This window comes from Sapajus apella, unplaced genomic scaffold (assembly GCF_009761245.1).
Source record: "Sapajus apella isolate SASKATOON/1434 unplaced genomic scaffold, GSC_monkey_1.0 scaffold24, whole genome shotgun sequence".
Lineage (NCBI taxonomy): Eukaryota > Metazoa > Chordata > Mammalia > Primates > Cebidae > Sapajus > Sapajus apella.
The window spans coordinates 2,692,109-2,764,197 of record NW_022436964.1 but is presented as its reverse complement, the minus strand read 5'-3'; the positions used below and the strand labels follow the sequence as shown (position 1 = coordinate 2,764,197).

Sequence of the window (72,089 nt, the reverse complement as noted above, 5' to 3'; positions counted from 1 at the left end):
GAGTATATTTGAAAAAAAGTTATAGTTATTGCTACATGGTAGAGCCCAGAGGCAAGATTTACTAAGAAAAACCCCCCAAAAAACAAAACAAAACCAAAAAAAGCAGGTATCTTCAGATAATAAGCAACATGGAGAAGGTTGCATAACCCAAACAGAAATAGCATCTCACCTGCTCACATGGCCCTTCTTTTCTGCGTGGCTTGTATCTGTATGTGGATTGGAACTTGAAGAGAACACCAGAATATTTTCTGGGCCTTTGACATTTTTTTTCATTAGTTTGTTTCCAGTACTTTCAAAAACATTGTCTCTCTTCTGAATACAGAAAAGAAGAGGGCATGCTTCTTTATGTCTGAGTCTGGATGAGTGTGTTTATTTCTGGAGAAGTTCCACTGATCATTTCCATTTGTGTTTGGGCCATGCAATTTTCTCCATGTTGCTTATTATCTGAAGGTACCTGTTTATTTTTTTTAGTAAAGCTTGTCTCTGGGCTCTACTATGTAGCAGTAACTTTTTTCAAATACACTCTCATCAGTATAGTTAGGGGCTATGGCTCCTTTGAACAAGTCAGTTATTTCAAGGAAATAGTTAAACTTGAAAGTGATAAAGAAGTTTAGCCAAAGAAAGCAAGGAGGGAAAAGAATAAAGATGAAGATGAATTTATAAAGAATGTCACAAGGGCAAACTGTTTTTTCTTGTTCTTCTTCTTTCCTTTCCTAGTGACAAAGCTGTGTTATTTGAGAGAAAGATGAAGAGCCTATTACACCAATGGGGTTAAGATGTCTGTTATAAAGGAAAGTGATCCCAGGCAGAGTCAGGGAAAATAGATCCTAAATAGGTCTATCATTTGTTCTGGTTTGCTGGGAAAGTCCTAGTTTCCACCTGTTGTCCTGGTGCATTTGCTAACAATGTTCTCCCTTTGCTTTCAAAAGTGTACTTTTTGAATCATAAATAATATGGTCACCCTCACCTTAACCCTGCCTCTTCTACTAAGCAGGTGTGTCTGTCTGGGTAAATCTGTAAGTCTCTGGACCTCGGTTTCTCAAGAGTTTGCATGACATTGTGACTAACATGTTTTTTAGCCTAATATTCTATTGTTCCACTAAGGCCAAGAGAAGAAAAGTTAGAGCTTGTGGAAAGCGATGTGGAATGTATTTGATTTGAATTAAGGAATATCAATGAATTCTGAGGGATATATTTGCCTCTTTATTTAGACTTATTTTTGCCTCTTTATTTAGACTACTTATTTACACCTGCCTCTGGCTTACCCCATGATCCTGACCCCGTGTAGGCCTAGACTCGTGTGTGTCTGTGTCTAAGTTTTTAACAAAATAGTTTAAAAAGTAAAAAAGAAAAATAGTAATAACAAATTTTAAATATAGAAAGAAGCTTATAGAGTAAGGATATTAAGAAAATATATTTTGGTAAAGTTATGCAGTATGTTTTTGTTTTAAGCTAAGTGTTATTACCAGAGTCAAAAAGTTAAAAAGATTATAAATTTTAAAATTACAGTAAGCTAAGGTAAATTTATTATTGAAGAAGGAAAAATATTTTTAATACATTTAGTGTCATCTAAATTTAGAGTATTTATAAAGTCTACAGTAGTATACAGTAATGTCCTAGGCCTTGACATTCACTCACCACTCACTCACCTCCTCACCCAGAGCAATTTCTAGCTTGCAAGCTCCATTCATGGTAAGTGCTCTATACAGGTATACCATTTTTAATCTATTATACCATATTTTGACTGTGCCTTTTCTATGGTTAGATATGTTTGGGTACACACATGCCGTTATGTTACAAGTATCTACAGTGTTCAGTACAGTCACATGCTATACAGGTTTATGACCTAGGAGCAACCTAGTTAGATTATGGACCCATCACCTGGGCCATACCATCGAACCTAGGTATGTAGCAAGCTATACCACCGAGGTTTGTGTAAATACACTCTGTGACAGAATCACCTACAGATGCCTTTCTCAGAACATAATGGACATATCATTAAACAACACGACTATACTTCTAAGCAAAATTTCATAGAATTAAATGTACATTTTGATTACATTTCTTCGGTGCTTCATTAGGCTCTTTGTTAGCCATAGACTTACTAGCTTATTTCTGCAGAAAATGGTTTCTTTCTTTCCAAATAAGCAGGTAGAATAATATGGGTGTAAAATACTCCTAATCCAGTCATGTTTCTCCTCTCTCTCAGAAGGTCTTCGCTGTATGTACTGTACAACCAGGAGATGACAGTTCAGTGAAGGAAAAGGTGTGTTTACCTCAGGAGAGAGTGCCTTTATGACACTGATCTGCTCTGATGAATCCACTAATGTGAAATTTCTGACCCAATAGGCAGTGATTGCACAGCTCTGAGACTCTTCTCATTATTCATGAAATATGTGCCGCATGGCGTCAGTGCTCTCCCTGCAGACTCGCTGCCAAGCAATTACTCATTTCCATCACTTAGCTTTTTATTATTATTATTTTTCAGTGGGTGTCTATATATTCAGCATACTTCAAGAAGCAAAGCACAGTCCCAGAATGAAAATCATGCTTGTCTTGTTTGATTTTAAGTAGAAAAGTACTTTCAAATCCTTAAAAATTGATGTTGTTTTAAACTTACAACAAGCAGTAAGCGAAACTGGTAGCTGCAGAAATAAATGGAAAGCAATCGGGAGTATTTCTGCCATTATACATATTTGCTACCAAGAGCTGCTGGAGAGACTATCTATAGGTCCTAATGTATTCCGCTGACTTCCCCTAGGAACCCTGAAGTGGAACAATGAAGCAGGAATGGCAACAGAGCTCTTATTGTGTTCCTTTGCCAAAGACAGTGTACCCCTGTTCATTGCAATGGTCATGCTTCAGAAAGGGACAGGCTCCAGGAACTGTGTTCCCTTCTCATCACAATGTTTGCATGCTAACTCCTTGCAGAGATGAAGTCTAATGTGAAAGAATGGCTGTCTTTGGCTGCTATGTGATGAGATCTGTGCAGAGCACTGGCTCCCTTTGATCATCACCATGAAAGAATAGTCCAACCCTAATAGTTGTCCCAGAAGAATTTTTTTTTTTTTTTTTTTTTTGGAAACTGACAAAACTTTATTAAACAGGAGATCCTCAGTTGTAGACTCTAGTCCTCTTGGGTATGGTAAAATCTTCTCATATTCAATGGTCAGTTACAGTGATGGCCCCAGCTCTTCACAGTCCCTGTGTTCAGCCTTTCCCACATGAATGTGTAGTTCCTCTCTGAAATGGCAAAGTTTCTTTCTCCATCTCTCCAATGTGAACTGGTCTTATGACACGCTTGGCCAATAGCATGTTCAAAGGAGATGATGGGCAATTTTTAAGCCTACACCTCCAAAGTTCTTGCATATTGCCACTTGACCTATCTTGGACCCTTGCTGTTGCCATGGGAGCATGCCCAGGCCAGCTTGCTAGAAGACAAGAAACATGAAACAGCTCATCTGCTCTAGTTGTCCCAACCAAGGTCAGAGCGAACAGCTGACCCCTAAATACATGAGTGAGTCCAGTCTAGGTCAGCAGAGCCACATAACTTGCTAGTCTCCCCAGCTGACCCTAGGCACGTAAAACATGTCTATTATTTATTATTATAAAGTTTTGTGATGAGAAGGTGTCATAAGAATAACAAACTTATATCCCACCAAGAAATTATTACTTTCCTTTTTTGACCATTCCCACCACACCTCACCCTGGTAGATTTTGTTTGCTTTGGTTTCTTCATTTTCCTTAAGTTTCTTTAATTTACTCCACTTACTATTAAGTACATATCACTGCACTAGACAACATGGTTAATACAGAGACTGGAAAATCAGAGAACATTCTCTCAAGGAGTTCTCACTGTAACATAGCAATTCTCAATACTTTTTATCTTGACACTTAATGGATGGCATTAATATTTGCAACACATTCTCAAGAGCAAACTTGGAGTTATGAACAATTTCTGATGCATTTGCTTTTTCTATATCCATGTCTCCTGTGCCTAAGAAATTGCACTTGAATGATAGTGAATGAAAGCAGCATTAAGGAATTTGAAACATATCATAGATGTCACCCTGAATCATTTGTATGTTGTTATTTTACCTACTATTAGTTATAAATTACTTACAACCAACTTCACTGCTGATTGCTACATCCTGAGTTTTGATGTCTGGGATGAGAACAACTGGCCTAGTGAAAGGAGAATGCTGACAATCCAAGGCATTAATTGCAATCCACAGCAGACTGAAAGAAGGGTTTATCAGAAATACTGAGAGGGGACACAAAAAGGCATAACACATTCTGGCTTGGGTTTATAGGGAGGCTTCCCAGAAGAACTGACATCCATCCGACCTAAACCCAAGCTTAGAGATTAAATCACTTCATTAGTAAGAGAGTGCTCTTTATCCTCTCCTCCAAACCCAGATGTTCCCCAGTTCTTTGACTGGGCTCAGTGGAGGCTGACATTTTAATTAAAGCAAATAAATTGCATGTGATTACCACACCTTCCTAAAACAGGTGATAGGAATGTAACCCTTCAGAATTCAGTTTCCATGACTCTGTCAGTGTCTCCAAAGGGATAATCAAAGAGTCAGCCTCCCTCTCTTTCATTTCTGGACAAAAGAATAAGTCAGGCCAGATTCACCAGTTCTCTATCATCTGTCAAACGGCAGACATGGAACAAACATGGTTTGCTTCTCCCTGGCCTAAGTTCTTTCAACTTTATTGAGTGTGTGATGGATGACCTTTAGAGGTCCCTTCTAACCTCGGCTTCTGAACCATGTTTTCTTTTGAGGTCTTGCCTGCCAGTCTAAAGGAAGGATTTATAGACACTATGCCTCCCATCTCTGCATCTTAGTCAAAGCTGCTCTTTCCAGAGGCCTTACAGATTCCAGAGGGCTCTTATTTTAAGAAAAGATCTTTCCCTGTTTCCTCCTCTCCTGTCTATTCCAGCAAAGTGTGATCACTGGGTTTCATTCTACTGAATGGTTTTCCAGAGTGGCTTTTCCAAATTCTGTGATAGCAGAGGAGTAGGAAACAGCTCCCCACTGAAAGCAGGTGCCACAAGGAGAGCAATAAAGTTCTATAGAACAGTATTGCATAAAGAAGATGGCTTGGAAAGGTGTGTTCTTTCATGTAGGTTGAAAAAGGGAGCTTCACTGGCAGATAGGGAAGTTGTGTGGAGCCTTTGCTTCTGTCTAGGAAAATCACAGTAAAGACTTTTAAGGTTTAGAAGTAAAGCTAGGCCATCCTCCGCAGTTAACTATTCTTTTGAGAAACAGCTGCTGGCTCGCTATTCAGCCCTATTAGGGACTAAATGCTTGATTACAGGCTGTAATCTGCAGATTTACAGATTTAACAAAGAATACTCTCTTACCATTATGGCACTGCACATAGAAGTGCTTCTGACCAGGGAACTCATGAGCAGGGTGCAGTCTTACACTCCAGCATGTAGTTGGAAAGCCACAGCAGCATCGCATCATCAAATGGAAATGGTGTATATGAAACTCGTCATCAGCACATGACTCAGATTATCACGGTTCCTACTCTTGCTACATTCCCTCTTTTCTCTTAACTCACCGCAATGGCTTCATTACAAGTTTGCTGTGGCCAGCTGATAACAAAAGCAAAAAAATCCCAGGCCTGGTTTACAGATGGTTCTGCAGGATAAGCTGGCAGAACCTAAAAGTAGATGGCTATTACACTACAGTCTCACTTGGGGCTGGCCTAAAGGCAGTGGTAAGGGGATGGTCTGCCAACAGGCAGAACTTCCAAGCAATGCACCTGATTATTTATTTTTGACTGGAATAAGATAGAACAAGGTATAGAACCGTAGTGATGAAAAGTAAGTAACTAATGGTTTGGTTGGAATGCCAGGGACTTGAAGGAATACCACTTAAAAATTGGCAACAAGAAGGTCTGGGGAGATGTATATGAATAGAACGCTCATAATAGGCACAATGTGAAAAGATGTTTGCGTTTCACAAAAAAGGAACCTCAGCAGAAAAGGAATTTAAGAATCAGATAGGCAAGATGACCTATTCTTGCAGGGCTTAGGTGACCCAAGTTTTGGGGTAGATGTCTGCCAGCCTCTTTTCTGAGCCACCCTGCCCTTGCCCATTGAGCTGAAAAACACAGTAGTCATATCAACAGACATAGAGGTTATGAATGGACTCAACAACATGGACTTCCACTGACCAAGTCTACAGCTCCCACTCCAGACCCTCTCCCCATTGCTGGCTGTGCACCACAGAGGCAGTAGCCATGCAGGGACAATGGCTCTCCCTACAAGTTTCTGGAGTACCCTTTATTGTCCCACTGGGATAGTAGAATGTGTGGGCTTCTTATATTTTTCTCTAAGCTCTGACTTCAAGAGCTTGCCAGCCTGCATCACATATATTAACAATCCTCTTTCTGATTGTTAACAATCCTCCTCTTCAACTTTAATTTCCAGATCTTCGCTTCCCCAGCAGGGGGCCACGTTTGTATAATGTCTCATTCCTAAAATAATCTCCTAGTTCCATAATATTAGTGGGGGCTTTGTTTCCCTGACTGAATCATGGCTGGTAAAAGGGAACTAGGAAATGGGCATAGCATGCATTTTTATCCAAATGAGTTCAGTTACAATTGCTAGCTTTTCAGGATGCAACCTGTATGTGCAATTTGTCCACAGTCTTGAAAGGAGGGAGTAGGATGGAATGGGATCCCTATGCAGAGAATGAAAAATAAACACTGGAAGGAAAAACCTCAAATCCAAAATAATAATAATGACTTTCTTTTGGTGGTGAGATTGTGCATAATTTATGTGTTCCTTTTTTCTTCTGCTATAAAATTTCCGAAGTTTTATAATATATGTAATTTTTTTTTTTTTTTGAGACGGAGTTTCTCTCTTGTTACCCAGGCTGGAGTGCAATAGCGCGATCTCGGCTCACCGCAACCTCCGCCTCCTGGGTTCAGGCAATTCTCCTGCCTCAGCCTCCTGAGTAGGTGGGATTACAGGCACGCGCCACCATGCCCAGCTGATTTTTTGTAGTTTTAGTAGAGACAGGGTTTCGCCTTGTTGACCAGGATGGTCTTGATCTCTTGACCTCGTGATCCACCCGCCTCGGCCTTCCAAAGTGCTGGGATTACAGGCGTGAGCCACCACGCCCGGCCCTATATGTACTTTTTAGTGGAAAAAATAACAAACTTAATTTTGAAAAAAAAATTTTTTAATGTACAGATTACTTGATGACATATACATAGAATAGATCATAACACAATATCTATTGGTTGACTAGGGTTGAATTAATAACTTTGCATCCAGTGTATACTTATAGCAAGGTTACCCATTCAAAAAAATTTAGATTTCAGTATCTTAAGCCATAAATAAAACCAAATGGTTGATGAGACTCTTTTGACTACAAGAAGAGGCTAAGTCTCAAAGTATGGGACACATATTGTTGTAAGGACACATATTACCTTAAGATTGCTGGAATTTTTAATTGCCCCAAGTTTAATGGAGGTGCAGAGTACAGAGGGGCCCCTTAGAGCCTGGGTCTGAATTAAGGGTCACTCTGGCTCTGAAAAATCTCTAGGGAACTTGAGAGAAAGTTACGGGTCTTTATTCAAATACCGTACTAATTAATAGATGATTTGGCTTTTCTCATGTATTTCTCTCTCCCTCTCTCTCTCTCTCTCTCTCTCTGTGTGTGTGTGTGTGTGTGTGGTGTGTGTGTGTGTGTGTGTGTGTGTGTGTGTGTGTGTTTGCTAATGAAGAAAATTAGATCATTTCTTAGAATACCTTACTTCTTTGCATATTACCAGTACTTTATCTAATAGACAGTGGGGAGCTATGGTGGAGTTTGAAGCAGGAAAGTTAACTATTCAAGTCTGAGTTTGGGATTAATTATTAAACATCCTGGTAGCAGTGTAAAAAGAGAAAAACTCATAGGCAGAAAGGCCACCCAAGACGTTATTGTGACAATCTAGGCAAAGGAATAATAGTGAACTGACTCAAGGAACCTGCAAGAAAATCTAAGAATTATGCTGGAGAAACTAATGAAAGTATCATATTAGCATAGTTAAAATCTATTTGTTTGACTTTAATAAAAGGCTACATTGTTCTGGAGAAGGGCAAAGAAAGATTTGCCTTGCTTTTAGCCAGGCTAAGAACAGATTTCTTCTTACATATCTGACAAAGAAACTTCATGATACATGACAATATGATTACTACCCCTGGATGAGGGGAATGCATTGATTGGTTGAATGCATTAATCACCTTAGACTGGATTGTGCTGCAGTAACAAATAACCACCAAATCAAGACTTAAAACCACAAGGCTAATTTCTCACTCACATTATAGTCCATCATGGGTCAGCTGGGGCACTGCTCTTCGGCAGCCTTGTGCTCCACGATCAGAGCAGCCACCATCTGCCATCATTTGCCTTTCACTATGGTAGTTGGAAAGAGAGAGTGACCAGTCACATACCAGCTTTTAAAGCATCTGTCTGGAGTAGAATACACCACTTCCACTTACATTCCATTGGCCAAAGTAAATTATATGGCCATACCCAACTTCAAGGGAGCAGAGAAGTACAGTACTACATGCCCAGTTAGAACCAGAAATCTTTCTGTGAACTGATGCTAATGTCTATTCCCATTGGTTATGGCCTCATGAGTAGTATTACATCAGCTGCCTTGAATCCCTTGAACTACCCAGAGATAAGGAAAAATATTTCAAAGTGAGACCCCACCCATAGCAGCAGGCAGTGATGCTATTAATTCCCACAAACTTAGTGAGGAAGCCCCAAGGTCTTAACTATTTATAGTTACAAAGCCCCAAGACATTTCCTGATAGATTATGGATATACAGTACACTAATAGCCTTAGTACAATTTCCGTTCTGGCTTCTGTCTTGTCAGAAATCTTCCCTGCGGTCTACCTACGGCCTCCCAAGCCATACCGAGGGCTTGTTCTTTACCTTCTGCCCTGCTATGCGCAATGTGTATTAAGCAGCTGTCCTCTCCCACCTGAGGGAGGGCTGTGCATCCACAAGGCATTGTTAGTGCAGCAGCATATGTTAGTGGAGCGCTGGGGATGCAAGCTGGATGGAAAACAGGGGCTTAATTGAATGAGACGCACACACTCTGGATATTTTGGTCTGCAATGTTTATAGTCCCCTCTCTGCTTGCCAGGGAAAAATCTGTCTACTTTCACATGATCTGCTAGCATTTGGGATTTGTTCCCCACGCCTTCTACTAAATCCAATAGCCATGTATTATTCCCTTGCATTCTCACATCCTATAAACCCAAGCAAAGAAAGCCTTTAACAATAGCTCTGCACTCTTCATCTGAAATAGACATTAAGTAGTAGTTCTGACTATGAAGAAGGGCCTGAGGGCATCCTGCATGCTGCATTCCACCTTGCTTTGCACCTGCCAGCCTGGTAAGCAGGCGGTCTCACACTTTCCTGATGATAGGAGCAGTCAGGGTGTCATTTAAAATACAGATCACCCAGCCTATCCTGGGGAAAATATAAATCAGAAGGTCTCTGTAGAGCCCAGATATTTATAAACACTTGAAACGAATCTTATTGTTAAGTGCATTTAAGAAACAATGGCCAGTGTTTGTTCCTTCTTCTTAGAACTCTTGAAAATCTCTCAACTTCAAAGCTTCAAAACTGAAGAATGATACCACAAAACTACTTGAATAACCTCAACCCAATATACTCTCTCCTGTTATGAAACTTTTCCAGCCTCTATGCATATCTGGTGTACTTTCGTATACTTTTATATTGTACAATGTGGAGCTACTGTCTCCAGTTGTTTCACCGTATGTTTGGTTTCTCCCTAACAGGGCAAATTCCCTAAGATCAAGCCTGAGTCCTCTACTTGATTTGTCTTTTCCTTTCTCCCACATCTACTTCTGTATCTATCTTGTCCATCTATCTAAATCTACATGTATATTTGTATCTATGTCTAGAACTATAGCTATATCCATCTTCCTGTTAGAATGTAAATTCCATGAAATCACAAGTCTTGGCTTGTGGGTCCAATTAGAGATAAAGTTTTGAACACCTCTGAGACATCTCAATGTCTATTGAATTACTTTTTAAAATGTAATTGTTGCTGCCTGCCTTCATTGTGCTTTAACATGATTATTCCCTGGTTCCTTCTTTTCATCCTCTTTCCAGTCCCTGCCCTCTGTCCCCTGTATAGACTCCCCTAATGAGCATTTATCTAGTCCAAAGGATAGAAAACAGAAACTGAGAGCTTATGACTCATAGTGTGCAGTTTTTATCTTTGGCTGTCCGAATTTTGTTAACAGCAGCAAAGAACCATCTCAGTGTCTCTATGGCAGTAAGACCACCCCAGACTTGACCGATGAGCATATTCCTTTGTCTCAAGGATTTTTTTCAGAACTAAGGATACAACCCTGGTTCTAATTAGGGTTTGGGATTTTTGCCCAGACTTAGGGGAAAACTGGCTTTTGTATTGCTGAGGTTGCTAGCTGGAGAATATGGGCACAGGCTAGAGTTTCTGGGAGCTCTCATGTGGAGACAGCCAGCCTGACAATAACAGAAACACAGAGGAACAGGGTGACGTGCTGGCCAGAGAAACAGGCAGGTATGGAGAGTCAGGGCACCATTGCTGAACGATGGGACCAGGCCTTGTGGTGCATATTCTTTTTTGTCCATACATTGACTGTGGACAAGGTTCAACAAAGGTGGTCATAGCAGACTGAGTTTAAAAATCAAAATGGCAGGGGGAGTTTTCTCTGCAGGAAATATGCTGCCCCGGTGTTTCCTACACACATGGCAGGTAACCTCTTGTTTCCCTTTATTGATATCAGCCAGAGGCTTTCCTATATGCCATCCCATTCTCTTTTTATACACTGCACTTATTTTACTATGCTGTCTGCAAGAGACTTGTCTTCTATAGTCTGTGAGATCCTCGAGAGCCAAGGTCAGATTTTTCATGTCTTGTACCCCTTATACCTAACACCATACCTGGAGGTGCTCGATGCTCAGTACACAAGGGCTGCATGATGAAGTGAGTGCATATAGTAGAGTAGAGAGTTCAACTCAGGGTTTCTTGACCTGCAAATCCAAGGCACATGTCTCCAATAAATATTAGAGCAACTAAGGCAAAAATGCTTCTTGCTTTCTTGACATTGCTCATGCAGGGAAGAGTCTAATATGAACTGAAGTTGTTGGCCCTACTCCCTCTCCACTCAGATGGCAGCCTCTGGCCAATTTGTGAGGAGACTTGCTGCTGAGAGGCAGACAGAAGCTCTCAAGCTCCTGCCAGCTGGGCCATTTCTCCCCAGGTCTCTAAGAGCCTGGGAGCGATAGGTCATGACATTGAGCCAGGCCCACTGCTCTGCTTATTGGAGGATGCTGAAGGCAGCTCCTAAGCCCCACTGCACCCTGTGGGAGGAAGAAGGATAGCATTTTTGTCCCCAAAGGGACAGGACAAGAGGATGTGCGAAAGAGAAAGCAGAGAAGGCTTTTGTTTTTATTTTATTTTTAGCATCTACCCCCAAGGTAACGGGCAGCAGCCATCTGTCTGTAAGAATATGGAACCACTAGATGGAAATGCAGGCTGAGGCACCAGTACCTACCTGGTTTCTTTCTTTTTATTTTTTTCTTTTTTTTCTCATGCAATAATACTACCTCCCTATTCCTAGAAAAAGTTGGTAAAATAACTGTTTTCATTTGAGAAATATTTTGAAGAGAACAATCAAAAGGCCAGTTTCCTCCAGTAACCAATTTCTATTACAAAGTAAGATTCCCACAAGGTTTTTCTTCCCAAGGGGTGAGGCTGACGTTACACTAATTTACAGAAGCCCAATTGGCTGCTGTCAAATCACCACATTACCTCCTATCTTCTTTTTACCTCAGCTACCTTTGCATCTGTCAACTTATGTTAATGTTGTGTCCAAAGTATATATAACCTGTTGCAAACAGGATTGTGGTCATGAAAAAAATGTACCTAAAAATAAATGCCAGTGAACACAATTCAGACAAATGGATGCAAGTTTCTTTCCTTTCAGCAAGCATTTTGATGAATAAGATCTCTTCTTGGGTAAATTCCACTTTCCCTGTGTCATCTTCTCAGCTCTAATAGGCTTACTTCCTTTTACTGCCTGTCTTGAGGACAAAATCTAATAAAAGTTTATATGTAGCAAATCAAAATATTAAAAAGTTCATAGGATATGGAAAAAGCCCCGCTCCACAGCACTGAAGAAAGAGGTAACACTCGTGCAAATACAGTGCAAGATCAGCTCCTCTGATCCAGCTCTTGAGGAAGAAAAGATAAATAGGATTCCTAGCAAGTGTGCCCAATACTTAAAGGTCTAGCATCTCCTTCTATTCTCTGGAAAGTATGCTTACAAAATGCAAGCTAATCTCCAAGGGGCACTTGCATGCGCTACATGAATGTTAACAATTTTCTAATCATTGCTATGATGTTCATATAATGGCTTCCATTAGCAAAACAACAAATTTTGCAACAGTGCCCTACAATTGTTTGATGCCTCTTGATATTTCCATCTCATGACAGTGATGAAAAATGATTGCATATTTTACTTGATATTTTGAGGTAATTATATTCAGTTGCTATAATACAAACTGAGTTGACTTTAATGGAAATTCCATTAATAATGACAACTATTTGTACCATTTGATCTTGGAAATAAGAATACTGCTTTATATGTCTATATTGATGCAAAATTTGCAAAGTGGCATTGACATTTGCTAAAATGTACATTCCAGAGATATATGGAATTAAGCTATGTGAGAACCTGCAACAAATGGCCAGTTTAGATTATACACTCAAGTCTCACAGCTTGAGTGGAAAACAAATGGAAGGTGTTGCTATCGCTGCTGATCTGATCATGTGTATCTTCCTTTCCCTCCCCTACATAAAATGTTCCTCAAATAGGCAAGTTGTAGCACTGGCTAAAATTTATGCTTCACAATCCAACAAATACAAATATCAATGGTAAACTGGTCACTTATCTTATTTTTGTCATTTTTTATTTTTAACTTTCTTTGTTATTGATGGTGATAATAATAACAAGTTTTAGGCAATTATGTAGCAAAATATTAATCCTCATGACACGTGATTAGGTATCATCATCATATCAACCTAATGAATGAGGACATATAAACAAAAAGGTTTAGAAAGAAGGCATAGACAGAGATATATTGTCTGACTCACACCAGCCTGCAGGAGCCAATCGTGTATATCTCTCTCAACTTTGTGTTCAGTTAAATCATACTGGTAGTTTAAAACAGGCCGTCATAAAAGTATTTATAGCACAGAAATTGGCAGGTGCTTTAAATCAGCATGTCCCCTGTACTAGCCCACTCTCATGCTGCTATAACAATCTGCATGAGACCAGGTAACTTATAGAGGAAAGAGATTTAATTGACTTCCAGGTCTGCATGGCTAGGGTGGTCTCAGGAAACTTACAATCATGGCAGAAGGGGAAGCAAACATGTCCTTCTTTACATGTGACAGGAGAGAGAAATTCAGAGCAAAGTGGGGAAAAGACCCTAATAAGCCCATCAGATATCATGAAAACTCATTCATTATCACAAAAACAGCATGGGGGAACCACCCCCATTATCTATTCACCTCCCACAAGGTCCCTCCTATGACACATGGTGATTATGGGAGCTATAATTCAAGATGAGATTTGGGTGGGGACACAGCAAAACCATATCATTCTACTCCTGGCTCCTCCCAAATCTCATGACCTCACATTTCAAAACAGAGCCATGCATTCCCAACAGTCCCCCAAAGTCTTCACACATTGCAGCATTAACTCAAAAGTCCAAGTCCAAAGTCACATCTGAGACAAGGCAAGTCCCTCCTGCCTATGAGCCTGTAAAATCAAAGGGATATTAATTACTTCCTAGATAAAACAGGGGTATAGGCATTGGGTAAACACACCTGTTCCCAATGGGGAAAATTGGTCAAAACAAAGGGGATACAGGCCCCATGCATGTTGAAATCCAACAGGGCAGTCATTAAACCTTAGAGTTCCAAAATGACCTTTAACTCCATGTCTCATATCTAGGTCATGCTGATGCAAGAGTTGGGCTTCCATGGCCTTGAGCAACTCCACCCCCTGGCTTTGCAGGGTAAAGCAGTCCCCTCTCAGCTGCTTTTACAGGCTGGCATTGAGTGTCTATGGCTTTTCCAGGCATATGGTGCAAACCATCAGTGGATCTACCATTCTGGGGTCTGGAGGACAGTGGCCCTCTTCTCACAGCTTCACTAGGCAGTGCCAGTGGGGACTCTGTGTGGGGCTTCAATCCGACATTTCCCTTCCACACTGCCCTAGCACAGGGTTTCCGTGAGGGCTCCACCCATGAAGCAAACTCCTGCCTGGATATCCAGGTGTTTCCATACATCCTCTGAAATCTAGGCAGAAGTTTCCAAACCTCATTTCTTGACTTCTGTATACCCACAAGCTAAAATCATGGGGAAGCTGCCACAACTTGGGGCTTGCACCCTCTGAAGCAATGGCCCAAGCTGTGCCTTGCCCCCTTTTATCCATAACTGTAACTGAATCAGCTGGGATGCAGGGCACCATGCCTCAAGGCTGCATAGAGCAGAGGAGCCCTGGGCCTGGCCCACGAGACATTTCTCCCTTCTAGGATTCTGGGCCTTTGATGGGAGGGGCTGCCTTGAAGTTCTCTGACATGCCTGGGAGACATTTTCTCTATTGTCTTGGTGATTAACATTCTACTCTTTGTTACTTATGCAAATTTCTGTAGCCAGCTTGAATTTCTCCCCAGAAAATGAGTTTCTCTTTTCTATAACATCAAGCTGTAAATTTTCCAAACTTTTATGTTCTGTTTCCTCTTGAAAACTTTGCTGCTTAGAAATTTATTCTACCAAATACCTTCAAATATCTATCTCATGTTCAAAGTTCCACAGATTCCTAGAGCGGGGGTACAATGCCACCAGTCTCTTTGCTAAAGCAAAGCAAGAGTGTCCTTTGCTCCCGTTCCTAAGAAGTTCCTCATCTCCATCTGAGACCACCTCAGCCTGGACTTCGTTGTCCTTATCACTATAAGCATTTGCTCAAAGCCATTCAAGAAGTCTTTAGGAAGTTCCAAACCTTCCCACATTTTCCTGTCTTTTCCTGAACCATCCAAACTGTTCCAACATCTGCCTGTTACCCAGTTCCAAAGTCGCTTCCACATTTTCACACTAATACAGTAAATTGGTACCAGGAGTAGTGGGTGCTGCTTGGTACTAGGAGTAGTGGGTGCTGCTGTAAAGGAGCACCCACTACTCCCGGTACCAATTTACTGTATTAGTTCATTCTCATGCTACTATGAAGAAATACCCAAGACTGAAATTTATAGAAAAAAAGAGGTTTAATGGACTCACCGTTCTGCATGGCTGGAGAAGCCTCAGGAAACTTACAATTATGGTGGAAGGAAGGGCAAACATGTTCTTTTTCACACGGTGGCAGGAGAGAGAAGGGCAGAGTGAAGTTAAGAAAATCCCCTTATAAACCCATCAAGTCTCATGAGAACTCACTTACTATCACAAGAACAGCATGGGGGAACCACCCCCATAATCTAGTCATCTCACAAGAGGTCCCTCCCACGACACTTGGAGATTATGAGAACTAGAATTCAAAGTGAGATTTGGGTGGGGGCACAGCCAAACCATATCATCCCTCCCTACCCCCAAAAGCTGAATGTTAAACACTTATTAGTGTACCACTGTTTATAAAACTAGTGAGTGGCTGAGTTGAGACTTAAACTCCATTCTGTCTGACCCCAAGATGGAAGAAAACCACTGGCCAAATAGCCAGTTGGTTTTTGTTCTACTTCTGGCTTTATTGTGGAGTTTTATGTCCTTAGACATATCCCTCCATGTATCTGCCGTGCATTTCATCATCTACATCATCCTTCCCTAATCACCCTTCTCATGGTCCCTTAGGTAAGATTCTCCTAGAAACACCCTGAGACAAGGATTGACATGCAATTGATTTATTAGGAAACTACTCCCCAGAAACCATGGAAAGCAGGATAAGGATGAAGAAGAAGCCAGAAAGGAATGCAATTTCAGGAGAATCTCAAAAGAGCTCAGGAGCATACATTACATCACAGAGTTTGTCTTGTCTAGCCTCAAATCAAGGAATTTGGACTTTTGTGCTTCCTACTACACAGTCATCAGCTACAGGGGAAGAGAGTTAGCAAACGCCCAGGCACTATTTTGCTTTCTCTGCAGATAAGGGTGGGTTCCAGTGCCCACCTCCAAAAGTCACAGGTGGCAGCCATTGGCAGCAAAGCCTTGAGAAGAGGAGATATGGGTGCACAGAGCTGGAAAAAAGAATGGGCCAACAGAGTCCACTATACTTCCACAAATCATGTTTTACTGAACCTGCTCCATCCAGGCTGGCCATGTTTTACTGAAGACCCTGCTTCATCCAGGCTGGCCATATGTCTTTTCTCATAAAACCTAACATGATTTGCCTATTCTCCTCTGGTCTAATGAGAATGTATTAGAAAACTAGGGTTCTCTGGAAATATAGAAAGGATGAAAATGGTCTTTCAGGAGAGAGGCATTCAGTTCTATTTCAGAGAGAAAGAGAGAGGAGGCAAGTGGGAGATACCGTAGCCTGTGCTCTGTGTAGCCTGTGCTCTGTGTAGCCTGTGCTCTGTATAGCCTGTGCTCTGTATGCCTGTGCTCTGTGCTGAACTGGTTCCAAAGGAAGAGGAAGGTTATCTTGCTTGGGAGACACCAGATGTTACCCCTTCTCAGTAAGCCTATAAGTATGGAGCTTTTTCTGTTATGGCATGTCACATTAGTTGAGAATTTCTTTTACCCACTCTTTCCACACCCCAAGTATGAATGGAAAGTACATGGCCAGTACACTTGAATATAAGATGTTTGTACCATTTTTGGTTTGTTCAGCAGATTGTGCCAGGTTTCTGGATGAGCACTGAGGCCAAGTATAATGAAACACCATCTATTTAATCACACAAATCACTGATGCTGTGGAAAATTTCACCGTGACACATTGGGAAATTTCTTTATAATTCAGCATTATTTCCATGAAATCTTAATGTGCTATAGAACTCTAAATGTTTCCTCTTCTGCAAAATATCCACATATAATGTAGGCATTATTGCTTCATTATATCTACTGGGAAATGGAGGTGTCAATTAAGTGACAAGTCCATTACTAGTCACTGTATCACCTCATGCATTAGAGAGTTGAATTTATCAGACAAATAATTTTGCTTAATTAAGCAACTAACTGGCAGGGTCTTTCTTACTGAAAAACCATTAAAATCATCAAGATAAGTCTCAAGAAGATGTTGATTGGACCATTTTGTCATTGTTTTAGCAGGTATCATTAAATTCCCACTTGCAAATCCTAGAAGTTAATTCAAGTTCCAAGACCTTCTACAAAGGTCTTTAACCAGCTAGTCATGTAAAGTGAGGGAAACTTGACTAAAAGTAATAGAGCAAATCTATATCCTAGGCATTATTTTACAGAGGAAATCCATGTTTTTTAGTATAGTGCTTCTTTAAATATGTTAGCTCCTCATATCTGTAAGTCTCATCTTAGGACAAGTATGGTCTAGTAACATAAGAATTCCCATCTAATAAATGTACTCCAAGTCATCCCTTGGTAGAGAAGAGGCCTCAGAGATTATAACTGAATTTTTAATTGAATGAATACCTACTGTTCTTCCATGCAGAAACTAATAAGCTATAATTTGGTGGTATGTTCATGTTTTCATATTATATTAAAAGCAAAAAGAATGTAACATCCTTAGTCTCATAATTTTAAAAAATGAGTGAATCATTCAGAATATTTACAAGGAGATTAGCCCTAGAGTAAATGGGCAGGTAAATGATTGGTTTAGTGGAAAATGCTAGGGCAGAAATCTGGAAAGCAGTGTCTTACTCCACAAATACTAAGGGTCCTGACATTTTAATAGGCAGTTCAAGCCTTTCTCTTCCGGTAATGTCCTTTTACCTTATGCCGGGATAGAAAGTTGAATTCCAGTCTTTGAATTCAAATATTCCCCAAGAATCCTGTGGAGGCTGTCCATGGTTCATAGGTCTAACAACTCTATCAGGGAGGAAGAAACAGTAATAATTGGCTCCCATGAGCCTCTACTTGCAAGAGTCAAGGAATGGGAGATAAACTGATTCAGCTCTGTGGCCAGGCAACTGGATTTGGGAACACAATTTGGCAGAAAACAATCAGAGAAAAAAGAAAAAGAGTCAGCCCCAGAGACTTCCAAATGCATAGTTATAAGTATGTGTGCACATATACAATATAGCATGGGAAAATTTCAGGTAGAAAATTTTCAACACACTAATGCTTGCTTGCAATGAAGAAAGATGTTATAACTCATGCCTTACACAGGCCTTTTCCTAAGGCCCGCAGCCTGCTGAAGTCACAAACCCTGCTGGCCTCTCCTCATATCACTCTATTTTACACAAGCTACCTTATCCTCTGCGTAGCAGAATGTGTTTTAATGTTGTTATTTCCCTCACCAGGCCCTCCTGCAATAAATAAATGAAGTTGACTAGAATCTTGGAGCATCAAATTCTAAAGCCTATCTTTATGTGCAAAAGCAACATGATCCTGGAAGAATGGGAGATTTTCACAGATTTTACCAAATCATAATAACATGATTTATTTTTCAATGGCAGGTAGATTAACAAGATATGGTTTGGCACATCATAATCTTATTAATGAAAAAGAAATCATGAAACTTATGGATCTTGATTGAAAATACCTTCTGTGTCTTATTAGTTATATATCAGCAGATCCAAAGAGAATGGGCTAAGAGTCCTAGTCTCTCATTCAAACTTCCACTAACATTTTTGTGTATTTGGGCACGTTGGAAGTTTTCTGATCTTGAGGTTTTTTGATTTATAAAATGTGGGTATTGGAATATAAAGGAGTTCATTCTGCTGCAACATCTACTTTTTGTTGGCCATAGTTTGCAATATATTGAAAAGTCCCCTATAGCTGGAGGTGATTTTGTTTAAGTATAAACTTAAAAAGAGAAATTTGGTAGCCATGTTTAATACCAACCACAGAATAATGGTTGTGAAGTGTGATGAATATAAATAAACATCATAAATGCCAACTACTGAGCACTTCCCATCATGAGTTTCCATGAGCTTTATTGGTATAATAGAGCAAGGAACTGTCATTTGAAAACCATACTGACTTCACCACTGTGCTTCATTCATATCATGAGATGGTGAATCTCTCTATTGTCGCTTTCCTCTTTCAGACACTTGTAGAGGAAAAGACATGAGAAGGTTGACATTTCAATGTCTCTTCCAGGGCTACAAAAGTGAGACTAGTTTAGAATTATTAGTGAATTGTTAGATAAGTGTTTTTTAGATTTGCCTTTTTCTTAATTGATATATAATATGTGTATATATTAATGGGGTACATGTGAAATTTTGCTACATGCATAGAATAGATAATGATAAAGTCAGAGTATTTGAGGTATATGTCACTGAGTATTAATTTATTTATTTAAATGTGTTTATTTGTTTAGAGACAGAGTCTTACTCTGCTACACAGGCTGCAGTGCAGTGGCATGATCAGAGTTCACTGTGACCTCCAATTCCTAGGCTCAAGTGATCCTCCTGCCTCTGCCTCCTGAGTAGCTAGGACTACAGGTACACAACACACCTGGCTTATTTTTTAAAAAATTGTAGAGACAGGGCTCTCTACAATTTTGACTAGTCTCTGTTGCCCAGACTGGTCTTGAACTCCTGGCTTCAAACAATGCTCCCACCTCTGTCACCCAAAGCACCGGAATTACAGGCATGAGCAACCATGCCGGCCAAGTATTTACTATTTCTATGTGTTGGAAACACTTCAAATCCTCTTCTAGCTATTTTGAAAATATAATACCTTGTTGTTACCCTACTTTGATATGGAACATTAGAACTTATTCCTTCTATTTAGCTACATGTTTGTATCCATTAACCAACCTCGTGTCATCTTCCCCACTCCCACACCCTTCCCAGCCTCTGGTGTCTACCATTCTACTCCCTGAACTAAATGAGATCAACTTTTTTAGCTCCCACATATGAGTGAGAATATGTGATATTTGTCTTTCTGTGCTTGGCTTATTTCATTTACTACAATGACCACTAGTTTCCTTCATGCTGCTGAAAATGACATGATTTCATTCTATTTTTAATGGCTGAATAATATTCTAATCTGTATATATACCACATTTTCCTCATTTGTTCATCAATGGATGCTAAGGTTGATTCTGTACCTTGGCTACTGTGAATAGTGCTGCAATGAACATGGGGATTTGGTATCTTTTTAATATACTAATTTCTTTTCCTGTGGATAAATACCCTATAGTGGGATTGCTGGATCATATAATAATTCTTTTTTTAGGTTTTGGAGAAATCTGCATACTGTTTTCCACAGTGGCTAGTTAACATTCCCATCAACAATGTATAAGAGTTCTCTTTTCTCTGCGTACTCTCCAGCATCCATTGTTTTTTGACGTTTTAATAATAGCCAAGAATGAGCTATTCTTAAAAAGACAAAAAATAACAGATACTGGTGAGATTGCAGAAAAATATAACACTTATGCATTGTTGGTAGAAATATAAATTAGCTCAAACATTCTGAAAAACTGTGTGGTGATTATTCAAACTTTTTTAGCTTCCACATATGAGTGAGAATATGTGATATTTGTCTTTCTGTGCCTGGCTTATTTCATTTAATACAATGATGAAAGCTTTCCTTTCAAAGGCGTTTCACCTCCTTGATTAATTTTTTTCTAGGTCTTTTATTTTTATAGTATTATAATTGAGATATTTTTAAATGTCTTTCTCAGCTAATTTATTATTGGGGTATAAAAACATCACTGATTTCTATATTTTGCATTCTACAACTTTACTAAGTTTATTTATTAGATCTAAGAGTTTTTGTCAGAGTATAGGTTTTTCTAGATGTAATGTCATGTCATCTGCAAAGAGGAACAGTTTTACTTCTTCTTTTCCAAATCGGATGTCTTTTATGTCTTTGCTTGATTGATCTAGCAAGGACTTCCAGTACTATATTGAATACAAATGGTGAAGGTGTGCATCCTTGTTTTGTTCTATCTTTTAGAGGAAATTCTTTTAGATTTACTCCATTCAGTCTGAAGTTAGCTGTGGATTTGTCATATATGGCTTGTACTATGTGGAAGCATGTTCTTTCTATGACTAGTTTGTTTTGTTTTCATCATGAAGAAGTGCTGAATTTTATCAAATGCTTTTTCTGCATGTATTGAGATGATGATATGGCCTTTTTCCTTTATTCTGTTGACCTGATATATCACATTCATTAATTTGGACATGTTGAATTATCTTTGCATCCCCAAAATAAACCCCACTTGATTATGGTGTAGGAAACCTTTAAGTATTTCTTGTAGGAAACCTTTAGTGATTAATTCCCTCAGCTTTTACTTGTATGAGAAAAACCTTATTTCTCCTTTATTTGTAAGGGATAACTCTGCTAGATATAGTATCCTTAGCTAGAAAATTTTTTCTTGTAGCAGTTTGAACGTATCATTCCATCCTCCCTGGCCTGTAAGGTTTCTACTGAGAAATCCTGTTCGTTTGATGGGAGTTCCTTTATAAGCAACTAGATACTTTTCTCTTGCTTTTCAAAGAATGTATTATTTGTCTTTGACTTTTGACAGTTTAGAGAAGACCTTTTTGAATTGTATCTATTTTGGGATTCCTGAGCCTCCTGTATCTGGAAGTCTTCAATTTTTATTAGAGTTCTAATATTTTCAGTTATTATTTTGTTAAATAGGTTTTCTATTTCTTTGAGTTTTTTTCTCTTTGCCTTCTGGGTTATCAAAAATTTGAATATTTGGTTCTGAAATTCTATTTTCTGGTAGATTTAGTTTATTATTGAAGCTTTTGAATGAATTTTGTATTTCATTCAATTCTTCAGTTCTGGAATTTCTGTTTGGTTCCTTTTTTAAAATAATATCTATCTCTTTGGTAAATTTTTCATTCTTATTCTGAATTATTTTTATAATGTCTTTGTATTGTTTGTTTGAATTCTCTTATATCTCACTAAGTTTCAGTATTATTAATTTGAATTATTTTTCCAAGATTTTATAAATTTTCTTTTCATTGGAATCTGCTGCTGGAGAATTATTGTGTTCCTTTGGATGTGTCATATTTCCATGTGTTTTTTGTTTGTTTGTCTGTTTGCTTTTGTTTTTGTTTTTGTTTTCATGTTTTCCATGTCTTTACATTGATATCTGCCTATTTGGTGTAATAGCCTCTTCTTCTTTTTAGAATTTGCTTTCAAAGGGGAGGACTTCTTGAAGACGTGTCTATGGTGTTGATTGAGTAGCACATTTTGGCTTTGTTTCTGTGTGTGTTTTCATATTATTTATTTGACATTAAACAGCACCAATAGTTTCTGTGATATTCTCAGTGGCTCAGGGTAAGGTTGTTATTGGAGGCTGTGGTGAAGTTTTATGGAGACGGAAACATCAGGAAGGCCAGTCCTTAATACCCAGTGGTGGTAGTGGTGAGCCAAGCATGCCTGTCGTTGGGCCTTAGGATGGTATACACTGGTCTTAGTGTTAAAGAGTCCAGGCAGGTCAATTCTTGGGCCTCAAGGCCACTTGTTTAAGTGCTGGCTGTGGCAGCAATGGGCCAGTTAGGTAGACAGATTCTCAGGCCCCAGGGCAGTGAATGCCATGTGAATGATGGCAGTAGCACTAGTGTCACACTTTTCTGGCTCCCAAGTGGTTTGCACTGATGGTGATGATGACAGGGTAAGCAGGTCAGATCCTAGGCCTGCAGACAGTGCATGTAGGTGAGTGCCAGCTGTGATGATAGTGACAGCTTGTGTGTCACTGACCTCATGTTTCCTAAGAGGAATGCTCAGGTGCCAGTGGTAGTGGATGGGACAGGGCATCCACCAGGTCCCTGGATGATGGTGTGCTTGGGCACTTGGGGATGAAGCCAGGCCAGGTGGTGCTGTCCTCAGGTCACATGCCAGGTGGTGCATGTGGGGATGGGCTGTGGTAGGCAGGGGCAAGGTGGGCCTGAAGCTTCTAGCAGAATGCTCAGGTAGGGTGTCAGCAGCTATCCTAACTGCAGAGACCTGCTGCTAGGTAGGGCGGAGTTGCTTTCAGTAGCAGCAACTATAAACAAGAAACTGGGGAATGCATGCTTTAGCCTCAAGTGATGGCTGCAATCACAGTAGCCTTTTTTCAGTGTGCTTGTAAATGCATGGTGGCCTTGCCACTAGGGGTAGTGGGGTCACTGCCAATGGTTCATACTTTGGCCTTGGTGACAGCAGCCAGTAGCAGATTCTGGCTGCAGGTAGGGATGTCAATGGGGTGCCAGGAATGTGGAAATTAATAAGCTGTTGGGCCACACGGCAGAATGGTCTGGTGGGAACTAGGCTCTCAAAAGGCTAACTTGCTGCAGCTGCTTAGGATTCAGGGAGGGTTTAGAGCCTAGGGCAAATTCTCTCTCAGGAGCAGTGCTGTCATGCAGTCTCCAGGAAGCTCGTCTCAGGTCCCACATAGGTGGAGGAGCTCTTCCATGGCTAGGATTACAGGAGTCCTCATTGGAAATATGGACCACTGGGAGTCACTCACTTACCCTTTCCCTACACTGGGGAGACTCTTCAGGATCCCAGCTGATCCCAGCTGAATAGGCTGTTTTGTTTCTTTCTCCTTCATTACCCTTGGTATGTCACTTTTCTATTGAATTCCAGCATTCTCTTTTAGGGGATCTATTCAAAGTATGATTATCTACTCATTATTTTAGTTCATCATTGTGAAGGAGGTAAGTACCAGATGCCTCTAGTCAGCCATCCTGAGGCCTTTCAAACCTGTTAGGTAAGTTTCTGACAGGCCTCTAAGCCTAATGGAGGGAAATCTAATAAGCTAAGCTAAGGTGTTTTCCCAGAAAAATCAAGCCTGAGGGCTCAGATAACCTAAGTGAGAGGGTAACATAAGGGATAATGTAAAGCTAGAGAGTTTACAGAGCCACTCAGATATGTAAAACCCCCTCATCCTCTCAACTGTTTAATGGAATTTGCTACATATAAATGTCTTGTGTGAGCAGAAGTGTTCACATTCTACAAGTCAGAATGAAGGCCGTATAGAGGGTAGACACCAGACATGAGAAATAATTAGAATTCAACAGACACAGAATTGACATAGCTATTTTAGCACCCCATGGAATTCACAAAAATATTGAACAAGTCTTTGATCTTCACATACAACAAGGAATTGAAAAATGTCCCTTGTGTGTAAATCTAAAAATACAGGAAGACTTCAAACAACCTCACCATATTTTATTCCAAAATCTTACAACAATCCTGTAAAGGCCATATCATCATTCCCATTTTACATCTTTCTATTCCATAGGGTTCAAATGAGAGACTAACACCATGGGTTAGGAATAAAAGCAAAGAGCATTTGGAACTTACAATTCTTTTTCATGATGTCAACCAAAAAAGCCACAATCTTGGTGCCTAGGATTATCATTTTGGGAGACAGGTGACATCATGGTGCCCACCATTGATTTCTCAAGTTGAAGGACAGTAATAGAAGTGGATAAGATGCTCTCTCTGTCTTTACCTAAGTGGAGCTAGGGAGCGGGATTTCAAATTATCATTTTTATGCTGTTTTTCACTCCTATGACTTTCTGACCTGAGCAGCACAATTCTACTTGTGGATGCAGTGTGCAGAGTATTGGTGGTATACCTTTTAATCATATCAGAGCTCCTACAAACATAAGGAGAGGGGAGCTTTGTGGTTGATTATAAAATAAAAACAAATTTTTAAAAAAATAACTTTCGGCCAGGTGCAGTGGCTCATGCCTGTAATCCTATCACTTTAGGAAGCTGAAGTGGGAGCACTGCTTGAGGACAGGCATTTGAGACCAGCCTGGGCAACATAGTAAGACCCCCATTTCCACACACACACACACAAGCTAAAATTTAGTCAGGCATGGTGGCTCACACCTGTAGTCCCAGCTACTCAGGAGGCTAAGGTGAGAGAATTGCTTGAGCCTAGGAAGTTAAAGCTGCAATGATCTGTGATCACACCACTGTACTCCAGCCTGGGCAACAGAGGGAAACCCAGTCTCTTGAAAAAAAAAGACATTAAAGAAAACAACACCACAAAAAGTTATTCTCCAAATTTTTTTAGGATTATTTTTTCTTACTCTGCTTTTACACCAAATAAGAAATAAGTGATTTTGCCCTTTCATAGGCTTCATGGTCCCATCAAGTAAATTTTCCCTCCAACAGTGTCAGTACTAAATGTGACCCTGATGACTTTAAATTTATTATATTTTATATGGAGAATGAAAGCAAACCTTCAAAGTAGTTCCTTACAGTGGTTCTGCAGAGTGTCAGTTCTAACACTGAAGTTTGTGTTTATAAAACTCTTTATCATATACAAGGATAAAACTGCTCAGAAAAGGAAAAAGTTTATGTCAATCCACCCACATTTTTGCTTTTTCCCATTCTATTTGATCAGGATTCAGGATGAATTCAGTGTTCTTGGGATGAAATAAAACTAAGCAACACATTATGAACTCAAAGCTGCCATTTAGCATTAATGATTTTTATCCACTCAGTAATCTGGTTTCTACGACCTAAGACCATCTGATGAAGGAGAGTTGATGAATAAAAACTACATAGTCTTGTGAAAAGAAATATGCAAAATGAAGCCAGTTTCATTTATCTTAGACTCTTAGGGTGATAGATGAAATTAACAGTTTTTTTTCTAACCATAAAAGTATTAGAAGCTTACCACAGAAAATTTGAGAAGTTTTTAATAATTTAAACCCACCTATTATAAAATAACATTTGACATATTTTTCTGTGTGCTTTTAATGTATCTGAGGTCATGATTTATAAGCAATTGAATACGCTGTTTTTTAACATATAATTTAAGAATCACATTATGGTGGTTGCCAGGGGCTTCAGGATTGGGGAAATGGGGAGAGGTTGGTCAATGCTACAAAGTTTAGATATTTGGATGAATAAGTTCTGGAGATCTAATGTGTAGCAAGCAAACTATAGTTAATAATACTGTATTGTATAGTTGAGATTTGCTAAGGGAGTAGATCTTAAAAGTTCTCACCACAAAAACTAAAAATGATAACTATGTGAGGTGAGGGAGATATTAATTAGCTTGAGTGTGGTCATCATTTCGCCATGTATACATATGTCAAAACATCACGCTGTACATTGTAAATACATAAATTTTTTATTTGTCAATTAGTATGTCCAGAAAGAATAATTTTTAAAAATAGAGTCACATTAGAAGCTCTCCACAAAGATAAGTGACAAAATCAACTCTACTGTGAAGGTAAATCATGATTTATGAATGGCCTACATAGAGTATTTAAAATGTTTAATTATTTTTACTAAGTGATACTGTGATAATCTGGGTGATATTTAATAGTGTCATGTGTAAAATATGATTTTTTTAACATGGTGATAAAAATTACTTAATGTAGTTATATTGCACTTTCCACAGAAAGATTGGGAGGAAAGCAGACAGAAATGGCACTGCTTTCAAGGCATGGCAATCACATCTTTTGAATATGTATGTCTGCACTTTGCATTTGACCCTCATTGGAGCAAGTAAAACAAAAAATCGTGTTTCTTGTGCTATAAGGAATAAACGTGACCCAGAGGTGAGGAAGATCCAGGTCTGAAAACACACTGCTATATTACTGGCCTCTGAGCTCATAAATAGTCTCTTTTTCTGCTGTGTTCTTCTAACTTTTACTGTTTCCTATTGTATTCTAGCGTAGTTATTACAGCTACTGCCTAGATATTTATATTTCTTTTGGCCTGCCCAGTTCTTGTTGAAAGATTATTGCAATTTTGATTTTTTTTTTTTGAGAAGAGACTTCAACCAACTTCCTACTTCGGCAGCTATGGAAGTTAGTAGCTGATTTGGTTTTGCTTATACACTGCAGAATCTTTTCTTATGCTTCATTGTTTACTTTTCTCTTTGTTTTTTTCTGTGCAACTGTCCGGTGAGGGTTCATTTCCCACCCAAACCCCCAACGTTGTTTCAGTGCTCCGTTATCTTCTTTACAGGTTCTTTTATCAATATTTTAATGGATTCATTATGAAAGAAGGCCTTTGCATTGCTGCTGACTCCATCAAAATCTCAGAAGTCTTCCTGCATCACAGAAGGGGACCCAAACAATTAGAACCTCGAAGGCCCACTACTCATAGGCATGAGGCCAGAAGACTTGCCCTAATGCCAAAATGTTGTTCTGTTAATGTGTATCTTGTGCCCAGTATTTCTTATTAATAAGGCACTAAATAAGGGACAATCCAGTGTTTCCATTGCCAAAAGAAAACGTCTCCCTTTTAATTAATCAATGTAAATGGCCTTTTACTGGAAAATAGAAAGAAAGTATTTCTAGAACATAGGATATAATGTTACATTGGAGAATATCATGCCCTCTTTTTATTTTAAAGTGCAGGATTTTTTTTTTTGAATGCAGAGACACTAGATCTGGACTAGCTGAGAGAGAGTTCATTCACAAATTATTGCAAAACATGTGCTTTTTGGGTAAACTCAGGACTTTTGTTTCCCGGTTCATGTTGCTACATCTCATTTGCATTCAATCCAGTGGGAGCTCAGATCAGGAAAATTATCTGGATGGAGCAATTTATAAAATAAAAAATAACATATCAAAATCTACTTCTTCCTCATTTCTGTCTATCTTTGCCTCAAGGACCAATGCAATTAACATTCAGTCAGGGACTGACAAATATTGATCAGAACAGAAACACCACAAGATTACTGCTTGACTTGGCTTCACTTCAGCTTACTTCTCCTTAGCGTCTTTGCTCATGCAAAGGTTAACTCTTCTTTCATTTCTCAGTTCCTTTTTGCTTCAGGTTTTCTCTGAAGACAATCTAGCTTAAAATTGATCCAGTTGGATTGATCCAAAGCTACCTCATTTTCCCTCCAATGTCGCATAGTCTATTATTTAATGTAGACATTTATATACTATGTAAACCAAAGGACATGACTTAAGGAAAATCAAGAGAAGCTAGTATTTCAAAATGTCAGCATTTGTCTCCTTTCACCCCCAAACTCATAATTGCAACTCCTAAGAATGAAGGGAGCCAGAATAAAGAAGTCAGCAGATATGAGAGCAAAGCAATTCTTAAAGAATGGGGGTCTCTAGAAGTGTGTATCAGATTGCCATCAGATTTTTTAAAAATCAGATCCAGTATATACTAAAAGGTGATTCTGTACCTCAAATTTTGGAGGAAAAAATGATTTAGAACCTAAAATTCTAAACCTGGCCAATTTTTAAATTGATTGTGAGGGCAAAATGAAGTTCTTTTCAGAGAGACAGCATCTTAAAATATAGTTTCTCTGGAATCCTTTTTGAAGATAATACTTAGAGTTGAACTCCAGGAAAATAAATATGAGCATCAAAAATAAGAAATGAGACCAAGAAGCAAATGAGATAACCCACACGTCCCATGAAGAGAAATCTCAAGAAAGTGGGCTGAAAGTAGGAACAGACAAAATCGCCAGAGGGATAATTTGCTGAACAACTGAGAATATTTTCTGAAGCTTTTAATGCACTCCAACCATGACCCTTTATCTGATTGGGTGTGATTTCCATTAAATACAATTTACTGGGGTGTTTTTGCTGACTTACATTCTTCCCCTCTGCTGCCTTGGTCTTAAATGGACAGGACATAAGTTTGCGCAAATAGAAAAGCCAGTAAATAGTGTTAATGGGAAAGTCCATTTATTTATTCCTTTATAAAATGTTAAAAGTAAAAGTAAGGGCAAGACAGGCAAGACAAGAACAAATATTAAGCTTTCAGAAAAGGAATGAAAATTCCCTGAATATCGGCTATTCGATAATTTGAATATTTGGCACGTTGATCAGGGTATTAGAAAGCAGAGGGAGTGAGCTTCAAGTATTATCAGGTCATGATTCCACATTTCTGTAATTCCTGCTGCTTTTCCTTCTTCTGCCTGCTGAGCTTTAAGGCTCGCTTCCTTCTCAATTGAAAGATGGCTGCCTGTAGCAGTGTAGCCTCATGTTCTTGGATCATTCCTGAAACAATCCTCCTGACACGGGTACTATGTCCTGATTGGCTTAGGGATGGATGATCATTCTACCCAAGCCACAGGCTGCTATGCAATGAGGGAGGTTTATGGAGAAGAAAACACAACATGCAACATGTATAATTTCATGGGTTTTTAAAACTTTGTAAAGAGATATGCCTTCCTTTCAATTAACCTTCAGGGTTTAGAACTGCACTATGCAATACAATAGCCATTAACCATGTATGTCTATTCATATGCAAATTTTAATTAATTACAATAAAACTTTGGTTTCCCAATTGCATTAGCCACATTTCAAGTGCCCAATAGCAGTGCATGGTTAGTGGCTACCATATAGGATAACACAGATTATAGAAATGTCCATTGTCACAGAAAGTTCTATTGGACACTGCTAGGCTAGAGCATGAAATGCGTTGATTTGAGGATACATGTGTTCAGTGAAGCATCCTCCTTCTTGGATATACTTTAACAATGCCTGTCTTCTCCTGAAAGCTTGCAGTAGAAATAACAGACACAGAGGATTTGTATCTTATGTTAATATTTCTTCTTTTCGTACTTACTTCAGGGAAATCTTCCAGAGGGTACTGGACAAAGATTATGAAACAGACTAAGTTTTATCCCCTTAGCATCCTTTTATGCTTTTCCCTCTATCCAAATCTTCCTTTCATCCTCCTCTTCCTAGGTTGTGCTTTATTTCATATTTTCCCCCTCAAGCAGTAGCTGAAGCTTCGTGGGGACAGTTATCATATCACTTGACTTTTAGGGTGCCTATTCTCATTATATTGACATTGGTTTTAATGTGCTTGGGCATGTAGTAAGGGAGGGTAATATAAGCAGGGATATAAAACTCAGCTGTTAGCAGAGAAATAATTCAACGGTAATTGAGTTGCTAAATTTAGTAACTGATTGCTAATATAATTTTTTTTTCCTGATTAGGTACAAATTATCTTGGGGTGTTAGAAGAATCTCATCCTTACAGAATACACAAGAGGGAGCTGAAGATGGTGTGGAATAAAGTGAGTTCTTCATTGTTTCTATTTCTACAACAATAAAGAAAAAGCTTTTAAAATAGGGAGTAATGGGGGTGGGATACTAAAGGTTTACCAGCATTAAATCAGCTAAGACTTAATAAGATAACATGACTAGCATTTACTGAGCACTTAATATACACCAGACACTTTTAACTGTAATATTCCATTTATTATTCCCAACAGCTCTGTGAGATAACTACTACTGTTATCCCCCATTTCACTGATAAGGAAATTGAAGGGCTGAGAGGTTAATAACTTACTCTAGGGTAACAAGGCCATTAAGTGATCCCATATCAGAGAGCCAGAGTGGTGATTCAAACCAAGGCAGACAATCTCTGTAGTTTAATCATGATGCACTGGCTTGAGGAAGCCACCAACAATTTGCAGCATCAGTGGTGGTATTGCATCCTACTATGGCTTTGAATCTTTGCCATACCTGTTCATCAGGAAGCAAACACAGGCAGGAGCTCTAAGGTTTGTTGGTTAGTTTTATGAATTCCCCAAAGCTGAAAAGATTCTAAATAGCAGGGAGTAGGAAATCGAAGTCAAGTTAAGCAGCAATAGATAAAGCGAAATTTAGTGGTAAAATGTATTCAGCATTTATTTAGATGCCTTCATTCATTTAAATCTTGCCCTATATTCACTTAAATTTATTTTATGCTAATAATTAGAGATTTTTAATTATTTTCAAATAATCCTAACTTTCTAAGAGAAAAAAATTGACTGGATTATGTGCTTGCCTTGATGTCTACTAATACAGTAGTTCTTAGTCTTGGCTGCCCAGTAGATTTACCTGAAAGAGCTTTAAAACTTCCACTACTCTCTCTCCTGTCTATCTATCTAGCTTTCTTTCTTTCTTTCTCTCTCTATCTCTTTTTTTCTTTCTGCAGGACTTAATCAGTTTTTTAAAGTTCCTCAGGTGATTCCAATATATAGCTAAGCTAAACTGAGGTTCTAACAGAAGCATTCTTCACCTAGAACAGTAAAGAGAATGGTGGGTAGAATTTCCAGAAACAAGTAACAAGAATTCATAATTGGGGTTTTAAATCTTTTTAAATTGTGGTGAACATTTGGATATTTAGGCAGCATACTTGAAGTAAAGTGGACTAGATACTTTCGATGTTGTTCCTTTGCTTTTCCTTCAATGTTGTCTCACAGTTTGAGTCAAACAGTTTACTTTTATAATCATAAAGTTTACTTCTATAATCATAAATCTTCTTCATATACATAAAGGACAAAATACGTATTTCATTAGCATGTCATTCTGAATATACCATGAAAATAAGTTGTATTCTGCACTGTAACATTTCTCATGACTAACTCAGCTTAAGATCTACCTAACAGGGAACCCCATTCATGTCTTTCTTTCAGTGTGATGCCAACTGACTTCAGCCCATTTAGTCATTCACAATTGTCAGGTGCTTCTGGCAAACTCTGGTTATATTTACTCATTAGAGGTAGATGGAGACTATCTGCAGACTACCATTTCTTTCCCAAACCTTGTTACCAGGAATTCTTACTCCAAATTCTGCCAATCATACCGATTTTATTAGCAAATGTATGAATATAGTTATACAATCTATGCTTTACTCTCAGAAAAGTCTCCCTCTCAGTTTCTGCAAGATTCTTTATAGAAAGTTTTACTCCCACACAGACTCAGGATCAGAGCCAACACTGCAGTTTATGGAATGTGATGGAATATCCACGAGTGAACCTATAATCACAAATGACTTTAAACCTAGAAGCCTGAAGATTAGACTGGCAAGCTTAGATTAGACTGTGACTGTGCATCACAACCATAATGTGGAGTTCTTGTATGCTGATATACACACCTCAGGGTGCAGATTTTGATAAAAATATTTGAAATGCTTAATTAGATGGTTCTGGAGTGGCTTCCTGAATGGAGAACCTAAACTTCTATCACTAAGACATAGATTAAAATTAATTCACATGTACAACCTGAAGACAAATGATAATATGTGTATTTGTATCATCATGAGTAGCAACATTAAATTTTGCAAATTGATGCAATTTTGGAAATGCAGATTAGAAGAGATTCTTTGTATCCTGGTTTGGCATGACACACTCATTAAGAGCCATACTGCTGAAAATGAAAATTAATATTAATATTGAATCTATTCACTCACAGCAAATAATGCGTGTGTGTGTGCGTGTGTGTGCACATGTGTGTGTGTATTCTCCCCGAACCCAACTTGGTAAACTTTATGGAGTTTATTCACTCTGACCCAATAGACAGTAACTGATTACATTAACTACTCAAATTCAACCTAGTCCCACTGAATATTCCTTATCTAAAGACTGAATTTTAAATTTAACCTCCAGTAGCTTATACATAAAACTATGAGAGAAAAATGATTACTATATACAATGAAGACATACATGTAACCAGCAAAAATAAAATATGCAAATCTATTATAGTTCTCATTTCTATAATTGACCACAAGATCATAAATCATATCAATTGCTTCCTACTTCCACTAATTATTCTCCATTTCTTTACCCTCAGCTACAGCCTCAGCTTTTCAGAGTTCTCTACTGAGGTAGAATTACATTTACAGAGAGTTTGAATCCTCAACCACCCTTTGACATATTTTTTGCATTAATATTCATCATTGAGCATCAAATACAGAAGCACATCAGAAAATTCACTGGGTTACAGACACAGTCCAGTGGCAAACCAGTTTATTAATGAAGATCAAATTAAGATTAATCTCTCCAGCTAATAGAGTAATTGTTTTGTTTTGTGGGAGGGCATGGGCTGTTGGTTAGGTAGCATCAAGATCCCAAGATAACCAAGTGACTGTCTTGTCTTCCCATGTAGTAGAAACATTTTTGTATCTTTAGGTGGAAGCATTTCCCCTCTGGGAACTAAGACTGCTAAACCAGCAGAGTTCAAAGTTGCCAGGACAAAAAGCAAAAATTTTGTGAGTCGGTTATGAGGTGTAACAGTGGGATTTGCCCCTCTCCTTCTGCATCTCAATTCCCCGAGCCATACATAATGGCTGCTGATTCAAAGCATGTACTATATCCTGTAAACCCCATTCTTTTGAGGCATTTTTTCCAAGTGGCACCATAACTGAGTCTTCAGTAGTCTTATATTTTGGCAAGCCCTTCACCTTTCGATTAGGTGAGCTGCTTCCAGGTGTTGAGATATGTGATAAGTTAATTTCATAGACTTAAGTACATGGCTTCTCTTCCTTTGCAAATAAATTATTTTATCGTATTCTATGCTGTGCAGAATGCCATGATGGTAGGGAAGCCATTTTTTGAGTCAATAGATAGTAGTTCTGAAAAAAGCATTATGGCAAGGGAAGGCACTCTACTGAGGACCAATCTCTGTCCCCCTCACAATGAACAAGATCTACTGTACTCATTGCTGTGCCACCAGGCTGCTGACTGGGGCCTCTTGGGTTTGTGCTATGTCTCTGGATGATTGTTGCTCACTGCTCTTGGCTGAGTTTCAATTAACCAGGTCAGCCTTGGTGAAGGCAAGTCCATCATAGCTTCCATCCCTGTCATGACAGCAACTTTGTTCATGTATCCTTGTGCAGGCACTGGGTGGCTGTTACAAGAAACCGACTGGTATTTAGTCAGCATGTCATTTTATCCACCTCATTATTAAAAGCCTCCTCTGCATTGACTGTCATTTGGTAGACCTCCTTATGGAGTACAAATATGGACCACAATCTGTAAAAATTGTATTTTTCAACTATTTTCTAAAATTATAACTGTTTATTGGAGTAACTCAAGTTGGATTTTTGGCTACCAGAGCTAGAATTTTTCCTGTGATTTATTGTATTTCTTGCAATACTCTAGTAGGCTGCCCATCTAGTTTCTCAATTATCCACCGAAACATGGCAGAGAAATCCTGATTGCTGATATATTCCTGCTGTCCCTATGATAGGTGTGCACCTTGTCTTTGGTGATTAAGCACTGCTGCTTGGCCTCTGCTACTATGGGCTCCCCTCAGCCCCACTGAAATCAAGGAGCCCATAGCCACAGTCATACTTGCCCTACGAAAGATAGCAATGACAGAACTTTTCAAGGATACAATTGTTCTCCCTACTAACACATTTTTAAATTCTAAAGGGAAGGGCATATTTTCTGGGCTCTCTCATGAAACATAATTGGGGAGTAAATGTGCAGATCACACATAACAAATCCAGTCCATCAATTCAATTCTCTCCAAAGTCTTTGAGTTCTCTTCTCCACAGCATTTCAGGGAAGGTCTGGAATCTCAGTCTTATTAAATGTAGACTACCATTGCATTCAAGTTTCTGTAAAGCTGTTAGAGCTACCCACAACTGCAAAACTAAAACATAAATCTTAAGTCTCTAGTAAGCGCATCGTACCAAAGAAATTCAGCCAAATCTAGGGTTGTATTTTATCACCTTTGTTCAAAGACCGTTGAAATTTTCTGCAGATTTTTGCTGATATATGTTAGAAAAGTCAAGGCCCATGTATCCCAGAACTTAAAGTATTTTTAAAAAAAAAAAAAAAAAAGAAAAGTCAAGGCCTTCATAATGTAAGCCATCGCTTCCTGGGCTGTCCTGTGTTCACTGTCTCCTGTAGCTTAGTGATATATTACCCTAGCCCATAGGTCTAGCAGCAGCAGCAAGTGGTTGTGGTACGTCTTGAGGAGGATGTGGTGTCTTCTCCGAGTGAGGTTATCACAGGCTTTTCATGCAGAGGAAGGCTAGTTTCCTCAGATCTTGGAAAGCAAGCTACTTCCACGGATGAAAGAAACTCAGAATGACTTTTGTGGCCAAAATTACTGGGGTTTTTCTTTTGTTTTTCTTTTTCTGAGCTCAGCCATAAGTCCAAATTACAAGATTCAGGACCTCATTATTTTCCAATCAATGTTCTAACATTCACATAAGAAACCTGACAAGACTGTGAATTCAACTGTTAACTATAATTCAGCACCCTGTACACTAAGTTTTATGTTTGGTTTTCAGTAATATTAGTTCTGAGCCTAATAGTGGTTAGACAAATTTTAGGGCCATTATGAAAGCTCTACAGTTCTGAAACTGTGACTTAAGCTGAGTGATAAGGCACCTAAGATTATCTTTTTCCTTACTTAGGTACTCAGGTTCAATCAAAATTATTCACCCCATACCACAGTCCTTGAAGTTGCCATTATTATCATCCTTGTCAGCTTGACTCCAGCCTCCTGAGCACCCAAGACACTCACTGTAGTTCATATTTCATGGCAGTCTACCACTGGTTATAGTATGATTGATTATGATATCCCTGCATGCCATGAATTACTAGCATCCCATTTTCTATTAGAGAAGAGCTCAGCTTTGTGCTCATGTCCAAGGGCAAAACCAAACCAGTTTCAAAACCCCATCTCTGCAAGTCTATAACCTGGGACTACTCTCCATCTCAATACCAATTCTATATTAGTATAGAATATCAGAGTGACCAAACAAAAGGTTGACATTGCAATTGTAATTCAACAGGAAAAGTTTAACGTGAACAATTATTACCTATAGCAGGTAAGTAGCTATACAGGAGTAAAAAAAACTAAGGAATATCCTAAGCTGAAGGAGAATACCCAAGGGAAGAACAAATTTGGAAGGAGGGCCCCACTCCAAGTCTGAGGTTCAGATCTTGTTGGAGAAGATACGGTTGCAGCTGACTGGTTAGTGAAGAATTTCATTGGTGTTTCTGAGCCAGAGCAGGTTCATAATCATGGGGCAAGCAAGAAATACTCATCCAGGATACAGACTGGCCAAGTCTGGTGGGTAGTATGTGGATGGAGTTAGAGCATGGGGAGCTCATTGACCTGCATGATGATGTGAGGCCTGCAGTATAGTATACATTGTCTGACTCATGAGGGCCATGAGAAACAACCTCCTGGGGTGTAGGTGAGCTGAAGAAGGGGAGCATTGGAGTATCAGGAGTTCACTTATTGAGCGGGTAGCATGAAGCCTGGAGAACACAGTGTTGACCTTGGAAAGACCTCAAAAGCAGACTACCAGGCTAGGGCTGAGATTTCAAACTCACCTCAAGCACACAATTGGGCATAGCACTCCTGGCTGTCTCCATCCAACATGCCACTGCCAGCCATGCAGTGAGAAAAAACACAAATGGAACCAAGAAGAGGAAGAGTCCCATCCTCCTTCACTGTCCCTCCACTGCCCTCTTCTGACAAAGCTTAATACCATGCCCACAGCAAAAGAAAAATGCTTAAAGGGTAACGCTCCATTATTGCAAAGCAGGTAACAAAGGATGACTTTGGAGCTGAGAAGTAATACATTAATGAGTGGCACAGTTAGTCATAGACAGTTGTGCTGAAAATAAGAAAAATGTTTATAATTGTTTAGTGCAAAAGAATACCTAAAAACTAATCCAAAAATATTAAATCAAGAATCCTCTCAAATTTTCAAACTAAGCTATTTGCAAAATTCTGCTTGTAAAAAAAAAAAATCAGCTGATGAAATAGACATTCAGGCAAATTTCCTTTGTTCTTTGTTAGAGGAAAATTGTCTACATTTCAAAATACTTCAATAGCTTTCTAATTTTTGTACTGTGACATTACATTCAGTCAAACCTGAAGTGTTTTTTGTTTTTGTTTTGAGGTGTGACTGTATAAATCTGCGCAGTTCACACAGAGAAGAAAGAAGTCTTCATCAAAGACAAGAAAACCTTTCATTACATGCTAATTACCTAATTACCAGTGTGATCTGCTCACTTGCTGACTCGTCACCCTAGGACACATGTATCAATACATCAATTGCCCCTCAAATTTATGTTTATAATGAAATACATTTCACAAATTGGTGGGATATGTTAGTTCTATGACTAGATGGTGAAGGAGATATTTTGGGGAAAGGAGAAAGCTTTCTCCTACTCTTCTATTTTACTAATGGATGAGATGAATTTGAGAGTCATATAGAATTGGGCTCTGACACAGGCTGGGAGGCATGACTAGCTAAGAGACCAGTGCAATTTTTCCAGTTTTTTTTTTTTTTCAAGACATTTCCCTTAGGGAATACACTACTATGCACATTTGGTCTTTATCAAATGCTTCTTAAACACTTTAAATGGCTAAAATTTTAAGAAAATTTTAGAAATAAAAAAAAGTTCTTGTGAGAAATAAGTTTATCACAGATGCAAAACAATACTATCATATCAGTTATAAGAGCTATCATGTATATTGTGCCCTTTAGTCCTGAACATCCCCTAGTAACAGTAGTGTTATTATTCCAATTTAGAGATGACAAAACTGAGATCGAGGCCGGTTAAATGACTTATCCAAGTGAGCAGGTGCAGGACTCAGTCATAAAGCCAGGTTTTCTTTCTTTGAGGTTAATATTTTTTCTATTCTCTTTTTGTTGTTTTGTTGGTGGTGGTGGTGATGGTGGTGGGTTTTTTTTAATTTTGTGATTTCTAACTGTTATTTGAAGTTCAGGGGTACATAAGCAGGATTGTGCTGTTTTGTTACATAGACAAACATGTGCCATGGTGGTTTGCTGCACAGATCATCCTATCACCCAGGTATATTTTTTGCCTCTCAATAACAATGAATCTTCCTAAAACTTCATCACCTTAATAAAATCTTTCTAGAGTCTACACAAGGAAACCAAATCAATGATGGAGGATACTGGAACAAATGAGACCTATGGTAGGAGAGGGGTTTACAGTTATTTAGGTTAATTGATTGCCTATTTTACCCAACATACTGTAACAGCTCTTTCTTTCTTTTTTCTTTTTCTTTTCTTTCTTTCTTTGGGGAGCTGGAAAAAATCTAAATACACAATATCCAAAAATACAATTTCTCTCACAATATTTATGGCCTCTTTTCTTCTGTGTAGTTTTCTAATTGTAACAGGGTCAGCTTCAATTTGCCATATGGAAACTTAATTGAAAATGAGTAGATAATTCAGTCCACTAAAAGGTCAATCCTGTAAGAAGAGAAAAATAGGTTAATAATTTAGCATCATATAAGATTTATTGCCTTTCTTATTTTCTACACATTTGTACTAGGCTTTCATAAGTACTGGCTGTGACTTTGAGAACTGCAAAAATCTTGCCTTTAAGCTGCTCTATAAACCACTGAAGAAGTCTGAGACTATCTGCTTTTCTTATAGAAAAATGTTAATTAAATTTGATGATGGCATTATTAAGAATAATATTAGTTGAAAAAATGCATTATTATGCATGACCCTAATATATAAAAGAAGTATTAATGAAGACTAGTGTTTTTGTGAGTTCCTCACTTTTTTAGTTGTATAATATTGGGTAAAAAAAAAACTTCTTATCAAATCCTGTGATTTATGAATTTTAACAAACATGTTTCCAGCAATAGACACCTTAAAAGCAAAAATTGGAGACCCCGTGTGTTGAATGCCCCCTCCTTACCCTCTCATCCCCTCACATAATCCCTGGAGGGTTGTTACACACACACACACACACACACACACACACGTACACACCCCTCCAAACGGGCTTCAGGCTTCACATATATTGTTCCCTTTAGCCTCCCAGTAACAGAAGTCTTATTATTCCTATTTTAGAGATGACAAAACTGAGGCCCAGGCAGGTTAAATGACTTACCCAAGTTAGTAGGTACAGAACTCAGAAATCCAGATTTACTTCCTTTGAGGTTAATATGTATATATTTTTGTGTCTTTTCTTATTGTTTTGTTGTTGCTGGTGGTGGTGGTGGTGGGTTTTTTGTTTTTTGTTTTTTTCCTAACTTCTAAGTTCAGGGGTGTATAAGCAGGCTCTTCAAGAAACAGCTCTAAAATCATGAAGTGGTTCAGACGTGGAAAGGTGCTGGGATGTGAAAGCCTGAAAATCAGTTTGAGTTTTTTTTACAGGTAGAAAGAAGCTCAGGGCACAGATCAAATGCCTAAAATGCCAATCCTTGAACTACACTGCAGGGACTCCATCGTAGTGTACTTTACTCTCTAGGGGCACAAGGTTACTTTAATATTTTCAAAAGTAGCTCACTTTAAGAAGACATTGCAGAGTCACCTTGCCTGAAGAATGAAACATGTTAATTAGATGCCCATCAGCTCAGGGCCAGAAAATAGCTATCAACTCTTCAGAACTTGCTTCCTCTCCTGTGTCAACAGCCTTCTCTATCTCACCTGCTTTGATGTAGATGCAATTTAGATGAGGCTTCAAAGTAATTGTTCACTAAAGAATCTTATTATTTTGATTGGGAGATGAATCAATCAGACTTATAACTCGTTTGTAACAGTCAACTTATTAAAGATAATGTGCTGACAATAAGTCACATCCATTTAAGGTAGAAGATTTGATGAGTTGTGATGGTTTGAACAACCACCATTGTCATGAGGCAGAGCACTTCCATCAGCCCCAAAAGACTCCTTGGACTCCTTCGTACATCATTCTTCCATTTGCTCACAGTCCCTGACAAAGCTTGGTCTACTCTTTGTCAGTACAGATTAGTTTGCATGTTCTAGACTTTCATACACTCTGAAGTCTTTCGGTCTAGTTTTTTTTTTTTTTTCCATCCATGTTGACAGTTGTTAGTTCTGCTTTTCCCTCAGAGAAGTATTTCATTGTTGTATGGAGGGTACCACATCTGGTTTATCAATTCAATTGTTAATGGGCAGTTGGCTTGCTTATCGTTTGGGGCCATTACTAATAAAGCACCTAAACATTCATGTACTAGTGTTTGTCTGAACAAGTGGTTCATTACTCTCCTGTAAACATCTAGGGGTAGAATGACAGGGTTGTATGGTAGATGTATGCTTATCACATTAAAAAAAAAAACTGTCAAATGTTTTCCAACATGGTTTACCATTTTGTATTCTCATCAGTGGTATATGAGAATTCCACATTTTTATCAGCACATGGTATTGTCAATCTTTTTACTTTTAACAAGTCTAATAGATATCAGTTTCTTATGATGGTTTTAATTATTATTTCCTCAATTACTAATGATGTTAAGCATCTTCCTGCTGGATATTTATACCTCTCATTTTTTGATGTGTCTGTTCAACTCTTTAACTGAGCTGGATGTCTTCTTATTATTAACTTGTAAGAGTTCTTTGTAAACTTATGATACAACTACCTATTTTAGGTGTATATTTTGTGAATCTTTCTCTCTCCGAGTCCTTGCCATTTACACGATGGAACCACTAATGGTTCTTGTAACACATTTTGGAGAAAGACTATGTTGATGGCAAAGTGAAAAAAAAAAAAAGCTAACAATACGTTATTCCAAACTTAAACTTCAAAAGATACATTATTCACTTATTAGTGGTGATTGTCTTCTCCTCAGCCCAGGCTGTAACCATGTACTTCACTGCCTTATTTTCTCTGAAAAGAAGTACATTAAAGTTAATGTACCGGGCTTTTCTTGACACAAATATCCCTGCTGTTTTAATATCTACTAATACACACCCTCATGTACACACACGCACACACACACACACACACACACAGCAATTAAATGACCCCAACGCCATAATTGCCTGTTAAGTATTTGTCTTCTTATATCAATCGATCTTTTTCCAGATGTGGATATATCTGCTTAATAATAGTGTTATTATTAGCCCACAAAGCAGCCCTGAACATTTATTAGAAAAACAAAGTAGACTCAGCTCATCCCCAGCTTGAGATGCTAAGCATCCAGCTGAACCCAGAAGAGATTTTACACCCAACTGATACAGCCCTGAAAATGGAGTTTTCCACTGGTAATGCTGGGAGACCCTTGAGTATAGAACCAGGCACTGGGATGATAAACATCTGACATTTTCATTTGCAAGTATTCATGTTTCATTTTAGATAATGTTCCCCCTGTTTACTTCTTCAGCAGCAATGCATCAAATATCCTACAGTGTAATCCTTCTCTCAGCACTTATCAATGAACTATGAAATAGTATTAAATAGAATTAATTAGAAGTTTTAATGAATCATGTCTGTCCTCATTTGTTATACAATGTAATTTTCAAGGAGTGATTAATTACAAGTTACAGATGAGTGAATGGTTAATGTAGTTTGTTAACCTTACTAAGAAATGACTGTACACAGCAAGCTGCTTCTCCTCTGTTTATTAGCACGTGGTTATGTACCACCATCAGTTTAAGTGAATGAAAAGGTTTTATTAACTTTCCAATTAATGTGCACTGTAAGCTGACAATTTACTCCCTTATTTTCTTTCCTGGGCATCATGTGAACACTGTTGGGACTCAAAGATAGAATTTAGCCATCTTCATTTTTGTGTGTTTCTATATAGCTATTAGTTTGCAGCTATGATGTCCACCTGCGCTGCAGAATTATTTTAAGTAGATCCCATTTAATACAAGGTGGCTTGTTTGAAATGAATCTCCCTGAATATTTCCTTGAAGAATATACCAATTTACCACATCATTACTGTCATTATCTAAAAAGTGGCAGCTGGCTGCCCTTCATTTTCAGTTTTCTTACATATACCTTTCAGAAGCCAAATAATGCCCATGCTGACAAAATCTAGTGGCTAAATGCAAAGTCATTCTGTGGACAGAAAGTTGAAATGGGAGTATGGGAGTTCTAAACCCCTTTTTGCCTCACCAACAGACACACAAAAGACCATGGAATCCTTGGGGATGAGTTACCATCTTACAACAAATCCAGTCTCTGCTCCCTCCTTTTACAAAGACCAATTACTTTGGTTCTTGGAGGTGCACATTTTTGCTGTGCAAAGCAGAAACTGAGTTTTCTGAAGCTAGATAGCTCTGTGGGGGTCCAGCTAACCTGAGTAGAAAAAATAGCCATACTTATATTGTATGATACATAGCAATTTTTAATTTTTTACAGATATTATCTCAATATATCTGTGTAAAACTCCCATGAGTGAAGAAACTATTATTATAAAATGGTATCTGACTTATTCAGGCTCCACCAGCAGTGAATGCTTAGACAAGCAAAACATCCATTAATGCAACAGATATTTATTGAGTGCAGCTGTGGTCTGTTTGCGTTCCTCTACCCCAAATTCATGTTAAAACCTAATCAAGGTGATGATATTAAAAAGTGGGGCCTTTGGGAGGTGATTAGGTCATAAAGATAGAGAGAGAAATTTGTGCTTTTATTTAAAAAACCCTAGAGAACCACCCAGTCATTCCAACTATATGAGGACACAGTGAGAAGATGCCATCTGTGAAGCAAAGAGAGATCTCTCACCAACAGTGAATCTGCTGTTGCCTTGATCTTGGACTTTCCAACTTCCAGGAGGGTGAGAAATAAATTTCCATGGTCTCTAAATTACCCAGTCTAAGGTATGTTGTTATAGCAGCTCAAATGAACTGCAACAAGCAGATAATATGAGACATCTCTATTTTGCAGGGAACTGACGTTAGAGTCTGGATATATTCGTCCATTTTTATGCTGCTGATAAAGACATACCTGAGATTGGGCAATTTACAAAAGAAAGAGGCTTGTTGGACTTATAGTTCTACATGGCGGGGGAGGCCTCACAATCATGGTGGAAGGTAAAAGGTATGTCTCACATGGCAGCAGACAAGAGAAGAAAGCTTGTACAGGAAAACTTCCCTTTTTAAACCCATTAGATCTCATGTGACTTATTCACTATCACGAGAACAGTAGGGGAATGACCCACCCCATTACTCAGTTACCTCCCACTGGGTCCCTCCCACAACGCGCAGGAATTCAAGATGAGATTTGGGTGGGGACATAGTCAAACCACTTCACCAGATGAGACAAAGTCCTTTCCGTCATGACCCTTAGATTTCAGCAGGGGAAATGGTAAATGAATAGAGACAGTGATAAGTCCTGTAAAGAAAATAAAAAAGAAAGAGGTTACAGAGAAACTGGAGCTGAGGGATGTTATTTTAGACAAGGTGGTCAGAGAAAGCATCTTTGCTTTTTTTGACAAAGAGAAAGAGATGTCATATCATATCAACTGACTGATGAAAAGCAGTCAGTTATGTAAAGAGGACATTCCAGGCAGAGAGAACAACAACAAAATGCAAAGATCATAGCCTTTGGTGTGTTTGAGAAAGTGCAAGAGATTGATGTAGCTGGAGAGAAATGAAGTTGAAGAGATAGGCAAGGACGAGATTGTGTAGTTCCTTCTGAGGTCCTGGAAAAGACTTTTAATTTAAACTCAAGAGATAATGGATGCTGACAGGGATTTTCCAATCCAATTCTGCTCAGAACTTTGAGGACATAAGAAGTGGAAGATACTGTGCTAGAACATCAAGTCGTATTTTAGTTCTCAATTCTCATTATAAGGAAGAAAAGCAGAGAAAAGAAAAGAGTTTCCCCTAGAGCCTAGAATTTGAAGCTATTAATATAAAAGTATACTTATAATGTACTGACTTCATTAGGGGACTCATCTTACAGACAAGCAATGCTCTTTAAAGTCAAGGGCTATGTCTTACGTACATTTTGTTCTGTACTGCACACAAATCAATGTCTTACATTTCCAATCAGTGCTTTGTGAAATGCACTGAATGGCCTGATATCTACTGCTCTGTCCAACCCAAGTCTGCAAAATCCTGATAGGAGATGCCATGGTATTTGAAATCGCTGTAACAGAACAGAAGGACCCAGAAAGCAGCCCTCACAAGCACTTGGCTTCACAGAGCATGTGCTATAGATCCAGGCATCCAATTTGTCTGTAGTGGGGTATTGCTAATCCCTGAGGAAAGTGTGTAATAATTCAGTTATTTCTGCAATGCATTTTCTTTGTTTAAATCTACATTTTCCCTTGTACTTCTCCAAAAAAAAGTGTAGGGGATCACTTATATTAATCCTCTAGATTGCTAAGGAAAATCCATTTCTACTTCTCTAATAAGACTCTGAGAGGTGACAAACTCAGATTAGCTAGCAACATCAGTTTTTGACACAAGAGTTGGATTTTACCCAGGAATCTCAACTATAAGCTCCTAAGAGAGAAACTTTTTTATTAAGGATTTTTTTAATGATCCATATCAAAGTGCATGCCAGTAATGACAAAAGCAAATTTGTTCTAGAATGCTGCATGAAATAATGGTGTCATCTGAAATGCTAATGAATCTTCACTGACTTCACCATGGCCCAATTTGACAGGAAGGTGGGAGTCCCAGCGAATGAGTCACTGGAAATACAGAAGCACAAGTGGTAACAGTTATTTATTGTTCATATGACTCGGCACATTAAAAAATGTTGTAAATCCTTGTTATATATATCACTTGCAAATTCACAGACTGAGAAGGGAAAAAGAAAATTGTCCACAAGATGTTGGAGCTGGGATAATTTTTCCATTTTTCTATCTTTATAATACATCAATCTGCATGTCCAATGTGACAGCCTTAACCATATGTGGCTAATGTCCATTTTGTGTTGCTATAAAGGAATACCTGAGGCAGGGTAATATACAACGAAAAGAGGCTTATTTGGCTCACAGGTCTGCAGGCTGTACAAGCATGGTGCCAGTATCTGCTGGGCTTCTGTTAGGGTCTCATGAAGCTTTTACTGGTGGCAGAAAGAAAGAAGAGCCAGCGTGTCACATGGTGAGAGGGAGAGCAAGTGAGAAAGAGGGGAGGAGGTGCCAAGCTTGTTTTAGCAATCAGTTCTCTCAGAAACAATAGAGTGAGAATTCACACATTACCGTGGGGAGGGTACAAAACTTCATGAGAAATCCACCCCCATGACACAAACACCTCTCAATAGGTCCCACCTCCAACAACGGGGATCACATTTCAACATGAGATTTGGAGGGGACAAGTATCCAACCCATATCAGCTAATGAGCACTTCACTGTGACTGGTCGAATGGAGAAACAAAATTTTAATTGTATCTAATTTCATTAATTTAAATCTAACGACAAATGCCCAGTTCCATGATTGTAAAACTGACAGTATGTTTGGAACAGCTTGGTTATGTGAATCTGCTTTTTTCCACCATTCAACGGACACTTATTGAGACCTATTTTGTGTCTGACTACTAAGCCTTCCATTTACTAATTCAAGCAAGATTTAATCTCTGCCTTGGAATTGCTTAGCGCCTAGAGGAAGACAGAGAGAGAAACAAATGATTATACAGAGATTACATGCAGTTTGTGAACACAGGCTATGAAACAAGGTTCTGGACTTGGTTTTGAGGCGTTTACACAGTAGCTGACAAGACTTAAAGGGAAGAAAGAATTTTCAAAATCAAAAGACATTATGCAAACTCTAGATCATATCAAACATTATTAAGTTTCTCAGAAGTTATAATGTAAGAATGGAAGTTTGAGGAGAAAATTCACTGGTCAGTTCATAATTTAATTTTTAAGAGACCTTATATTTTAGAACAGTTTTTAGGTTCACAGCAAAATGGAGTAAAAAGTACAAAAGTTCACCCTCTGCCTCCACAGCCTCCCCCAATCAATATCCCCTGCAGTGGAGTGGTACTTTTGTTACAATTGATGAGCCTACACTGACATATCAATCAACGTTTATAGTTTGCGTTAAGGTTCACTCTTAATGTTGAACATTCTATGGGTTTGGACAAATGTATAATGACACATAGTCACCATTATAGTATCATACTGTAGTTAAATATGTAGAATCGTGTATCTGCCCTAAAAATCCTCCATGCTCTGCCTATTCATCCCTCTGTCTCCCCCATCTTTGATCTTTTTACTTTCTCTATATAAATCTACTTTTTCAACTGTATCTTTTATGAAATGTAAAAACAGATGAAGTAGTTATGATGAACACTTAGCATTTAGTTTGATATTTGTTTTAAGTGTAATTACAGATGAGATTTTGAAGACAGTGGGGAAAAATGTAAAATGTCTCAGTAATTTTTCACTTTGATTACATGCTGAAATGATAACAGTTTGGCTATATTAAGTGAAATAAAACATGTCCTTAAAATTAATTTTACCTATTTACTTTTGCTTTTTTAATGTGACTACAAAAATTTTAAATTATATATGTGGATTACATTATATTATTGAACAGTGTTACTTTAGAGTTATGATAACTAAACTCCAGAAATATCATTAACAGGAAGATCAATCATTTTGCAGACGTTACGAATAAACTGCCTTCCACTCTATTGCATTAAGTTAATATTAGATAGAATTTAAGAAATTTGCCTGAGTAAATACAATTAACTACTGGCTAACATTAAATCATCATAGGTTGATGTGTGGATTCAGTACAGCAACATAGGGAAATTCAATATTTTAAGTGTACATCTATAATGTAAGTCCCCATTTTTAATGTGATAACCATGGACCTTATAATCAGAAACCCCATTTTGCCCATAAACATCACCCCTCATATTGTCCCCAGTATTTTGGTGTTCCATCTTCCTACATATGGGTCCTCAATCTAATACAAATGCCACAGTTTTGCCCCAAAAATGAAAGTAGGCAGATATGAACTAGTTTATTTTTATCCTGAGCTGACAGCATTTTCTCTTCTTTCTACCTTGTCAAATATTAAATATGAAATCAGAAGAGAGGAGGGAGGAGAAGACACTGTAAAGGGTTTTTAGAGAGCAAACAAGTGGGAGGTTATACACCTGCACTCTCTTCCTTCCTCAGTTCTTAGATTCACTGATGCTTCAAGGGGGAAATAACACTTAAAAGTGTTGTATTGGTACTCACGCTCAATCCATAACTCTCCTCTCATCTGTGCTTCTACAGTGCTGGGGACTGGAAGGAGAGGCAGTAATGGAGACTCTAAAAGTGATCTTTTCATGCTTACTCAGCTCTCTCCCAGTTCCTGTATCCTGCATGTGACATGCAGAAGGACATGAGGAAGCTTTGACTGAATTCTGAACAGCACATTATTATTCTGCTCCAACACACGCTCTTAGACCAGCTTTGTTTTGGCCTCCACGTCAGATGATTTTCATGAGATATTTGAAGTAATCCATAACAAAATAGCAAACCTATTTCTAGATGGGTACAGAGGTTTGTCTGCCCACAAAAGGAGAGCTAAGACATGTACCCACGGTATTTGTAAGTGCTGAGAGGGATATCTGACATGTACCACTTAGCATCATTTATCTACCACCTCCTTTCCTATTTGAATGGAAAGATGGCATGATTTTCTTTAGCTTGCAAGTCCTATTTTTAAGAAATTAAATAACGGAAGAATCGTGACGAGCGCTTGAAAGATGAAGTCAATGTAGCTCTGTTGTAAAGTTCCGTTAAGATGTGGGGTCACTTTCTGGTCCTCCAATGCACCATGATAGTTCTCGCTTTATGATGGCTCCTTGTCCAGGATACTCTTCCCATCTCATGCTTACAGCTCCTTCTCTAACTCGTCTTCATCCTTCAAGTCTAAGTTTAAATGCCATTTTCTCAGCGAGGCTAAATATAGAATAATATAAACTTAAAATTAAAATAATGATTGAAACTCTAATTTCTTAAATCTAGTGAAAGCAGTAATGCTGAGAGACATTGATAAAGCGTTGAGTCATCTATAAGTACCCCGATCTCCAGGGTAACTAGAGGTACCCTTCTAGCGTGCCTGAAGACACATTTGCAGATTTGCCTGTACTTCTTCATAGCATACAACACGATTGTAATAACCTGTTCAACACCTGTCTCACTAGATAGACTATAGGTAAAAAAGCAAAGAGACTGTCAAGTCAGAACAAAAATAGGCTCTGTGAGGGAAAATATTGATCAGGACTACTATTCCCAATGCCTAGCATAGTACTTAGGTACTGAATAAAGATTTATTGAGTAAATGAATAAATAAATGCAAGAATGGAGAAATTATGTGTCATGCTCATCAGTAAGGTTTTACTGAAAAAGACATGTTGGGAAACAGACCACATACCATGTATATATGGAAAGATAGAAATCAGTAAATAGGGTATCTCATTCACTTTTCAATATAAAGCACTTCGGTATCAAAAGTCTGAACTTGTTATTTAACCAGCTGTTAGATATGGTATTGTGAGCTTTATCATTATCTATATAGCAGGAAGTAATTTTAAAATTCCAAAGTTAATAAATCAATCATCTGTATGTGTGTATAAGTAGGATGTACTATTACAATTAGAAAAAAAGAAGCAGGCTGGGCATGGTGGGAGTGTCTTTTAGCATGCTAATGCATTATAAATACCACATAATGAGCAGTGGGTATTACCAGAGATCGTTTTAATTGCCATCTTGGTTTTGTTGGGTTGTTGGCTGACTTCTTGACCATATCTCATTTTATCAGAGGGAATTTTGTGGCCTGTAACTTGTGAAACCAGTAATGCTGACTTCCTATCTTATCCTATGACTAAAAATGCCTAACTCCCTGGGAACATAGCCAAGCAGGTCTCAACTTCATTTTAATCAGCCCCTATTCAAGATGGAGTCGCTTTGGTTGGATCACCTCTGACAAAATGAGCCTTGTTTCTAATTTAATTTTCATTTATCTTTCACACTCTCTAACTCTCTAAACAGCCCATTATTGTAAACAACCTCACAGCTTTGGGTATTGTCCTAGTTTCTAATTAAGTGGATATCTTAAGAATGTATCATGAATATACAAGAATTAACAAATAATCCCCCATAAAGAAACAGCCTTAAGCATATTGGTGTTCTCACCCAACACCATGACTATGATTCCCTTTAAATATCCAAGGAGTCTACATGATAATCCAATGCAATAATAACAAAAATAATAATGTTACAGAATTTTTAATGCTATCTCAATAGTTATCCATAAAATGTCTACTGTATAATACTATAAAGTCAAAATTAAAATAATGATTGACATTTTTTTCACTTTTTAAAACTCATAAGAACAGGAAGACGCTGGGAGAGAGTAATAAAGTTTTAATTATCTATAAATTCAATGAAAAGTCTGAGTGATCAGGCTATTTGTTGCTTGTTAGAATCATAGTATCATATAATCATATAATCCCAGAGTTGAAAAGAGCAGAAATGAGTCATTTTTTCCAATTTCTCATCCAGTGCTTCTCAGCTTTTTGCCAAAAGTTACCAACAAATAATCATCCTGCCTGGGTTAAATACTCTTTCCCAATGAGATTCACAGTGACTCTGAAATGTCCTAACTTTCAGAAAATTTTCCTTTGTATTGAGACAAAACTATGTGTAACTTTCATGGGTTGGTATAACCCATTAGAACTACCCAGAATAAAGCCAATCCTCATTTCCTATTAGAGACTTTCTAACATTTGAAGACTTCTTTTGTTCTTCTGAGTCTTCTCCTTCCTCTTTACTCAGTAAGGTTGCAGATATCCTCCAGTAAGGAAATCCGCCTTTAGAAAGCACATCCTCCTATCCATAGTCTCATAAGTACTGTGTTATTTATGTTTTCAAGAATGTCTATTACTTTGGGTTACATTTTAAAAATATAGGAAGAGCTGGAATATCAGACATAGAGAACCTTGTCATAGAAGGAAGCTTAGGAAAAAGAAATCTAAACATTTGTGCTTGGAAGGAAATCCCTAAGTGAGGTGATGGCTTCCAAGATTAAGAGCTTGGAACAAATCCAAGGAAACCTACCCTTCCTCTATCTACACTAAGTTGTCTGGAGAAGGAAGTTAATTTTTAAGTCCCACTGCTTAGAAGCTCTGAATTACCTTCTAGAGCTATGATTACAAGACCTAAGCAGCAGAAGACTGAGCAGATAGGAATTGTGCACACTTAAAAAAAAAAAAATCTTTGTCATTTTAATAGCTTATTTTTTGTTCCCCCTATTGCATGACTTAGTTCTGAGGCACCACTTAGTCTTGCTCATTTTTATTCTACATGAATTCAATTGTTGACCTTCCATGACTGTTTCCCCAGGCTTTGAATTGCAATGACCCTGTCAGCAACATCACCTTTGCCACCTGTCTGACTGACACTTTTACATATGCACTGGGCCAGTGGTCTTATTAATAAGTTCTCCTCCCATTATTTCATTAATAACTTGCCTTCATTAAACTACTCTCCTCATTTCAAGAAAAAGAGGTTTCTCATGGGGAAAAGAACAATATTTTGAGTGCTCATAGAAAACTGACTCAGTTTTAAAACTCCATGCAAATTAATTTTTTTTTTTTACTCAGCTCATATCATTATTTTTACCCTGAAGATAATCAGTTTGAAAACTGTCAAAATCTTTGCTTTCCCAGCTTCTAATTTTCAGAAACAATGGTCTTCCAGTGAGGACATTTTAAAGCAAAGGATTCAAATTTAGAGTCTTGTCATTTTAAAGAATGCAGAGCATTGTATGGAAAAGTCAGTTATTCCTTGGACTTCTATTTCTCATTTTGTTGAAAGCATTTCAGATGTCTTCTCAGAACTGAAAGCATACAGGGACTATTCAAATGTAAGAAAAAATTCATGAGCACTCACAGAAACCTTGGGCTAAACCAAAAGTGGGACTCAAATTGAAAAGTGACATTGATGTCTTTCTTCAAATGACTAAATTAAGCTCTAAAATTTTATTATTCCCAAGTCATCATCTATGTTCACATCCATTTTATTACAGCCATATTCTAGGTAATTATCAAATTCCAATTTGGTTTGATTTTTAAGGTGGAGGGGGGCTAATATAAAATTTCAACCTAATGGAAAGTACTTGGGAAAAGCGGAGCTATCTTTGTCTAGATTGTATTGGTAAAGCGAAAAGTACAGAGCTTTAAAAACTACTACACAAGTCATGTGACTGTTGGCAGCACTGATAGCATCAATAAAGACATTACAACTCTTACGTCTCAGAATGTGGCTCAAATCGCCTGCACCTGTCTCTCTCGGGAAGCTTGTTAAAAATCCAGATTCCTAGGTCCACCTCAGCTACACCTGAGAAGGAATCCATTCAAAACAAACCAAAAACTTTCAGATGTGTGACACATGCAAAATTTCGCCGTGAAACCCCAGTCTTACAAGTCCCTTTATGAGTTGGTCATCTACTAAATCTCTTTTTACATTTTATTTCCAATATTTCAGAAAATGGTCTATCCCCATTTCCTTCACACACCTATCTCAAAGTCCCCCCACAGGTTGCTCTGCAGATGATAATGCAGATGTCAGTGACTTCGCTAAAAAGATCTCAGAATGCGTTTTATCAAAAGGCATACTCTCTGGGTTTTAGAAAGGGGTTTTATTTCAGGCAGTGGGAAGTCATACAGTGTAATTTCTGACCCGCATTAGCATCACAAAGTCCAGGATCTATTTCTTCCTACCCTCATCTTTGGCACTTTCAAGTGTTTTTCACTTACTTTGCAATCTGCAATCTACCCTCTCTCCATTGCATCTTATTGTTTGCCCCTTGCTGTTTCTTGAAAATGAAAAGAACAATTGTTGATTGAAGTAATAAAGTTCCCGTAAAATGGGGACTTACTGACTGGTTCTCTCCATTAACATTATAATTCTGACTTGTGATTCAGCACTACTGCTTAAGAGTCTCTTCTATCAGTTTCTAGGATAGCACAATTCAGCATTTGAATTCTCAGGAATTCATAAATTACCCAGAAGAACTTAACATATGTAGATCTGAACAGTGTCTGAAACTGCGCTTTTGCAGACTGATCAAAAAAGCTAAGTCCAGTGACTTCCCCAAGCCTGGGTCAACCTACTTTGCAACTCAAAGTCTGCTTGGCATACAGTCAGTCAAGTCAGGATTTGAAAGCGATCCGTTTGCTCAGAAATGTCCATTTTTTTAGTAAGCCTGCCCATAGCCCTGGCATCAACTTGGAATTCGAATATTAATGCAATTTATTCAGGCTCTTATTATATAGCAAGTAAAAAGAGAAGATGGCACAGAAAACTCCATGTGTTAGTATGTTATCAGATTAGCTTGTTGTCACCTTGTGATAAAGAGGACAAGAGGCAGAGGACTTGACGATTTTAACAAGGTACCAAGGTGCAGAACATTAGTTGATGAATTCCTTGAAGAAGTGAACACAGCTGGCATATCATTCGTATTTAGTATTTGTGGAACCATACTTGGTGGGAAAGCAGCAAGAGGCAAGCAAAATATTTGACGTGCTTACTTCTTACCTTGGCTTCTGTCACTAGAACTCAGTAACCTTGGCCTAAACTTATTGCTTGTTTACGTTTTATTATCCTGACATTTCTTCCTCTGTGTGTGAGTTTAAATTTCCAAAAGTTTTGTTTCTGATCATCTTAGCCTGGAGATAAGGAATAAAAGAACAGATGCTAGCCTGTGTGTGCTTGTGACAGTGTAAGGTGGGGAAATTCTAGACATATTATTTATGATCATCTCCCTTTGAAAAAAAGGAAAAATTATTCATACTATGCTGAGGTTTAGACTGAATATGTTGTGATTTAGTATGTATGGTACTTCATAGAGGCAGCAGTGACAAAGCCTGGGCTTTTAGTGTAATGGCCACCTGAATAATGCACATTGTACTCATTAAGTAATTTTTCATCCCGTATCTACCTCCCACTCTCCTACCCTTCAGAGTCCTCAAAGCCTATTATTCCATACTCTATATCCATGTGGACACATTATCTAGCTCCCACTTACAAGTGAGAACATGTAGTATTCGACTCTCTGTTTCTGGATTTTATACTTAAGATAATGGCCTCCAGTTCCAACCATGTTGCTACAAAAGACATGATTTCATTCTTTTTTATGACAGAATCATATTCCATTATATTAGATAAAGAAAATGTAGTATGTATACACACACACACGTGTGTGTGTGTGTGTGTGTGTGTGTGTGTGTGTGTGTATGGCAGAATGTATATAAAATAGCAGAATAATATTACATTATATATATTATCCATATGTAAATATATGTTATATATGGAATATACATAATATATAGAATATATAGTAGTGTTACATGTCATATATATGGAACATATATGGTATATTATTCTGCCTATATATATTTTGTTCTGACCCCCCCCACACACACACACATACACTCCATTTTCTTCATCCAGTTATTTGTTAACGGATACTTAGATTAATTCCATATTTTTGCTATTGTGAATAGTGCCAGGATAAACATACGAGTGCGGGTATCTTTTTCATATAGTAGTTTAGTAGTTTATCTTCCTTTGGGTAGATACCCAGAAGTGGGATTGCTGGATTGAATGGTGGTTCCATTTTTAGTTCTTCTGGAAGTCTCCATATTGTTTTCCATAGAGGTTGCAGTAATTTACATTCCCACCAACCGTGTATATGTGCTGTTTTTCTCTCCACATCATTGCTAACATTTGTTATATTTTGACTTTTTAATAATAACCATTCTGACTGTGTAAGGTGATACTTTGTTGTGCTTTTAGTTTGCATTTCTCTGATGATTAGTGATGCTGAGCATTTCTTAGATGTTTTTTGGCCACTTTTGAACACTGTCTATTCATGTTTTGTCTGGGGAGCCTTAAGAATAAATAAACCAATACAAGTGAAGCTCCATTTCCAATGTAGCTGTGCGGAACTGACTGTGTTTTGGTTAGGAGGAGTGAGAAGTGGGTGTAAAGGGAGCAGAGGGATGGACATGGCTTACCATAACGGGAGAATGTCCTGCCTGGGGTCCAGTACAGGAAACTGCTACAGGCAGGATGGCCCTCTCAGAGAATGTGCTGAGACCTCTATCACTCATTTGTGTTTGAATGGATAGAGGTATGGGATTGGATCGGCCTAGCCAATAAATAGCCCTAGAGTTACCCCCCTACTGTTACCACATTTTTCTAGGGGCGAGAGTGAATGCTAGATGTCTGTGTTATCCTGGCCTGAGTTAGACAGTGAGGCAATATAAACTGGGTCATTTTTTGCCATTTCCTTCTTTGCACACAGTAGTGCCACCACCAACAATAATCAAGTATGTTACTGAGTGGTTTATTTGTGACAGATACAGTACTAATAATTTACATGGATGATCTCTTTTACTACTTCACAGGCTATGAAGGAGATGCTATTTTTACCTTGTGCAGATGAAGAAACTGAGGCTTAGAGAGAGACTAAGTGCCTTGTACAAGGCCACCAAGCTACTAAGCACTGGGGCCAGTATCTGAATTTGTGTACTGCTGAATCCAGAGGCTGAAAACAACCTGTACAGCTCTGCCGTCCCATAGACCTTCTATGTTCCATGTGTTAAATCCTAAGTCGTGTGTGCTTTATTTGCAGAAATGGACCATGGAAAACTGGAATGGCTGTTCATTTCCTGGAGCTGTCTCAACAGCCATCTGGAATCAATATGTCCCTAAAGAAGGCTATCACTCAATCTGCAGATCTTAGAGGAAAGGAGCAAACCCAGACACATCAGGTTTTGACAATGTGTATGGAGCCCATCTTAGATCTCATCAATACACCACAATTTCCACAGAGAAGAAAGAAATCATAACTAGCCCAGTTTAACCAGATACAGAGGCAGTGACTGGAGAATGAAAAGGCATGCTTACTGTATTATCTTTTTCAGGTGTCCTGTATCTCAGATAGTTTTTGACTAGTGCTAGAAAGCAATCAATGGGAAATTGAGTTCCTTGGTGACCTTAAAAATCAATGTGTTTTGTATTAACATTCAACCTATACGTGTTGAATCCTTACCAAGGAATAGTAGGTAACAATTTTAATTTTGTTTGGGGAGTTCTTGCTGTAAGAACAGGATCCTGCATATGTTTCCAGAGTGTCTTTCTAAAGGGTTTGTCTCTAATCGTCTTTAAAAGCTTCCTTGCCTTCAGATTTTGGTTACAATTCGTTGCCAAGGCTCACAAAGCCTTTTTTAAACCACACTTTGTATCATCCAGAACTATTTGCAAGTCCCAAAATGTGCCTACCCTCTCACCCTTTTGGTCACGATGCATACTGATCCTTCTGCCCCAATTGGTCCCCTGCTTGTCTACTTGGCCAATTCCATTTAGCTCCACCCAAAATGCTCATTTGTGTTTGCTTGTTCTGTGTCAAGTCTCTGAATCACCTTCCCCATATTGAATGAAAAATATGGGCTCATGCTTTCACTTGTGTCTGCAGCCCCACAGGTCATCAAGAGCTCAGTCCTGCTGTCTTGCAGTAGGGTTCCAAACATCCTTCTGCTACCTCCTGAGTCATTTTCAAGTAAGTTATTGACTTCTATGTGTCTCCGATGGGATGTATAAAATGGGATATGAATAGTATCATACTCAAAGATTATTATAAAAATTAAATAATGTCATAAGTAAAGGACTTAGCATAGCACTTGACTCATTGTAAGCTCCCGATAAATATTAGCTGATAATCATAGATTAGCAAACTGAATTGTTTTGGCATATTAATTGTCGTTATCTCCCTAAACTAAACTGAGCAGTTTGAGGTCAGCAACTGATGTTTTGTCTTTATTTCTCTTACACTGAGCACATAGCAGGTGCTCCATAAATATTTGTAAAACGAGTGAGAATTAATGATCATAAAGGTGATAAATGAATGAAAAAGATGCTGATGCATAAATGTAGCAATTGTTTAATTATTACATTAAACAGGGCTTATGGTTTAAAACTCTCCTAAGGACTCTTCACCTGCTGGATTTTTGACTTGCTGCACTGCGTATAGGCCCATTCGTAACATGCAAGCGTGAAGTGTCCTCTTTATTAAACACTGTAAATCCATTAGACGTGGAAGCAGAGGACAGCTTCAAGAGTAGAGCCTATAGATGGAAAGAGATCATATAAACCTGATCCTCAATTCTTTTTCTTTTTCCACTGCTCCATGTGAGATGATTTCTGCTACCACCAACCAGCATGCAGGGCCCCAGAAAAGACTCCACTCCCTCTTGTTAAAACTCTACCTCAGATGTGGACTAAAATCCCATTCCTTGCACACATTTACAATAGCTGTCCTAAACTTTCAAGAACATAAAAATGACCACGTTTCTCAAGCACAAGTTTATGGCAGTGAAACTAAGAAGTCCTAACATCCTGGTTCCCCTTCATCCACACATGGAAGCTATGGTCGATTGGTCCATTTCTTCAACAACTACCTCTAGTGTCTGTACCAGGGAATGTAGAAAGATACCAACTACATTTCCCAAATGTTCTTGCAGCTGGTTGCAGATGTGACTTGGGTTTTCCAGTGACATGCACTGAACTAAGTGGGGAGAGAGTGGAGTGAAAGCAAGAGGATGAGGCAGCATCCATTGTGCCAGCAGGGTTCTCGTGAGCATCCTCCCTCAGTCCTGGACTGCACCTGGAGGGCTACTGTCCTACAGTCAGCACTGGGGTCAGTGGTGTTCTGAGTCCCAAGCTCTCATGACAGCAGAGGCAGCTGCCATCCATCTATGCTATTTCCACAACATTGTGTTTAGAGTTATTACTAGGACACCCAATCTGAAGCTCACTTCCTCCAGCATAACCACAATTCCGTAAGCACCTAAATCTTGGTATTAAATTTTCTTCTGCTGAAAATAACTGGATTACTATTTCACAATCTCCTTTCCAGTCCTTCTTTGCAGCTTTGTTGTCATGCTATGGTTGTTTTATCCTCTAGCCAGTATCTCCCCTATTCTTGGCTCTCCTTTCTTGTCCCTTCAAATCTACCCATCCTGCTCCGGAAAAAGACTTAATGATGTTGCCTTTCTCCAAACAGGAAGTGTAGGGCCATATTTCTTGGCTCTCAATTCCATTTTGAGGTTGTAATCTACCCCGCTCAATTTGCTTGTAAGCCTAAGTGTTCAGCTTCTCATTGGGAGGTACACTGCTCTTTACAAATGATTTCAGATGTGATGCAAATGGCCTCAGACACCTGTAGAGTCCCAGTGAATAACTGGTTCCAAGTGAGGGCTTCTGGATCTACCTTCTTGGAAAAAAACTTTCCCCTTTTTCCCTAGTGTTGAATGGCTTCACCTACTACAAGCTTTTCACAGAAGAATACCACAAGAATACAAACCTGAAAGACAACCCAAGAACACAAACTCAGTAACAAATAGATCTTGAAAACTGGCACACATAAAACCTTGGCATAGCCACAGAAACAGAGCCCCAGCTTTCACATATTGCAGTATACTTTAAACAATAAAAGCAAAGGCTTGTGCTTCTGTCTTACATCTTACTCCTTTCCTTCCCTTTTTTTTTCCCCCTTTGATTGCTATTTTAAAATTTGCCCTAAAAAAAAAAAAAAAAAAAAAAAAAAAAAACATTTTTTAAATAGAGACAGGATTTCACTACATTGGCCAGGTTGGTCTTGAACTCCTGAGCTCAAGCAATTCTACCTTGGCCTTCCAAAGTGCTGGGATTACAAACGTAAGCCACCATGTCCAGCCATTTTTTCCTCTTCCTAAGAGAGGAAGTTTACCATCTTATGCTAAGATCATATTTTCAAAATGGTAGCAAATTTTATAACCAGATCTTGAGCTCTTTGAGAATGAGAACTGTTTTACCCATCTCTCTCTTTTTCTTTGAGATAGAATCTCATTCTGTTGCCCAGGCTGCAACCTCCACTTCCTGGGTTTCATTGATTCTCCTGCCTCAGCCTCCCGAGTAGCTGGGATTACAGGTATGCACAACTACACCCAGCTAATGTTTGTATTTTTAGTACAGACAGGGTTTCACCATGTTGGCCAGGTTGGTCTCAAACACCTGACCTCAAGTGATCCACCCTCTTCACCTTCCAAAGTGCTAGGATTACAGATGTGAGTCACTGTGCCCGGCCTGTTTTTCCCATCTCTCTATTCTCGGTACCTAGCATTGGGCTTGGCCCACAGTTACCGTATACATTAATTTCTGCAGCAATTCTGTGACACCAAATAGGTGTCCTATAATTCAATTCTATTCTAACTAACTTCCCGGAGTTAGCACAGTCCCTACAGGGTAAGGGGCTTAGTCTCATAAGACTGCCTCCTTTTCAAATGCCAACTACAAGTCCCAGGTGTCCCCAAGCTTCTTTTACTTCTGCCCAACCTGCTACAACTTTGGGGGTTCTCACAGCTTCCTTCAGGTTTGATAATTCATTAGAATGATTCATAGAACTAACTGAAAGCACTATACTTACATTTACTGTTTATTAGAAAAGATATAACTCAATAATAGCCAAATGGAAGATAGATCAGGTTAAAGTCTGGGGAAAGAAGGATGCAAAGGTTCTATGCCTGTGGAGTCAGGGTATGCCACCGACCTGGTATATCAATATGTTGACCAACCTGGAAACTCTGTGAGGCTCATGTTTCTTTACATAGGTTTCACTACAAAGGCATGACTGATTAACTCACTGGCAGTGTGTTTAAATTCACTCTCTACCTTCCTACACTCCCTGAAGGTCAGGGGTGGGCCTGAAAATTCCAACCCTCTAATCAGCTACTTGGTCTTCATGGCATGGCTGGACACTCCCTTGAAACTAAGGGCCCACCATGAGTCATCTTATTAGCATAAATTTATAATGGAAAGGAGCTCATTATATGTAACAGAAGACACTCCTATCAGGAAAATTCCAAGGGTTTTTGAAACTCTGTGCCAGGAGCCAGGAACAAAGACCAGCTATATTCTTTATTATATCACACCATCTGAGACACATTTGCCAAATTGAGTTGAGTTGGCTACCTCCAGGTTCCCATTAGTCACTTTATAAAAATTAAATTAAAGGATCTTCTGCAATTCTAGCATCTAAGTGCTCCCACTGGAAGTAATGTTCTTTAAGCCCTTCATTGAAAATTCATTTAAAACACAGCTTAAATAACCTCCCAGGTGAAAGCCAGAATCTAAGTCCCTTTTTAACTACAGGTGATAGGAAATGAATCTCACCACCCCAGATGGGCATTTAAGGCTTGAGTATATTTACTACTAACTGTTTTATATCACCTATGAAGCTGCTATTGTAGGGATATCAGATACCATTATGGCCCAGACTCTGGGTGAATATACTGCCCTGACAGCCAGAGTAAATACCAAGCACTTTAAGTTTTATCAAGGTAAGTACACAGTAGAATAAAGCACTCCTTTGTGCATCTGACTAGTGTTGTTTTTTACTATGAAACCTGAATAAGAGAATAGAGATGTACAGATACTGTGTTTCAGTGCTTATATCACCTTGCTTAAGAGAAGAAAAGATGCCAGGAAAACGTTTGCCTTTGTATGAAAGGAAAATTTTAAGTAGATAGATAAGGATATTTACACATATGTATACATATGTACACATAAGAATATGTATTTGTACAAACAAATTTATAGTAGTATAAACATATGTGTGTTTCTACAAATACACATGTTCTTATGTGTACATGTGTGTATATATATATAAATGCATGTATTTTAATATACAGGGACTCAGCTTTTTTCTGTAAAGGAATAAATATCAAATATTTCAAGCATTGTGGTTTCTATTACAATTAATTAATCTGCCCTGTAATGCAAAAGCATCCATAGGCACATAAAGGAATGGCCATAGCTGTGTTCTAATAAAACTTTATTTATGAACACCAAAATTTGAACTTTATTTATTTTTATGTGTCACAAGATAATATTCTTTTGATTTTTTCCAACTACTTAAAAATGTAAAAACCGTTTTTCACTCCATTCATACAAAGAAAGGCAGCAGCCATAGTTTGCTGACCCTTGTTATAGACCAGTAACGTGAATCTAGTGATGATGGCTAAGCTTAAGTCACGTGATCTGAATGAACCTGAATTAGCTGGGATTTCCAACAAGTAAGTTATCTGAACTCCATTGGTTGTAAAAAGAAATCCTTGTAAATAGTATCCCTCCGTCTCTCAGCCCACTCTCACCCTTCTCTCCTGTCTCCCTCCTCTGTCTCTATCTCACTTCGGACAGACAAGAAGGATTTAATGGGAAATGTGCCCCAGCTACTTTCAGCACTGACTGCTTATACTATTAATATCAAGGTAGCATAGCTAGTGACAACTTCTTTCATTGATTCATAATTCATGTCTCCATTAAAAGGCATCTGATCCTATGAGTTATACATATTTCACTCTGAATATGCTAATCTTGTCAGTTTAAATAAAAATAAGACCACAACTTATTTCTTCCCTGATTGGGGAACTAAGAGAGAAAATGTCTCTGTTGGTAGGGGGGGAATCCCAAGACCTGGAAAATACCTCTGACTCTGAAAGATCAAATCCTGTTCAAACTACAGTCAAAGCACCTCTTAGAGATTCTGCCCAATTCAATGGTGGGTGTCCTATGGCAGCATGGCAGTATTTCAGATGTACTAGCTTCATAGAGTTTCTAGAGGTAGCTATTCTCAGCAAACATATTTCAAGAAGTAGTTATATTTTCTAAAGTGTTTTTTAAAACTCTCTGTTTAAGTGAATAGGTTCATCAATCAGAAAACCCAGAGGCAGGTGGGGGGAAAAAAAGGGCAACGATTTTTTTTTTATTGTTATTAAAGGAGAAATTATATCTGATGCCTGAAGCTCAATTTGTGAAGAGCATGATCCACGGGACTCCTGTCAAAGTGAGGCTGCTGCTGAGACACTTCAAAAGATCATCTTTATTGCAGAACAATTGCCTGACCCAGTTTCCTGGTCAGCAATATACTTTTGTAGAAACTTCAGGAGCTGATGAAAAAGCTCAGCAAAGTTAGCATGGGTACTTTCATCTGTGGCTCTCGGGAGGGGAAATATGAAAAGGTTTTTAGGTCTCTTGGATTTAGCACTGCCAGGTCTACTGGCGTAGAAGCAAAGAATGAAACAAAAGATATCAACATGTTATAAAAGGCAGTGTCTAACTTCTTGGCAAATGTGCTTGCTATTATGGTTTGTAGAACACAGAGGTCTTTCTGTATTCATAGTCTTTTGCCTGTCAAAATATTTTGATATTGTAATAAAACCCTACTGTGAAATACATCTTGCCCATTGAGTAAGGTTTCACTGCTTTGGTATAAAAAGATATTCTCTGCCCATTCTTAGGTCTCCTTGAGAAATAACTCTTGGTGCCCAAGCATCTAAACAATATTTAATTTGGAATTCCTACATGCATCATAAAACTAGCATAAAGAGCAACAATGTATGTTTTAATGATTTCAAAGGGGAAAACACATTTCTACAAATGGCTCTAAGTCAAGTTCCATTCATTGCTTGCTGGAAAATATGACATCTTTAAGCAAAGCGCTCTTCAGCTTTTTATTTTAAGCATCTGTGCACTTATATTTATCAATAAAAATAATCTTTCAAAAGAACTATTCAGTTTTATAATTTCCTCTTCCAGTTTGATTTCTTTTCCCTTTAGATTTGATTTTTAGAATGTCTTCTTAATTCATTTTTAACCTTACTTTTTGTGTAAGTTTCCTAGGGCTATTGTAACAAGGTAGTAAAGCCCAGGTGGCTTAAAACAACAGGAATCTATAGTCTCACAGTCCTGGAGGCTAGACCTCTGAAATCAAGGTGTTCTTGGGGCCATGCTCTCTCAGGGGGCTCCAGAGGAAACCCTTTCTTGCCTCTTGCTAGCATCCGGTGTTTGCCAGAAACATCCTCTGCATTTCTGGACTTGTAGATGGATTACTGCAGTTACACAGCCATCCTCTCCCTGTGGGTCTTCACGTCATCCTCCCTCTATGTGCCTGTCTTTGTCCAGATTCCCTTTTCATATAAAGACATCAGTCATATCAGATCAGGGCCCACTCAAATAATCTAATGTTTACTTGATTACTTTTGTAAACACCTTATTTTGAAATAAGGTCACATTCTGAGCTACTGGGGGTTAGGATTTTAACATATCTGTTTTAGGGAGACACAAACCCGTAATATTTGTACTGTTACGCATTTAATAGAATACATATGGTATTATTTATAGAGTAAGTAAATAATGCCATTGGCTAAGGAAGTTAAACAGCACCAAAGAAGGTGATAGGACCCTAAAGTTATTTCCAGTCATCTTAGGCCTTCACAACTTGGGGTGTTTTCCCACTCATTCCAGCTTGATCTGGCCCATGCCAGTGTAACCGCAGGAGCGAGACAGGTCTGAATCTCCTTATGGCAAGGCTTTTCCTGGGCACTATTTCCGACCCTCTGTTAGTATTCACTCCAGGAACCCCAGGTGCCACCAGCCATGGTTTCTTTACAAATGAGGCAGCACCAGGCAGTAGAGAAGCCCCAGATGCAATCATTGTGCAATTCTTCTGATGTTATCATCACTCCTGGCTGGTGTGATGGCAGCAGACAACAGCATGGCTCAAAGACCTCTCAAGCCCTTTGCATTTGAGTTCTGGGAACAAGGGCTTCAAACAGAGAAAAATGTTAGCGCCTAGAGCAATGGTTCTCAATTTGAAACACCACAGAGATCTAAAAAAATCCTGGCAATGGAGCAAGACTCTGTCTCAAAAAAAAAGTGGATTTGCCTCTGTCCCTCTGCCGATGCCATGGTTCCCTCCAGGTGACTTCTCTCATCTAGGTTCTGTGCTTGTCTCCTATTGATGTTTATTCCTCATACTCTTTATTCACAATCAGAAGGGAATGCCTTCTGAGGCACAAATGCTCTAGGTGTTGATGCAGGGATGTTCTCCTAAGAGCAGTGTGATGCTGTATTCGTCAAGGTTCTCCGGAGAAACAGAACTAATAGCAATATAGAGATACAGTATAAGAGGGTTTATTATAAGACATTGGCTCACCCTGATTATGGAGGCTGAGAAGTTCTTCCATCTGCAATCTGGAGAACTAGGAAAGTCAGTGTTGTAATTCAGACCAAGTCTGAAACTCTGAGAACCAGAGGAACTGAAGTCGTTGGTCCAAAGACTCAAGCTACAATGTCTAAGGGAGGAGAAGATGGACATCCCAGCTCAAGAAGAAAGATAAGAAACAGAAAGAGAAAGATAGAATTCACCCTTCTGCCATTTTGTTCCATTCACTTTGGTGAGAGTAGATTTTTTTTTATCTCAGCCCATTGATTGAAATGCTAATCTGTTCCAGAAACACTCTTGCAGACACACCCCAAAGTAATGTTTTACCAGCTATCTAAGCATCCCATATTACAGCAAAGTTGGCACATAAAATTAATCATCACAGATCGGGTACAGTGGCTCATGCTTGTAATCCCAGCAATTTGGGAGGCTGAGATGGGTGGATCACCTGGGGTCAGGAGTTCAAGACCAGCCTGGCTAACATGGTGAAACCATATTTCTACTAAAAATACAAAAAATTAACCGGGCCTGGGGGCATGTACCTGTATTCCCAGCTACTTGGGAAGCTGAGACAGTAGAATTGCTTGAACCTGGAAGGCAGAGGTTGCAGTGAGCTGAGATTGCGTCATTGCACTGTAGCTTGGGCAACAAGAGTGAAACTCTGTCTCAAATTAAAAAAAAAAACAATTAATCATCACAGTTGCTAAAGGTATCCTGTGCTGAGATTAGTTGGAAGTTCATCCTGAGCAGAAACACAGATAGAGCTTTTCAGAGCTCTTCCCTGCCTCCTCAGTCCATTGGCACCTTGTCAAAAGATTCATGTCCCGAAGCTGCCCTAGTTGAAAGCAGCTTGCTTTGGGGACCAGCTACAGCCATGAGTGGCCTCTCTGCTCTGCCACCCTGTACTTCCTCACAGTGCACACAACTCTAGAAGGTGTGTCTCTCACAGGAGAACCTGAGAGAACAAATGTTAGAAGCTAGAAATAGCATAGCAAACAGGAACGAGAGTGATTTAAAAACAAATGATTTTTGTTGTTGTTGTTGTTGTTGTTGTTTATTGGTTTGGGTTGGGTCGCTGCCCTAGATGACACAAAAGAGAGGAAATAGAGGGTCCCAGGCGCAATACATGAGAGAGGCATGAGACAGAACTAGAGAAAGTCAGAGAAACCCAGTCAAGCCCGAGGTACCTTTAATCAAGCAGATTTAATCTTTAATCAAGCAGATTTAAAAAAGATTCCGTCCTTCTTTCCTTGTTTAACTCATTCAAATACTGATCAGCCTTAGGTGAGAGGATGATTCTCAGAACTAGAATTAACATTTGCAAAGCCTTTTGTAGGTAAATGTAGTCATAGATTTTTTTGTCTAATTTGATCTTTTTTTTAAGTCTGATCTTATTTATTTGTTACTCTTAGAACATCTTATTTTCGACTAGACTTGGAAGCCCTCACTCAGCAAAGACAACCCCCATCTCTTGGCAAACCATTCCTATTCTTTTGTTTTTCTTGGGCCTTCTGTGGTCTCTTGGGCAAAAGTTTATCATATTCTGCTGCCTAGTCCTTATTTTTTTTTTTTAGTATGTTGTTTGTTTAGAGCAAGGCGCTCACATCTGTAATTGCAGGTGTGCTGAGTAACAAGACACTGAATCTCTAGTACTTTGGTCCTGAGTTTCTTACCATCTTTGTTCAGGAGGTTTCTCATGGCAAACTGGTAGACATCATCTTCTTTAGAGAGATGGAAAATTGGCAGACACTGGTAGCTCTTCCAGGCCCCGGGCAATGAGGCATAGTAGTAGGGCAGTCCAAGAATATCTTCTTCTTAAAAAAAATAAATAAGCAAGTTGAGATTGGCATCCACAATAAACCCAGAACAGATTAGCACCTCCTTCCCTCAGTGCTTCTCGATCTGTTACAGGAATGCCCCTGCTCAGCAGCAGCAGACCCTGCTTCGTGACGAAAGCGTGTTTGTTGTTCCCACTACTCATACTGTACACATAACCCTTCCACTCTTCACTCAGAGTGTCAGCAGCAATTTCTGCGGCCATACGCTTCTCACAAAGGTATGAGGTTTGCCATCATTATCCACTTCAATGAGCTTCTGGCAGCCAGTAGCTGGGAAGGAAATGTGCAGCTTCCTCCTGAAACAGCTGATCACCCCCAAGGTGCCACAAAAAAGAGCTTGCCTCATTAATCTTTACCACAATCTTCTGTGCATTATTTTCCCAATTTTATGTATGAGGAAACAGAAACAGAAAAAAAGGGAAATTTTTCTCAAAATTGTTCATTCCATGAACAGTAGAGGCAAGATCTAAATCTGTTTCCAGTGTCCCAGACCATTCTATAACTCCACAAGGAGACTGCTACCTTTAAATAAATAGATGGGGTTGAAACTAAGGGTCTCAACTGTTGAAATGCCCCAAATTCACACAGCTACTGAAAAACAAAGCCCGGATTTGAAGGCCATTTTTTCTGACTCCAGGTCCTAAAATCTTAAGCTCTTTGATGCCTCAGATTTCCAACTCCTTCCAAACAGGTAATATTAAATATATTATGCGGAGGGTATTATATAGATTTATAACTACTGAGAGAAAATGGAGGAAGAATTATTGATCTTCTTAATTAAAATAAATTCTCCTGGCATGCAGGGTCCCTGGTGTGCATGGTACAAATTACAAAAGAGCCCAGACCCTCTGTGGTCACTCCAGCCCTCTGTGTATTGGGGGGTGGGGGTGGAGCACAGATGCTCTGCTCTGATGGGGACAAGAATGCTGAAGTCAGGAGCCACATCTGCCTCTAATACCTGACGGATGAACACAGGCAGATCATCCCAGTGCAGTCCAGTAAGATCAGAAACCAAGAACTGGGTTGAAAATAAGGCAGAAGTTATGGCCATAACCAAAGTTGGGTAGAATGCTCTATAAACCTTTATATACTATGGAGTAAACGTCACAGCCTCTAGTTTATGGATGAAGAAACTAGAGAGAATTCAGGCACCTCATCCACGGCCATAGAATCAGGATGTAAGAGCCAAGATTCAAACCCCAAAATGCTTGGGTCCTACAGTAGTAAGATGAGCTTCCATGCATGGGAGAGTTCAGGTGAATCTAGGCTATCTGGAAATACACCAAAGTTCAGTGAAGGCCAGTTGCCCTTAGCATGGCCTGAAAGAGGAAATTAGACAGTAAAAGGAAGAAATTTGATCCTGACAGAGACACAACTAGCAAAAATCCCAGTGGGCTTCACATGTGGTAACATATTCCCTGCCCTACCATCCTGCCTCCCTTAACAAACTGACTCAAATCACAAAGCAGAAAGTGGGGTCCCCTCCTAACTTAGCAGAGCAGGTCAAATGTCTAACCATAAAAGGAAAAACTGACTGCTTATGTCCTTGAGTAACACCTTCCCAGGTCATTGAAGTGAAACGCTGGCATGACCCGATAAGGACCTGACCAGGTCAGCTGCCTGACAAGAGGCACTCCAGCACAGACCTTTCACAGACTTTTACCTCATTATAGTCTCATTTTAATTAAAATCGCCACCCAAGGAAGGGCTTATCTGCCATTTTCTGTACATTGGATGCATGTTAGGACATGACAGCTCACTGCACAGGCGCAGAGAGGACCCCACCCAAACATGCTTGCACTTCACTCCTTTTTCCTGCCTCAACTTCCTTAAAACGAGAGGAGCTGAGCCCCTCGGGAAGCAAGCGCCAAGATCCCTTTTCTGCATGCATCTCCCTGGTGCTGCTCCAGCCACAGCCTATTAAACCTTGCCTGAGAAGACTTCTGCTTGGCCTGGTGTTAATTTATTACTTACAGGAGAGCCAAAGAGCTCGGGACTCAGGGTATGGTGACTGAAGTACTCAAAATGCAGCATCCAGCAGTCAAATTCTGGGAGAGGAGAGATCATTTACTTTTAAATGAAGCCATTTAGCTTTCAGGATGTGAAGAAAGGAAAACAAAACAATAAATTAAAAGCTTTAATATCGTAAGGAAATGCTCAAATAAACAGTTGCAGGGGAAAAAAAGGCAAATGAAAGGTAGGAAGGAAGGAAAGAAGGGAGAGTGAAAGGGTGGTAGAAATGGGGAAAAAAAAAGATGAAGGGAGAGAGAAAAGAAGGGAAGGAGAAAGAATGGAATGCAAGAAAAGAAAGAAGTTTAAAGCACATGTGATCCACCACAAACTAGAACTTCCAGCAGTGAAACCATAGACAACTGTGACTAAAGATTATTTTCAGATAATGAAATTAAATGCACCAATCTTCTGTGCCCCTGAGGATCATACGTTCTGGGAGACCACGGTCTATGGTGTATATAATTTTGATAATTGCCCAAAAACTTAGAGAGCAATGCTGTGCATACAGTGGGTATTACATAAATAAAACGTTGACATTGATTGATAGTCCCTTCCCTAAAGGAAATTGATCTCCAATTCAAATCTCTACGTAACACCGAGTAAGGTTAATCTTCATATCCCCACAGATGGAGACTAATGGGATGGGTCTAAGTAGGCAGAAGTGCATCAGGAAACCAAATTGGGAAATGATAGCTATTGTCACCCAGGGAATTGCCAAAGGTGGATGTCACTTATGGCTCTCAATCTTAGTAACTGACCTTTTTTTCCCCCAGAGTTATCAATAGACTAGTGAAAGAAGACTGATAATGAAAAATGCGTGTAAATAAAGGTTTAATAAGCTATTGAAAAATGGTCATCAGCAACTCTTAATTAATTGCTTTTAAAAAAGAGTGGCTGCTGCCATGCTTAAGGTAGGGGAAGGACAGATATTTCTCTACGTCCTCAGACCAAGTCTCAGACAAAATGTTGCCGCATATGCAGGTCTGCCTTAAACAAACATGCCCTAGCAAAATGGCCCAGGTACTTAGCAACCAAACATCCAGTAGCAAGCTGACACCACGTAGTTACACAACCTGTTCTGTAAAACTGAAGAAGTTCCAGCTCTCTGGCCTTTGAGGTACTCCTGAATATTTTAGCCAGCCCACATCTCTTAAATACCATTAATTTTACCAGTGACAGCCCATTTCGAATGCCGATTATGCTGATTAGAAGTTACCAGTTTCTACAATAAAAATCTATTTCCAATATTCATTATGCTGATTACAAAACTACTGGTGTAAATAAGAAATATGGATTAAAAAACATGCCTTTAATAGTTACCCCTGAAGAGTGGACTTTCTCATATAATGCTGGGTGATTACTCACAAAGTGTGAATTTCTATGTACAACAACTAACTGCTGCTAAGTAGTAAAACCAGCATATGCGTTTATCTTACACTAGTTATGTGTATCATAAAGTATATAACAAGCATCACAACGTGAATGATGAACCATATTTAAATACTTTTCTCTTTTAAAATAATGATTTTAACAGTTGACAAATAAATGCACTTCTATATATAGAGAAAATATATTCAATATCCTCTTTTTACTGAATGTGAGAGAATGTAAAAGACATAGTTGCTGATTTTTCATATAAACATAAGAAAAACCAGCCACTCTGAGATAATTTCATGGCCTGCAATATGATTGATACACTATTTTGAGCTGCAACTATCATGCTTGCCTTTTCAGTCAACTGAAAAGTTGGTCACCTTGCTCTCTAGTTTCTAGGTGTTTGGCTCAAACTCCAATTCCTTAAGTCTTTTGTTCTCCAGATGACTGCTAGCAGTTCCCAGAGGGTCTAAGAGTCAGATGTCCACTCAGGTAGAAGGCACATGATGCTCTAATCCTGGGCTCATCATAGTAGTTTATGGTCTTACCTTCCCATGTGCCCCAAACCTTTCTCTCATCTTCTTAACCTCAATCTGGAATTTATTTCCTTTCACTGATTTTTCAGAACATGCACACACACTCACTCACTCACTCACCCATTAACTCACTCACTCACTTATTCAAGGTGTGGCAAAATTGAGCACTTTATATTTCCAAATACAAGAATAAAAAACCTAAAATTTAACAGAAAATGACTTATTTTGTCCATTCTGCCTCACAGTCAGTGGTCCTCCTGGCTGCTTGATCGTCCTCTGCTACAATGGAATTATTGGTTTCTTGTCATATTAGTCACATTACTTTGTAGAGCAGTGTTAGTTCCTTTCCTCCAACATTTCTTCTTCCTTACCCCTGGTGCTTTCGAAAGCTGCACAATTGGATGATTTCATTTTTCCAGCTACACAGGCATTTCAGAATTGGGAGGAACAACAAATGGCAAAGATAATCAATATAATGACGACTTTAAAGCCATACTGTGTGAAAGAAAGAAAGCAAAAGCACTCAGATCCCAGCACCCTCACCTAAAAATTTCTAACACTCCTTTTCCAACTTTTGATTTCTGAGTCATTAACATATAAGAACTATTATCAGCAAGGGTCATTTCTCCATTTCTCTTCTAATGAAACAGTATATTATTATTTTTCCTACATCTAGTTTTGTGATATATGGTCTTTCTTCAGTTTTCTAGAGAAGAAAACATGGTTTTATTTCCTCTATGATGGAGATCCTATTCTCCCAGAGACAACTTTTCTCATTCTATTGGACTCTGTGAAGATGAAAAACTGACCGTCTGAGATTATAAAAATAATCCATGGATATGTTTATATTCCCCCTGAGGTCTGAATTGTAAGGTGCCGGAGAAAGAGGCTGGCATATTTATTACCAATAAACTTCCCATGTTTGTTCCCTTTATTATTATAACAAAGATAAATCTGGAGTCCTTTTTGCCCATGCAAATGCAAATTAAGGAAATGTGTGCCCCAGAGTCTCCTGATGCCTTACTACTGCAGGAACCAAAGAGCTTTAACCAAAGTGGTCACGTATATTCGCCTTCAGAGCAGTCCTGCCTGAGTGACATGAGGAGTTTGGGGAGTGTGGATTACAAAGACTTGCATTTTGGATGATGTAAGTATGTATAAGGTATGTGAAGGACAAGAAGCAGTCATATAGCAAATCCATAAATACTTAATGTGTAAAGGAATTGCCTGGAATTTTATTAAAATACAGTTTCTAATTCAACACATCTGGAATAGGACTGAGATTCTTCGTTTCCAACAAGTTCCCAGTTGATGTCAATGTTGCTGGCGCAAGGTGAGTAGCAAATCATTAGAGACAAGTGGAGGTTATTGTATGGATTCTACAGGATATTTCAAATACAAGGTATTTTGAGTTTTAGATTTAATGTTACTTAAGACTTCTAAATTATATATTTTTAGGATGCTGAATACAGCCATATTGTTTTAAATTTCTTTTTGTTGACGTATATAGTATACATGAAAACTGAGTAAATCATGCTTCATAGATTTTTTTACAAAGCCGTTTAGCCACCACGTAGACTAAGAAATAGAATATTGCCAGCAACACAGAAGCCTTCTCACTCCTGGTCTAAATTACTATGCATTTCTGTCACTTTTTTAAAGGCAACCACTGTACAGACTCCTGAAAGCAGAGATTAGTTTTTCCTGTTAAAAATTGCACTTGTTTCTGGTTTCCTTTGTTATTATGTTTTCTGATATTCAACCACATTATTGTGGGTCCCAGTCGTTTGTTTTTCACTCCTCCATAGCAAAGGTTGCCAAACTTTTTCTTTAAAGAGCTGGACAGTAAATATTTCCAGCTTTGGACGCCATAGGGACTTGATGGCAACTACTCAACTCAGCTCACATAGTTGAAAGCAGCCATAGACAATACATAAATGAATAGTCATAGCTCTGTTCCAATAAAACTTTATTTACAAAAGCAAATGTGGGTCAAAGTTGACCTGTGAGCCATAGTTTGCTGACCTCTGTTCTATAGTAATACATTGTAAAGATGTACCATAATTTACTTATCCATTTTGTTTTTAATAAGCATATTTGTTTTATATTACTGCCATAACAAATTACTACAAATTTAATAGTTACAAACAACATAAATTTATTATCTCACAGCTCTGTAGTTCAGAAGCCTGGATAGGCTCACTAGTTTCTCTACTCTGAGTCTCACAAGGCTGAAATCAGCGTCAGCTGTCCTGGGATTTTATCCAGAGGCTTTGGGAAAGAAAACTGCTTCCTAGCTCATTCTGGTAATTGGCAGAAGTTAGTTCCTTGTGGTTGTGGGACTGAACGCTCTATTTCCTTGCTGGCTGCCAGCTGGAGGGTGCCTTTAGCTCATAGAGGTCTCGCTTGGTTCTTACATATGGTTTCTTCCATCTCAGGGCAAGCAAAGGCACATCAAATCCTTTTCACGCTTTGAATCTCTCTTCTAGAAGTGTCATTGTTTTACATTTAACTATACACTCCTCCTCAAGTGATTTAGGATTCAGTTGGAGAGAATGATGAAACAACATCCTTTTCCTTTTCTTTTCTTTTCTTTTCTTTTTTTTCTTTTTTTTGAAATAGAGTCTCACTCTGTTGCCCGAGCTAGAGTGCAATGGCATAAATGGCTCACTGAAACCTCTGCCTCCCAGGGTCAAGAGATTCACCCACCTCAGCCTCCCAAGTAGCTGGGATTACAGGTGCACACCACCACACTCAGCTAATTTTTGTATTTTTAGTAGAGACAGGGTTTCACCATGTTGTCCAGGCTGGTCTTGAACTCCTGACCTCAGGTGATCCACCCACCTCGGCCTCCCAAAGTGCTGGGATTACAGGCATGCACCACTGCTCCTGGCCCGTTTTTTTTCCCATGCAAATATTCAATTGACTCAGCACTGCTCATTAAGGTTAGTTTTTCTCTACCATGCAGTGTCAAATTGTCACCAATCAGTGTGAGATACATATATGTGTATGCACTCACACACAGACATGCACAAACACATATGAATTTATGTTTGGGCTCTACTTATTTCATTGGCCTAGCTCTTTATTTTTACACTAATAATTTCTATAGCTCTATTGTAAGCCATTTGATAGTGTAAGTCTTTGAATTTTGCACTTTAAGATTGTGAGTCTGGCAGAGTTTGACCTGAGATAGATTTTGAATAATGTGCCACATGGTAGGGAGGCTGCAAGAATGGAAAATACAGCTTCCATCTGCCCCTAATTACTGAAACTACCAATGATCTTTAAAAAAAAAAAAAAAAATCCAGTGCTCACTGAATGACTCAATTAGCTAAGGTCAGTTTACTATGCATTGCTAAATAATTTTGAACTTTATTTTGAAGGGAAATAGGAGACTTTGAAACAATTTAAGCAAGCAACTAAATTTTTGTATCCCTTTTTAGTAAAGAAACCAGGTGGAAACAACATAAACAATTTTACCGTTAAGTCTTGTTTTAAACCGACATCACCATCATGAAGAAATGGATTGTGAATCTGGGGTTTATTGAAGTGGTCAAGGCTAGAGATGGCTGAGCCTTGAGATAGACCTGTGACGATGGAGTTATAGAGCAGACAGTAGATTTTAGAAAGATTTAAAGACACTACTTGGAGATTAAGATACCTGGCGTGTTGACTCCCAATGATGCGTGGCTTAATATC

The 72,089-nt window shown here is 38.7% G+C and overlaps 1 long non-coding RNA gene across 1 annotated transcript; it reads right to left on the bottom strand.

The window, feature by feature from the left end:
- Positions 1 to 42,717: 42,717 nt before the first annotated feature.
- On the bottom strand, positions 42,718 to 46,884 carry LOC116559717. The gene is made up of 2 exons (XR_004272580.1): positions 46,765 to 46,884; positions 42,718 to 42,950 (listed from the first exon to the last, which is right to left on the bottom strand). It is a non-coding gene; the product is annotated as an uncharacterized LOC116559717 (long non-coding RNA).
- Positions 46,885 to 72,089: the final 25,205 nt, after the last annotated feature.